The sequence below is a fragment of the Panthera pardus genome, unplaced genomic scaffold, assembly GCF_024362965.1.
Source record: "Panthera pardus isolate Hobbes unplaced genomic scaffold, ASM2436296v1 HiC_scaffold_10, whole genome shotgun sequence".
In the NCBI taxonomy this organism is placed as follows: Eukaryota; Metazoa; Chordata; class Mammalia; order Carnivora; family Felidae; genus Panthera; species Panthera pardus.
In genome coordinates, this window is record NW_026526655.1 from 5,391,257 (window position 1) to 5,462,525 (window position 71,269).

The following is a 71,269-nucleotide window of genomic DNA, read 5'->3' on the forward strand; positions in this document are numbered from 1 at the left end:
TTTTTAATTTTTTAATGTTTATTTACCTTTGAGGGAGAGAGAGAGAGAGAGAGAGCACCCAAGCAGGGAGGGGCAGAGACAGAAGGAGATACAGAGTCGGAAGTAGGCTCCAGGCTCTGAGCCATCAGCACAGAGCCGGACGCAGGGCTTGAACTCATGAACCGACAGATCATGACCTGAACAGAAGTCGGACGCTTAACCGACCGAGCCACCCAGGCGCCCCTAATTTTGTCAATATTTTTAATTTTCCTTGTTCTGCTGGGTGTCCAGTGATAGCTCACTGTGGCTTTCATTGCCTTTTCCCAGATAAATAACGAGGATAAAAACTTATTTAGGCTTATTGGTCATTTGGAGGGTTTTTGTTCAGGGCTTGTTAAAATTCTTGCCTTCTTTCTTTTGGCTTGTCTTTTTCTTATGAATTTGTAGGAACACTTTCTATTTTCTGGATACAAACCCTTTGTCAGTTGTGTGTCTCACAAATATTCTATTGCACTCGGAGGTTTGTGTTTTGAACCTCATAATGATGTCATGTGTTGAGCAGAAGCTCCTGATTAAAACACAGCATCATTTATCAACTTTTGCCTTTAAGCTCAACAGTTCTTGGTTCCTGTTTAATACATCTTTGCAATCGCAAGATCGTGAAGATAGTCTATGTGTTTTCTTCTGGAAATTTTATTGCTTATCTTTAACATGTAGATTTCCAGTCCTTGAGATTAAGTGGGTGGAGCAGGAGTAGATTCATTATGCTCTTGATGAATAGCTAACTGACCCAGCACATTTAGTGCAGACCGCCATGTCCCTATTGCTCTGTGGTGCTCTTTGCCATGAATTGTCTTTTTAATGTGTTTGTTTTTGGAGTCTATTCAGCTCCATTTTTCTAGGTATCTTTGACTCCATATCGGTGAGTAGCATCTTCCTCCAACTTTGTCCTTAGTCTTCAAGATTATCTTGCCTGTTCTCCCCTTCATATTTACATATATATCTAAGAATACACTTGCCAGTTTACACACACACACACACACACACACACACACACACACAATATTAGACCTGCAAGTGTCATGGTATTGAATCTAGAGATCAGTTTGAATTAAACCAGCATCATTATAACATCGAGCCTTTTAATACAGGAACATGGTATATCTCTCCATTAATTTAGGTTTCATTCAATTTTTCTCATCAATATTAAGAGCTTGTTTTTTAAAGGCCTTACACATCTTTGATAAGGTATTTGATAATTTTCGATGTTACTGAAAAAGGCTTTTAGATTTAAGTTTCTAATTGTTAATATGAAGAAATAAAACTGGTTGATAAATACTGACCATTTCTCTGTGACTTTGATATATTTGCTTATTAATTGTGATGTTTAACCTAGCTTTTCCAAATGACGTCATGTTGTCAGCAAGCAATGAAAGTTTTTTATCTTCCTTTCCAATCCTTATGTCTTTTTGTCCCCTTGATTAACTGCCCTGCTTGGGACCACCAGTGTGATGTCAGCAGAAGGCATGCTAGCTGGCTTCCTTGTCTGGTTCCTGGTCCAAAGGAGAAGGTTTCAATACTTTACCTTTAACCCTGAGGCTGAGAAGGGTTTTTCTTTTCTTTTCTTTTCTTTTTCCTTTCCTTTCCTTTTCTTTTTCCTTTCCTTTCCTTTCCTTTTCTTTTTCCTTTCTTTTCTTTCTTTTCCTTTCCTTTCCTTTTTCCTTTCCTTTCCTATCCTTCCCTTTTCTTTCCTTTCCTTTCCCTTTTCCTTTCCTCTTTCCTTTCCTTTTCTTTTTCCTTTCTTTTCCTTTCCTTTCCTTTTTCCTTTCCTTTCCTTTTCTTTTTCCTTTCCTTTCCTATCCTTCCCTTTTCTTTCCTTTCCTTTCCTTTCCTTTCCTTTTCTTTTTCCTTTCCTCTTTCCTTTCCTTTCCTTTCCTTTTCTTTTTCCTTTCCTTTCCTTTTCTTTTTCCTTTCTTTTCCTTTCCTTTTCTTTTTCCTTTCCTTTCCTTTCCTTCCCTTTTTCCTTCCCTTTTCTTTCCTTTCCTTTTCTTTTTCCTTTCCTTTCCTTTCCTTTTTCCTTTCCTTTCCTTTTCTTTTTCCTTTCCTTTCCTATCCTTCCCTTTTCTTTCCTTTCCTTTCCTTTCCCCTTTCCTTTCCTTTTCTTTTTCCTTTCCTCTTTCCTTTCCTTTCCTTTCCTTTCCTTTTCTTTTTCCTTTCCTTTCCTTTTCTTTTTCCTTTCTTTTCCTTTCCTTTTCTTTTTCCTTTCCTTTCCTTTTTCCTTCCCTTTTCTTTCCTTTCCTTTTCTTTTTCCTTTCCTTTCCTTTCCTTTTCTTTTTCCTTCCCTTTCCTTTCCTATTCTTTTTCCTTCCCTTTCCTTTCCTTTTCCTTTTCCTTTCCTTTCCTTTCCTTTCCTTTTTCCTTCCCTTTTCTTTTTCCTTTCCTTTCCTTTCCTTTTCCTTTTCCTTTCCTTTCTTTTCTCTTCTTTTCTTCTTTTGTGTGTAGTCATTATCAAATTAAGGTGGTTCCCTTTACCGTCAGGTTGATGCCAACTTTTAACATCAGGAGTGTTGAATTTTGTCAAACATTCCTGCTGCCTCTTTCAAGATGATCATCTGGTGATGATGCTCTTTTATTCTGTTTATGCAGAAAGATGCCGTGATGTGTTTAAAATACATTCCTGGACTACACTTAACTTGGTCACGATTATTATTCTTTTGAAAACCACCAGATTTGATTTGAAAATAAAAGATTTTTATAAAGTATTTTTCTATCTGTGTGCTTGCGTGGGACGGACCTGTAATGTTCATCCTTCATCATGTCCTTGTTGGGCTTTAATATCAAGCTTATGCTGGAACCATAAATGAATTTTCCTATTTTCTGGAAGTTTCTGTGAAAGAGCAGTATTATTTCTTCCTTTAAATGTTTGGGAGGATTCACTGGCGGCACCATCTGAGAATAAGTTTTCTTTGTGGTTGGAATAGAGAACTATTGACTATGAACTACAACTGTATCATCTGTTTTGGGGATAGCTTTTTTCTCTCTCTACAAATTTCAGTTTCTTTCAAAATTTTAAAATAGGTGCACCTGGGTGGTTTAGTCGGTTAAGTGTCCGACTTTGGCTCAGGCCATGATCTCTTGATTAGCGAGTTTGAGCCCCACATTGGGCTCTGCCCTGACAGTGCAGAGCCTGCTTTGGATTCTCTCTCTCCCTCTCTCTCTGCCCTCCCCCGATTGTGTGGTCTCTCTCTCTCCCTCTTTCAAAATAAATAAATATACTTTGAAAACATTTTTAAAAATAAATTGACATAAAGCAAAAGTAAGACTGTCAACTTCTCAACAGAAATGACCTAGACGACAATGGATAATCTTGAAAGCACTGAGATACGATAATCAGCAACCCGGAATTCTACGCACACAGCTTACGGGCAGATTAGATACCGTGAGGAGGGCATTAGCACACAGATAATAAGTGATTGAAAATATGAAAAAGCGTTTTAAGAAACCCAAAGGACATGGTGTAACAGTGTAAGTGTAGTCTGTTCACATAGGATAAATAACCCCAAAGAGCAAAGACAAAAAAAAAAAAGATATTTTCAGATTAACGGGCTCTGGGAGGGAAAATGGTAGGCGGACTTGAACTCAGGGAAAGGTACCTGGTATCCTTAAGCTGTTAATGATGTGCAGGGTTTGGTCTCCCAACGGAGAGGATGCTTTGTTTGTTTGTTGCTTCTGGAAGTCCGCTGGGCTTCAGGTCACTTGGTCACCTGTCACCTCTGCTGGTTGGAGCGCGTCGCTGGCTGTCAGTCCTCGTGTGGGCTGGTCTGTTTCCTGTTCACCTTTCTCGCTGGGATGCGGTCTTCAGCGCCCCATGAAAGCTTGGTGTGTTTACAAAAGCCCTTCCCTGTTGTTGTGTCCACAGCACCCATTTTATCCTCCAGACAAAGGCAAGAGAGACCACTGAGAGCTCTTACTGTAAAAGGGGGGGGGGGTCCCTCAGTCTATCCTTTTGGAAAAGAGCAAATGTAACCTGAATGCTGGGGTCCCTCTTTGGTGACATTCTTTCTCTGGATCCTCCCTCACACAAATATTTTCTATGTTTTGCTCAACATTGTTAGTCTTACTAAATGGGATGCTTGGCCTAAAACAATCTATCAAAACATGGCAGAAAAACTCTGGGAGTGTGTTTTAATTTGTTTAAACATACGTAAATGATGGGTAATCTATGTAACTTTAATATGTGTAAATTCTAATATAAAATGTCACAAGTGAGATAGTAAATATGATGTGTAGCTCATATACATTTCATTGTGTTTCTTAGTTTCCACTAAGAAGTGTTTTTGAGGGGCGCCTGGGTGGCTCAGTTGGTTGAGCGTCCGACTTCGGCTCCCGTCATGATCTCGTGGTTTGTGAGTTCGAGCCCCACGACGGGCTCTGTGCTGACAGCACGGAGCCTGCTTGGGATCCTCTGTCGCCCTCTCTCTCTGCCCCTCCCCTGCTCACGTGCTTTCTCTCTCGAAAATAAAACATAAACATTAAAAAAAAGAAAGCAATTTGTTCATATCCTTTTGCCGTTCTGTTGTTTATGGCCCTGTTTCCCTGGTAGATTTGTAAGAATTTGCAAATGTCCAGCCCTTGTCAGTTTTAGACACTACAATTCTGTGATCTAATAACTTCGTCCATTGTATCCTTCCTCGCACAGAAATCTTCACGTTTAGTGCCCAGAAATTTATTACCTTTGCCATGTAACTTCCCCTCTGGAGTTTTGTTTCACAGATGCTCTCCTAACCCAAGTCCCAAAAACATTCTATTACATCTTCCATCTTCTTCTAGTTACTTTATAATTTTACCTGCCACAGTTGGTTTTCAACCCAAGCAGAGCCCACTTTCAGATGTGGTTTGGTGTAGGCATCCAATCTGATTCTTGTTCGTAGAGTGAGCCAGTTTTCCCAAGAAGTCTGTTAACCGATTTGCTCTTTCTTCTCGGACATGTGCATTAATGAGCTTTAAATTCCCACAAGGCGCTGTTTCCTGAGCTCTCTCTTGTCTCTTCTGTGTTTGACTATTCTAGGGCTGATGCTGCTTTCCTATGACCTTGAAGTATGCCTTAATATCTGGTGAGGGAAATCCTCTGTTTCTTTGTTTGCAAGGTTGACTTCCATGTTGGTGGCCTTTTGTCTTCACAGAATTTTTAGTAAGTTTCCAAGTTTCTAAAAAAATTGGATTGGACTGAAGTGTTGATTGGGGTTGTATTGCATTTATGTAATAGCTAAGTGATAACTGGCATCTTCATAATATTCAACCATCTCTCTCCTAATGTGTGGCTTCTGCATGTATCCAGCTCATCTAGGACGTTCGTCACGATTCAGAGGCTTCACGACAGAAATCTTCTATGTTACTCGTTAAGCTCGTTTCTAAATTAAGCTAATTTCTAGGGGCGCCGGTGTGGCTCAGTTGGGTGAATGTCCAACTCTTGATTTTGGCTCAGATCATGATCTCAGAGTTCGTGAATTTGAGCCCCGCATCGGGGCTCCACGTTGATAGTGTGGAGACTGCTCTCTCTCTCTCTCTCTCTCTCTCTCAAACTAAGTAAATAAACTAAAAACATAATAAAAAATTAAATTAAGCTAATTTCTAAATTTCTAACTACTTAAGAAGGTGTTGTTCTTGTGGATGGGTAATTACTGTAATGACACATTTTGTTGTTTTTGCTGATGTAGAGAAATGCTATTTTTCTAAATGTTTATTTATTTTTGGGAGACAGAGTGGGAGCTGGAGAGGGGCAGAGAGAGAGAGAGAGAGGAAGCAGAAGATCCAAAGCAGGCTCAGCACTGCCAATGCAGAGCCCGACGTGGGGCTCGAACTCACGAACCGGGAGATCATGACCCGAGCCGAAGCCGGTCACTTAACCAACTGAGCCACCCAGGCGCCCAAGAAATACCGCCAGAGATTGATCTCAGGACCCCAAACTTGATGAATAATAGTTTTTAGCTTTACTATTTTGTGGAGCCGATCAGCTTTTCCAGGTAAATCATTGTCCCCTCTGTAAATAACGATGGTTTTATCTCTTCCTCTTTACTTCTTATTCCCTTTATTAATTTTCTTTCCTTTCACCAGTGGCCAGGACTTCCGACGGTACCGTGAGCATTCCCAGCAATAATGGGCCTTCTTATCTTGTCACTAATCTTAAAAGGAATGTGTCTAAAGTCTCTCCATCAGGGGGCATTCACTTTCGAATGCCCTCGTCTGTCTGCTGCTCTAAACAGTAAAGCTTCTTCACCAGTCACGGAGCATTGATTGCGGGTGGTTGGTATAAAACTCTGTCACATGACGGAAGCTCACTTCTTCTCCCAGTTTGCTAGGGACTTTTTTTTTTTTTCATTATTAGCTACTGAGTAGGACAAAATACTTTTTCTCTGTCAGGTGAGATAACCACGGGCTTTTCCTTCTTTAATCTGTTACCGTTCTACGTTGCTGTCGGAAGCTGATTCTCCAGCTATGTTGAATGGCTGAGTCGGGTGGCATTTTTCCTTCAGCAGAGACTCAGACGTGCAATTGGGTGAACCATCTAAACTCTTTTTATTTTATCCTTTTCCAGGGTGGCAGCATTAAGCCCATGCTCAGAAGGGGGGTCTTTAGGATGGGTTTATAGTCCGATCTGGAAAAAATGCTCTTGAAATTGTCTTAACAATGGTCATTTAAGCTGTTACTGTCCTACGTTGCTGTCGGGCCCCCAGTGGGCGATAAGTAATGTTTATTTATTTTTGAGAGAGAGAGAGACAGGCAGAATGTGAGCAGGGGAAGGGCAGAGAGAGAGGGAGACACAGAATCCGAAGCAGGTTCCAGGCTCTGAGCTGTCGGCACAGAGCCCGATGCGGGGCTCGAACCCATGAACTGTGAGATCATGGCCTGAGCCGAAATCAGATGCTGTCCGACTGTCTGAGCCACCCAGGAGCCCCATGACAGTCTTTTTTTTTTTTTTTTTTTTTTAAAGCTGCCCCCTTGCCACTCCGGAAAACAGTATGGAGCTTCCTCAAAAAGTTGAAAATAGAACTACCCTACGACCCAGCAATTGCACTACTAGGCATTTATCCACGGGATACGGGTGTGCTGTTTCGAAGGGACACATGCACCCCCGTGTTTATAGCTGCACTATCGACAATAGTCAAAGTAGGGAAAGAGCCCAAATGTCCATCGATGGATGAATGGATAAAGAAGGTGTGGTATATATACATAAATGAGTACTCCTCGGCAATCAAAAAGAACGAAATCTTGCCATTGGCAACTACGTGGATGGAACCGGAGGGTATTATGCTAAGTGAAATTAGGCAGTCAGAGAAAGACAAAAATCGTATGACTTCACCCCTATGAAGAATTTAAGATACAATACGGAAGAACATAAGGGAAGGGAAGCCAAAATACTATAAAAACAGGGAGGGGGACAAAACCTAAGAGACTTTTCAATATGGAGGACAGACAGAGGGTTACTAGAGGGGTTGTGGGAGGGGGATGGGCGAAACGGGTGAGGGGCATTAAGAAATCTATGCCTGAAATCATTGTTGCACTGTATGAAAACCAACTTGGATGTAAATTAAAAAAAAAAAACAACAAACCTGCACCCTTATCTTTATATCCCAGAGCCTTTTAGCAATTACACTTACCACTGATATGAGAAAAAGGAAAGAAGGAAATAATTAGGAGTGTCCATGCAACGTGTCCCCTCAGCCTCTGTTGGTCATGGTGTTACTACGTCCAAAAGATGTGGCTCCTAAAGTGCATCTTTGTGCTTATTTCTAGTTTCTCTGAACCTGCTTTGCAAACCATTTCTCAAAAACACCCTGGCTGGTGCTGCACGGCCACCAGGATTGTGAGGTGGGGTCTCTCTTCACAGCAGCTAAAATCTCAGCTGGGTTGGGGTGGCTGCCCCCCTGAAACCAGCCCGAGAAGGAGCTAGAAGCCAATTGGTGGCTTCTGAGATGTTTTAGGTCTCCTACAAGATGAAATGTAATCTAAAAAGCAACGCAAAGACACAAACTCTCTGTCCAGTGTTCAGCACATCAATGCCATTTCTTGTTGTCATGGGCCTGTTGTCAAAGCCAAGCGTCCGGCTCTTAAGAAGCCATTGTATTTAACTGTGTTCCCATTTTTAATTATCCTTTGTTGCAACGTCTCATAAATACCCAGTTGCATTATTACGCAGGCTGAAGGCTGGAAGGTCACCCCATTTGTCTCTTGGAACATGAGCGTGCTTTGTGACCGTGGGAACGGCCTGTCCTCCTGAGAGGCATCCTTCACTTCCGGTGGAGGGCCGGTCTCCGGCTCAGTTGTGGAAGGAGGGGGTCTCGTCCCCCCCCAACCCCACGTCTGGCGGGAAGCCTTCTTCTGTCACATTTGTTCCTGCTGTGGGTTTTGTGGTTTTTTTCAAAGACGGCAGAAATGTTCAGCCATCCCCTTTCCTCTTGCTCTGAAAACCCACGATGATCTCCTCAAGGACTGGCAGTGTGTGAAATCTGTCTTTGAAAAGCACTGTGTGTTGTGAAATGCTTAGAGCCACGTCTGGAAAGATCCTTCTGGAACTTCTGTGGTCAGGCGCCCGGTAAAGTGACTGTTCGTTCCTTCGGCATGATTTCCCTGCGGCTGCTTATCACCAGTGGGCGTGCACACAGCTCCGTGGGCCCTGGTGGCTTTGGGAGGGGGTCGGGCACCAGCCACCGAGAGCCCTTCGGGGACCCGCTGGCCTGGACACATCATTTCGTTCTCCAGGCCCTTGACTTCATCCATAACAGGAAGCTGGATTCAGTGAAATCCAGGTTCAGCTTCTTTCCTTCATCCTGCTGATAGTTTGCCAGGTGTGGGACCCACCGGCCTACAGAGGAGGCCCGTGGCCTGCACCCACTGCCCGTGACAGGCACCTCGTGGTCACTCCGGAAGGGAGAAGCCGGGGCTTTGGGAAACCAGATTTAGGTCACAGCAGTGGGTCCCATGTAAATCCTTCTCCCAAGAGGCCATTCTGAGGCGATCCCGAGAAAGTTCTGGAAGAGCATTCTTCAATGTGGCAAAACAACTTTTAGAGATGGAAACTGAGGCTGTTCTCCCTGCCCCGCCCCCCTCCCCACTTGCCCCTTCCAGGCGGAGGCAGCCGTGTGGCCTCAGGACCTCAGACCAGGTTTGGGGCAAGGCTCTGGTTTCCAGACCCCTCGGCAGTTCTGGAAGTTGAGGGTAGGCGTCCTCACGTGAAGTGGCACCGTGTGCCTCTGGGGAAGTGTGGGGAGAGGACCGTCCTGACCAGGGACCAATCCAGGAGCCTGGGGAGAAGGGATGTGGAGGTCTCCGGGCCGCTAGCTGGGAGGTGGGGCTGGGCTCGCACTGGTGGCCCAGACGTGGCCGACTTCAGAGGGTGGGCCGTTAGGGCGCACAGGGTGCAAGGGTGCTGAGCCAGAGTTTGGCAGAGAGGACACCCGAGGCCCGGACAGGTACAGGGCACAGTGAGGATGACCGATAGGACGTCGGCTCGCCCCAGGGCTGCGGTCCTCAGGCCCCTGGCGTGGCCCCAGTGCTGTCACCCTCAGGAAGTGAAAACCATTTTCCTGCACACCTGAATGTGTGGCCTACAGTCTGCTTCTTCCACGGCAATTTCCAGATGCCCAGAAGATTAACGCAGGTTTAGATTAGCAAATCCCATGGAAAATTCTGAGGCTAGTAAGTGCAGAGATAGGCAGGGGAGCGTGTGAGCCACGGGGGCCCTGTGGTAAAGTGTGGAGCACGGGGGACAGGGGGAGGCGGAATGACACCAGAAAGGCAGGGAAGGAGGGGAACTGTTAGGGCGGGTAGAACCCAGAAACGTCCTTGATGGAGACGTTGAGCTACTTCCAGAGGAGTTCCTACAAGCTCCCTGCCTCCCAGCAGCCTGGAGACAAGCAGGGGGCCAAGAGAAAGGGAGGGGTGGGGAGAGAGAGCAGGAGGGTGGAGGGTGGAGGGACCCACAAGGAGGCTGTCATCCTTCACCAGTGCATCCCTGCTGGTGCAGGGAGGGCTCCGTGGTCTCAGCAGAAGCACATCTCTGTGGTGAACTTAAGTCAGGTGTGGGACAGGTGGTGGGGCACGGGGGTGGAGTATGGACCATGGAGCCAGACTGTCCGGGCTCACATAGCACCCCATCTCCCCAGGGGCTGGTGACATAACTTCTCCGTGACTCAGTCTCCTCACTTTTTTTAAAAAAAAATTTTTTTTTAACGTTTATTTATTTTTGAGACAGAGAGAGACAGAGCATGAACGGGGGAGGGTCAGAGAGAGGGAGACACAGAATCCGAAACAGGCTCCGGGCTCTGAGCTGTCAGCACAGGGGCCCGACGCGGGGCTCGAACTCACGGACCGCGAGATTGTGACCTGAGTCGAAGTCGGCCGCTCAACCGACTGAGCCACCCAGGCGCCCCAGTCTCCTCGCTTTTAAAAAGGAAGCGATGAGTCATAGTCGTGGCGGTGAATTTTATGTGTCAGCCTGGCTGGGCCATGATGCCCAGAGAGTTGGTCAAACAGTATTCTGCTCGCTTCTGTGTGGGTGTTTTTTTGGATGAGGTTTACGTTTAAGTTGATGGGCTTTGAATAAAACAGATTGCCCTCCATAAACGTGGGTGGGCCTCATCCAATCAGTTGAAGGCCTTAGTAGGACAAAGACTGATTCTGCCAGTAGGTGGCCTTTGGACCTGAACGGTAGTGCTTCCGTGAGTTAGTCTGCTGGAACCATCAGAGACCCATCAGATCTGAGACTCACCACGATTCCACAATCATGGGAAGCAATTCTTTAAAATAAAATTCCCTCTCCCTCTCCCCTCCCCCCACCATAGATATACCTCCTGTTGGTTCTATTTATATGGAGGATGCTGTGACTACAACAGTGCCTGTGACAGTGCCGGGAGTCTGTCTGGGACCCTCGGGGAAAGAGTACAGTGACGGGCCAGTTAAAATAACCCTCAGAGAGCTAAAGCCCAGATTGGCGGTTGCCGGGGGCTGGGGGCAAGGGGAACTGGGAACGATTATTTAATCGTTATTTAAACGATTATTTAATCCCTTCTGGGGTGATGAAATGTGTTGGAACTCGATCGAGGTGGTGGTCTCACAAGACGGTGAAGGTACTCAATCTCACCGAATGATTAAATGGTTAATTCTGCGTTGTGTGAAATTTCCCTCCAGCTTAGTAAAAACGATTCCGTGTTTCGGGAAAAACAAAACCAAACCATAGCCTAGTTTTCAAAAGCCAAAGCCCTAGCCAAGTGTGGCTCGTGTGAGAAAAATAATATTTGTCTTAGGACTTGCCTTCAGTTGAATCGTGTCCCCGAAATAGATGTTGAAGCCCAGCCCCCAGCACCTTGAGCCCCCAGCACTATGAGCTTATTTGGAAATAGGGGCTTTGCGGATGATTAAGTTAAGATGAGGTCATTGGGATGGGCTCTAATGGTGGCTGGTGTCCTTGTAAAAAGGGGGAATGTGGACCCGGAGACAGATGCGTACAAAGGGCAGCTGCCCTGAAGACACGGGGAGAATGTGTCTACAAGTCAAGGATCCCCGAGGCCATGAGGGGCTTGGACCAGATGCCCCCTCACAGCCTCAGAAAGAACCAGCCCCGTCAACACCGTGATCTTGGACTTCGGGGCTCGGAACTGTGCGACACTAAATTCCTGTTGTTAAGCCACTCAGCTCGTGGTGCTTTGTTAGGGGGGCCCCGGGACACTAACACAGCATTAGTGGCCTCTCGATGCCTGTGCTGGCCCCTGGCAAGGCCTGCCAGTCCCCGGGAGACTCCGTTCCCAGAAGGGCAGAGGAATGGCATCTTCCACCCCCTGGAGGGCGGCATCTGGAGACTTGCTTCTGACCAACAGCACGTGGCCCAGGGGAGGGGGGTGCCATCTTCATAATTAGGTTACGTGAGACACCTGGCCGGTGCCTGGATTCCTGCCCATCAGGCACCCTGAGCAGAAGGCAGGAAGACCCCACAAGGCCGGGCTCACATTTCCGACCTACAGAAACCAGGAGAAGTGAAGCGTCTCAAACCGCTAAGCTTTGGGGTCGTTTGTTACGCAGCAGGATGTGGCCTATACACATTCCTTACAGCCTATCGATTTTCCTATCAACGTGTTTTAGATAGATTTCCCCCCTCTAAAATCTACGGTGTTCTGTTTCTCTAATCTCCATCAATATGTCATGTGATTCAGGGGACAGCTGGATCTTCCGCTTCTCTCTTCTCTCCCGGGCACCTCCCCTCCTGTGACTCGTGATCAAACAAGGCGTGATGTCATCCTATGTGAAGAAAGGACACTGAGGTTCAGAACGCATAAGAGAAGCACAGAAGATCAGAATTAGAAGGAATTAGAGCTCCTCCAGTCCCACTTTTTCATCATCGTGTAAAGAGACACGAATGGATTTTTCCCATCCCACGAACTAGTGGTTGTGCTGGTATGAAATGCCCGGTTTCTGGATTCTGGTCCAGCCTGCTTTCAGTTGCCAGGCAGAAGAAGAGGAAGCCTTTGTCAGGACGAGGTCCTGATTTGAAAGCCCATGTGGAGGCTTAGGCAGGGGCAGCAGCCTGGAGGGAGGCTGGCAGTATGGGTCTTGTCCTGAGCTGTGCTCGCTTGACATCATGTCAGCCGGAGGAACCCTGAACAGCTGTGTTACAGGACAGGCCATCGCCATGACTCCATCCACCCTTCCTAGACAGGCTGCTGGTTCAAGGGAATTCAGCTCAGAGACAGTGTTCAACCACCCAAGACCCATCGCTGCCAACGGCAGTCTTTTTCCGTCCGGGATATCTGCAGCTTTATTTGTTTTTTTATGGCTTTTACTGAATGTTCCTAATGCTTCCACACAAATCCACTCTCCTACACCCCATGGATTTGGTTTCCTTTTTCCTGTGACCCTAACATGTTGTGCAACCAGATTATTGTGGAGAAGTATAAGAAAGGACCATGGGGGCACCGGGGCGGCTCAGTCGGTTGGGCATCTGACTTCGGCTCAGGTCATGATCTTCCGGTTCGTGAGTTCGAGCCCCGCGTCGGGCTCTGTGCCGACAGCTCAGAGCCTGGAGCCTGCTTCGGATCCTGTGTCTCCCTCTCTCTCTCTCTCTGCCCCTCCCCCGCTCTGCCTGCCTGTCCGTCTCTCTCTCAAAAATAAACAAACATCAAAAAAAAAGAAAGAAAGAAGAAAGAAAGAAAGAAAGAAAGAAAGAAAGAAAGAAAGAACCAGATGCAGGTGACCGAAGTCTCTGCTTTGCATGGGACTCTGAACATTGGAAGCTGAAAGGTAGAAATAAGTGTGTAAGGGGGCCGTGTTAATTACCTGGGTGTTTCTGGTCTTAGAGCCATTCTTAGTAAAAGCCTGGTTTAGTTTGCCTTCCCGTTTGGACTGTGGGTCAAGGCAGGAGTTGTGACATATTCCCGCGTCACCAGCCTGTGAGGCCAGTTCATATCAGGCTCGTGCTGTTGCCCAAACTGGAAAGCCTTCGACCTTCCACACGTCCACTCATTCATTGGTTCTTTCGGAAAATACTTATCGAGCGGAAGGGATAGATGCGACAGTGTGCACAACGAGACAAGTCTTCTGGCCTCGCGAAGACAGACGTTCACTACACCACAACACGCTGCAGACACAGGCCACGTGCTGCAGGGAAGTCTCCAGTCCGGGAACAGTGCGTGGACTGAACTATGGAGGGAAGAAAGGATTTAGCAGGCAGAAGGCAAAGGGAAGGGTATTTCTGGCAGTGGGAGGAGCATGTGCAAAGGCCCGGTGGGAGGACAGAACCCAGTAAGTATATAAGGATGAGAGTTGGCTATTTTTTTAGAGTGGGGGTGGGGGTAGTGTGTCTGCACACCCACCTGGGATAAAGGAGGACCCCGCTGGGAATTCTGTACAGGCTCCCGGTTAGAAGTGGCAGGCTTGGGGCGTCTGGGTGGCTCAGTCGGTTAAGCGTCCGACTTCGGCTCAGGTCATGATCTCACGGTCCGTGAGTTCGAGCCCCGCGTCGGGCTCTGTGCTGACAGCTCGGAGCCTGGAACCTGCTTCACATTCTGTGTCTCCCTCTCTCTCTGCCCATTCCCTGCTCATGCTGTGTCTCTCTCTGCCTCAAAAATAAATAAACATCAAAAAAAAAAAAGAAAAGAAAGAAGTGTCTGGCTTAACACACACACTGAGTAACTCTTCCTACTGAAACAGCATTGAAACAAGTAAAAAAATAAAAGGAATTTTAAAAAAAGATATAAACTGGGGCTCCTGGGTGGCTCAGTCGGTTAAGCGCCTGACTCTTGATTTGGGCTCAGGTTGTGATGTCACGGTTTGTGAGTTCGAGCCCCTCATAGGGCCCTGTGCTGACAGTGTGGATTCTGTCTCTCTCTGGCCCTCCCCTGCTCAAGCTGTCTCTCTCTCTCTCTCTCAAATAAACATGAACAAAAGGATATAGACCCACAAAGACAGCATGAAAGAAGGGAGGGGAGCAGGGGAACCTGTGCCAGGGACACGGACACGAGGGAGGCAATCCTGCTTCCCCCACGGCCCCAAAGGCCCCGCGGCACAGTTTTCCTGCAGGGCGCTCAGACTCCAGGCTGGCCACCCGCGTGACCCCGGCCACCTCCCCAGAGGACATCAAGAGAAATTACTCTGTGCCCGGAGCAGCTGGAGAGGAACCCTCACCGCTCAGGTTAGGGCTCCAACACAAACGCGGAGTTTCCCCAAAGATACGGCCCAGGCGGTCCCCCGACGGTGAAGGCTCACCCTGTGGGACCCCGACACCAAGAGCATCCCCGCCCGTCTCCCACCCACACAGACTTTCCCAACCCACTTTTCAGGGCCTGGCTCTGGGATATCAACCGATTGCCAAAGATGATCAGAGAGCCTGTGGAAACAGCTGTGTGGCATCTGGGGAATTTCAGACGAAGGCGGTGCCTGGCACCACCCCCAGGGCCCGACCTCGTGGCTCTGGGGTGGGGTCCGCACAGTGTGTTTTCTTTGTTTCTCTATCTTCGCTTTGTTTCTGTTGTGAATGAGTTGCTTTTAAGCCCTCCAAATGATTCAGTGTTGGGGAGGGACTGACAACAGCTGGTAGGGTAGGGATTAGGGGTCAGAACACCCGGATCTGAGCCCTCGCCCCAGCAGTCAGCAGCTGTGTGCATGTACGTGCACACACGTGTGCGTGTGTGTGTATGTGTGTGCGTGTGTGTGTGCACGTGCACAGGTATGTGTACGTGTATGCATTATGCGCCCAGGGCTGGCAAAAGCACGTTGCTGGACTCCACCCCAGGGGTTCAAATGCAGAATCCACCAGGCATCCGCGTCCCCGACAAGTTCCTCAGGGCTGCTGTCGCCGCTGGACTGGGGACCACGCTGGTTGTGGGTTCAGAACCAGAACTGCTGCGTCCAAGCCCCGGTTTTTCCCTTCACTGGCTGTGCGATCTTCGTAGTGTTACTTAAATCCCCTCAGCTTTATTTCCTGTGTATATGCAATTAGCATCTCGACGCACGCGCCCCTCGGAAGGTGCCACTGGGAGAGGAGAGGAGGGAGGTCGCAGGGGACCCGCGGAAGGCTCCCTGCTGTTGGTGGACTCTCTCAACCTCTCAGCTTCCTTACAGCCCAGCCCGGTCAAGTGAGGCCAATGCAACCCTGGAAACTTCACAGGGAGGGTGTAGAAAGTGAGCTGAAACCTACGAAGCTTTGCAATTGACCATGTGCCTTGCAAGTGTGAGCCACTGCTGATTCTGTTATTACTGCAGAAAAGCTGCAGCGATCTCAGTAGGCACTTAATTCACGTAAAAACATTTTGTTTTTACATTACTTATTTTTAAGAGACAGAGAGAGACAGAGTATGAGCAGGGGGGAGGCAGAGAGAGGGAGACACAGACTCTGAAGCAGGCTCCAGGCCCTGAGCTGTCAGCACAGAGCCGGACGTGGGGCTCGAACTCTTGAACTGTGAGATCACGACCTGAGCCGAAGTCGGACGCTTAACCGACTGAGCCACCCAGGCGCCCCATGAATTCACTTTCAAATGCTTTTCCTACATGTAGTTCAGTGTGTCCTCCAGAGGTGGCCTTTTTTAGCTAGAAAACTACACCACCCGCCCCAGTAAATCCACCCTGCATAGGTAAATGGGACAAATAATGACCTCACTTCCCAGGCCCGTTATTTCTTTTCTTTCTTTTTTTTTAAGTTTACTTACTGAGAGAGAGAGGAAGGGAGAGAACGAGCAGGGGAGGGACAGAGAGAGAGGGAGAGAGAATCCCAAGCACGCTCCGTGCACTGTCATTGCAGAGCCACCTGTGGGGCACGATCCCAAGACCCTGGGATTATGACCTGATTAAAAGTTGGACGTTTAACCGACTGAGCCACTAAGGCCCCCCCCACCCCCACCCACACCCCAGGCCCATTTTAAAGATCACGCAAATTCTCATCAAAGCGTTTTGCACTGAAAATCACTATCTGGAAAAACATGCAAGTTTGCAAGAAAAAAAAAAGAAAAATGTGCAAGTTTTAAAAGATGTGTTATTACAGTGGGCTCTTGGACTTAAAATTAAAAACTAATTATCTGACGTCTCAGCTTAGCAGCATGTATTGTCCCACATTCCCGTTCAGGGTGCAGGATCACCTAGCACTCCTCCCACTGATGGGGCCCCGGAATGCCTAACTCATAATATGAAATTCTGGGTCAAAATTTACAGCGTTCTCGGAGGGAAAATTTGCACTTTCTGATGAAGCCGTTAGAGCTTCCTCCACAGTACCCAGATATCTGAGTTCTTTGGCAGGTATCCCTGGGGCCAGGCTCGGCGGCGGAAGCTGGGGCTACCTGGCCGCACCCTCAAAGGTCTGGGGGCTGCAGGCAGGGAGAGGAGCTGGCCTCGCAAAGTAGGGAGAAGTAGGCTGCGGTGGAGACCCAGGACTCCCAGAGTCAGGTTGGGTCTGGGAAGGCCCCCCAAAGGAGGTGGGGAGACGGAAGGGTGGAGTGCAGGCAGCCGCCAGGAGCAGAAGGGACCAGCTGTGCCCCAGGAAGAGACGATACTGTATCCGGGCAAGGCAATGAGTTCTCAGATGCTGGTGAAATTTCCCCTCTAATTAATGCTGTCGCCTGACGTCGTGTGACAATTTACAGCCGTGTCAGCTGTTTTCACCCTCCAGGCCCCCTCCCCATGCTGGCTTACGGGCACACGGTTTTCCCCATCACTGCGAACATAGCCGACCAGTTGAAGTTCTTGTCATTGATCCCGTCTTTCAGGTTGCTCATAGTTGGTTTAATTACAAATTTAAGGACGGTGTCAGTTCCTCGGTGGCTATAATTGATTTTGGCCCTGCCGCCTCATTGGTGGCTCCTGCGTTCTAACCACACGATAAATCTTGCTGCATCCAAACTTCACCCACACACCTTCTGTGGCCTTGACCTTGGTGATGTAGTATAGCGACCGAGGGAGAGAACCCCCCACCTGGGCTTGAATCTTGGCTTTGCCACATCCCGGTGGAGTGACTGTGGGTGAATCATTCCATCTCCCTGGGATTCATTTCCCCATCTGTGAAATGAGAACGGCACTATCTACCGTACAGGGTTGCTGTGATTGACGAGAATTAGTAGGTCAGTGCTTAGAAATACGCCCAGCATCTTGGAAAAATAGATTGGTACTTAATTACGTGTTCTTATTTACCTTTCCATCTATTATACCAAGCTCATAATGAAGGATGCACTGCGGGTTAAAGCCCTTTGTCTGCTTGCCTGTTGGACCTTTGATTTTTTAAACAGTAAATATTTGTTTTAATATTTATTTTTGAGAGACAGAGGGTGAACAGGGGAGAGGCGGAGAGGGAGACACAGAATCCGAAGCAGGCTCCAGGCTCTGAGCTGTCAGCACAGAGCCCGACGTGGGGCTCGAACCCACAAATCGTGAGCTCATGACCTGAGCTGAAGTCAGATGCTTAACCGACTGAGCCACCCAGGCGCCCCAGAACTTTAATTGTTTTTATTCAATTTTCATGACCTCTTTATGGAGTTTAGATATTTTCTGGGAATATTCTTATCTCAGCCTGCCCTCATTTATATAATTTAAGCATTTTTTTTATTACCAAACTTTTGGAATGTCTGTTTTGTGATTTTAAAAATTACATCCGAGTTCATAAGTTAACCCTGCATTCAAAATCGAATATTACGTTACCCTTTTTAAGGCATGGTTTGATTTATTATTATAATTTATAATTTGATTTCAATATATAGTGTTTTATTTTCCAAATCAGTTACTATTAACTTTATTTCATTTTTGATACATAAGTATTAATCAGGAGAACACTTAAATATGTTGGAGGGAATGGAGTTTCTCTGGTTTAAATACAAATGGCTAATATTAGATATTATATTGGGGTCATAAACGTGGACTGCAAGATTTCCACTTCAAAATGTATTGAGAATTTCTTTATGACCTTGGGAAAAATGTAATCACTTCCCGTAAATATTATTTTGCATCTTGAAAACAACTAATACTGTTATGCTGCTTTACAGGTTACAAAACCCTTCAGTATCTCTCGGGATCCCCCGGCAACCCTCCGAGGTGGTCGCTATTGTCTCAGTTTGGACAACGGTGAGTTACCGTCTCGTCTGATAGTTGCACTTCTGTCTACTCCCTTGAACATCTAATAAATTTCCCTTTGCATATTCGGTTGCCACGCTGTTCAGCACATGCAATAAAAGGGAAATTTATTGAGCAACTCCCGAGGCACATTATCGCATGAGTGCTTTCACGTATAGTCCATCCATTCCACGGCTACCCCCCTGGGGTTGCTGGTGGTACTTCTGCCATTAAGTACAAAGAAAATGGTGCAAAGAGAGACTGGAGCCCCCATACTCCCCTGCGCTCATTAAAAATGGCGAGCTCTTCCACAATGCACTTTCTTAATAGATCTCCACTTTATGTCAATATTAGACGTCTGCCTTCTCTTTGCTTTCCCGCTGTCTCCCTCTCATCACCTCTCGTCATCTTCTCGTGGGTCTGTCAGCTGTTTGTTTTTTGGCTCTTAATCTAATCTTACCGGAACCTCTTCTTTTTAATATGGGGAGCCAGGTCCATTGCTATACACGTTCTTATTTTCCTACACAAACGTGCCCTAGAATGGAGCAGAATGCAGATTTCCAGGGTCTGGGGGATGGGGGTGGGGGTGGGGAAAACGCTGGTCAAAGGGTATAAACTTCCAGTTAGAAGGTAAGTTCTGGGCTCACAGGTGCGGCGTGCTGGCTGCAGTTCACGATCCCGGATGTGTACTTGAAGTTGCTACGAGACTGGATCTTCAGTGTTCTCATGACCAACCCCCCCCCCCCCCAAATAGTAGTTATGTGAGGTGATGTAGGTGTTCACAAAGCTTCTGTGGCAATCATTTTCCAATTCGTGTATCAAATCATCATGTTACGCACCGCATGCTTATACAATGCCGTATGTCTGTCAACTGTATCTTAACAAAGCGGGGGGAAAATAAAAATACACACGTAAAATAAAACATACTCTGCAGCATTCTGTCGATCCTCTGACAAAACCTCATTGTAGAGTTATTGGAAAATACTATAAATCAGCAATGATCCCTCTGGCCCTATAGAATCATTCTAACATTTTTGTGTTAATCATACATATGTATATAATTATAAATATGTATTAAACATAAATATACAAATACACATAACTGATAGGCTGAATATACTTCTATGCCTTTTTTTCTCACTTAACATTGCCCTCATGAGCAATTTCACGTGCCCCTGGAAACAGATTTTGATGACCGCATAAAGGGATGAGTTATCATTTCTCAATCATTTCCACCCTTTGACTTATTTATGTTTCCCATTTCTGCTTTTATAGATAAAGCCGAAATAAACAACCTTGAGTTTGAAGCCTTTAGTGCATGTCTGATGGGAGTCCCCTTGACAGATTCCCGGAAGCGGAATTAGACAAAGATTGGGAATATTCTCAAGGTGCCGCCGGCATATTACCTAATCACTTTTCGTAAAAAAATGCACCAGTTTACGATCCCCATTCTCTGTGCGTGAGGAAGCCCCCTTCCCCCATGGCCCCTCCCCAGCTCCTACACACAGGGTCTGGGTATGTCCTAATAGTTTGCTGCCATGGGCAAAACGGCACCAAGTTCCAAACCAGGGAGCCCAAGGTCCAGGATCAACTCTGGCTCTGCCGAGTAAAAGCCGCTGGTCACGTAACGACTCAGAGCCTCAGAGCTTTATTCTCACGATGGGCACAGCTGACCACACGCATACACATACACACACACACACAGATGTTTCCTTCCCCGGTGAAGGGCAGGCGGAGGGAAGGTTTAAGATACGTCTGGTGATAGCTTCTCAGCCTGCACAGCAGGTCTGGTTAACTCTGAAGACGGTGCTCCTCACTGGGTCCCACAGACACCGGGAGAACATGAGCAGACTTTTGGGGGGGGGGGGGTCCTTGAAGATCACAAAATCTCGAAAACTGCCTTTGTAAAATACGGTCGTGTTAGAGGCTAAAAATACTGATTCTCTCCCAACAAGGTTGAGTGACGGCGAGGCTATTATGCATATAAAGCAGGACGCGCAGGAACAGCAGGACCAGCAGGAACATCCTAAGAACAGGGGCCCCAGCTGCTGAGCCTCGCTGCGCTCCAGCTTCCGCCGCCACCTCTTCTTTCCACGACGATCCGGTGCGCGACACCCACTAGACCCGCAGAAACCGAGGCCCAGCGTGAGGGGCACCCCCCGGTCCCGCAGCTCCAGTAGGATAAGGGGGCCGAGCTGCCTGCCTCTAGAGACAGCTTTGCCCTCCCCGCCCCCGCATGATGTCCAGACCCCATCTTCCACTAAGTGGGGATGAAGAGAAGGTTCCGGCCCCAACTTCGCTTTCGCCCTAAGCGGCCCCGCGTTGCTCAGAGTGTGGTGGGCGTGAGATCTCTGCAGATCCAGGGTCGGGGCCGTGGGGCAGCTCTGGCTACTGAGCAGAAAAGCGTCCGGGGACAGGCAATGGGGCGTCCCCCAGAACCGGGCTGGGAAACGGGGCGCAGAGACGCCCGACAGCTCGGAGACCACAGCCGCCGCCGCTGCTGAGGACCCCACACGGCGGATGGCCACGGCCAACCTGGGCCCGCGAGGCAGCCGGGTCCACCCCCCACATCGAGGGTCCGCACCCCTGCTTCCTGCCTCACCAACTCCCAACTTCCGAGTCCACGGATGGGCCGTAGGCCCCATTGGCGGAGCCCGGTCACATGATCACACCCTACTTCGAGGAATGCTGGGAAAGAGAGGATGCGAGGAGCGCTGGGAATGAGAAGAACAGGCATTTCCGGTGAAGCACCGGCACTTCCGGTTCTGCTTGCTCCCAAGATGCACTGAGCGCTCCGTTCCTGAAATGCGGGTGCAGGTGTTGGATTCTGGGACGCCACAAGGGAATGGCCAGTCGAAATTGAAGCCCGCTTGATGAGGGTCTTTAAAACCTATCACCCAGCGTGATCCGAAATGTTCAGGGGGACATAAAGTCTTTAACTTTCGAACGATCCAGCAGAGAGGGAGAGAGAGACAGAGACTGAGAAGAAGAGACAGAGGGAAGGAGGGTTGAGAAAGCAGGCGCTGCGCATTCTTTGCAAGCGTGAATTCAGTCCCGCCGAGGGCTTGCAGTCGGCCACGGTGGGGGATGGACGCCACAGAGGTTGGCAAACCTTTTCCCCCAGGCAGCTGGTCTGTTACGCTTTTTCCAGCGCTCCACTAGGAAGGTCTTTCCCGTCTGCCTTTCCGGGCTTCGTGCAATCACCAGGTCAAGTTCACCTACGTCCCGCTCTGCTGAGTCCTTTCCTCTCCCTTGCCTCTCCTTGAGCCGGTTCAGTTTGGCCCTGCCTTCAGGTCCAGAATGGCTTCCTTCTCCGCCCTTCAAGATAATAGATCGGTGAGTACTTAATGTGTCATAGAACTGCCCAGATGCAATTTCTTTTTTCTTTTTTCTTCAGTTTACTTATTTATTTTTGAGAGAGACAGAGAGAGCACCCAAGCCGCGGAGGGGCAGAGAGAGAGAGAGGGAGACACAGAATCCCAAGCGGGCTCCAGGCTCTGAGCTGTCGGCACAGAGCCCGACACGGGGCTTGAACCCACGAACCGTGAGATCATGACCTGAGCCGAAGGCCAACAAACGCTTAACCGGCTGAGCCCCCCAGGTGCCCCTACCCAGATCCGTTTTTAAAACAGACTCCGTTTTCCAGGTAACTGCCAAGTTGTCCAAGTGCGCAACTACCTTCTTAGACACAGTGTGCATCATTAAATGGTTACAAATGACAATGGGGACAAAACTAGTGTTCTAGGAAGCTGGTGTTTGGGGAAATGGTTGGCAGCGAGGGAGATTTGTAGTTTTCCCGTCCTCAGAGCCCAGACAGCAGATCTGTTTAGTGAGGGAGGCGGGAGGCGGGAGGGGTGGGGGGGGAGGGGGGGGAGGGGGGTTGGGGGGAGGGGGAGGGGGGAATAACACACAGATCTTCAGGATTAAGGGCCACTTCGCTGCTCATTAGGGCTGGTTGTGGTCTTCTAGCCCGAACTGCTTCCCATTCAGAGCAGAAAGAAAGGAGACCAGGCCAGTTCCAAATGGGACCGTCAGAGGAGTTCTTGGATGGGGCTCCTGCGCCCGCCCCAGCCCCCTGCAAAATGCTCCTTTTTTTCTCTGTAGCCTTCATTGTCCCCTGGAAGCTGATTGCACAACTGGGAATATTTTCCTAAATAGGTCTTGGGACATTTTGTCAAATAGCCTCTAGCTGGGTTTTCGACAGACACTGGCTGTTTCTTTGGGAAATGTGAGTGCCCAAATGTCTTTGAGAGAGTCGTCGCCATCTCTGTAAAAGCTGGGACCCAGTGGAAGGACGGGAATGGCCACCTCGTCTGCTGTATGAACCACGAAGTCTGCGTTTTACGGCAGCGGCAGGATTTCCCCTCCATTCCTATTGAACACATAATTGCGGTACAATTAAAATGTAATTATACTGTCAAACAATAATTCCCCAGTTACTCTAGCGTAGTGGCTTACGAAACTGTAAATGTATTTTTAAAAGAATTGTGAAAGTTTTTTTTTTCACACGGTGTTGCTAAATCCTGTAGTAATCGGTGACTTTCTGGGCATCCCTCCAAGAGCTTCTGAACTGTCACATTTTTAAGGTCAACTGTACAAATATTAGCTTATCATCTACTCGGGGCTTCCAAAAACATAATGTTAGTTATCTGGAGTGATCTAATTATTGCTTTGTTTGGAAAATAGAAAATAAATTATTTGTGTTTCTGAGACGTGGCACATTCCGAGAGCTCCTAAAACCTTGTCATAATTCCTTAAAGATGAAGAATTACCAACTCTCCCTTGAGGCTCTGAAGAAAGGAAAATTGGAAGGAAGGAAGGAAGGAAGGAAGGAAAAGGAAAAGAAAGAAAAGGAAGGAGGAAGGAAGGGAAAGGAAAGAAAAGGAAGGAGGAAGGAAGGGAGGGAGGAGGAAAGAAGGAAAAAAGGGAGGAAGGAAGAAGGAAAGGAAAGGAAGGAAGGAAGGAAGGAAGGATGGATCGGAGGAAGGAAGGAAAGAAGGAAGGGAGGGAGAAAGGAAGGAAAAGGAAAGGAAAGAAATGAAAAGGAAAAAGGAAGGAAGGAAGAAGAAAGGAAAGGAAAGGAGAAGGAAGAAGGGGAGGGAGGGAGAAGAAAGAAAGGTAAAGGAAAGGAAAGGAAGGAAAGGAAGGGAGGAAGAAGGAAGGGAGGGAGGGAGGAAGGAGGAAGGAAGGAAAGGAAAGGAAAAAGGAAGGAAAGAAGAAGGAAGGGAAAGGAAAGAAGGGAGGGAGGAAGGAAGGAAGAAGGAAGGAAGAACAAAGAGGAAAGGAAAGGAGGAAGGAAGGAAGAAGGAAGGAAGGATAGGAGGAAGGAAGGAAGGGTAGGAGGAAGGAAGGAGGAAGGAAAGAAGGGAGGAAGGAAGAAGGGATGGAGGAAAGAAGGAAGGGAGGGAGGAAGGAAGGAAGAAGGAAGGAAGGATGGGAGGAAGGAAGGAAGGGTAGGAGGAAGGAAGAAGGGATGGAGGAAAGAAGGAAGGGAGGGAGGAAGGAAGGAAGAAGGAAGGAAGGAAGGACAAAGGGAGGAGGGAAAGAGAGAGAGAGGAGGGGGGAGACACGGAGGAAGAGAGTGGGGAAGGGAAGAGGCAGGAAAGGGAGGAAGGATGGAAAGAAAGGAAGGACAGAAGGAGGGAGAGACATTGGCTTTGCTCCCCAGGCTCCAGGGAGAGGCTAGCACCTCCTTGGGTGTGCGAAGAGCCTGGTGGGCAGTGCAGGCCTCCTCCCTCTGCCCCCCTTCTGTCTTCTTGCCCCCCTCCCCTCCAGTCTTCCATCGCCTCCCCCCCCACCCACCCCCTGCCCGGCTTCCTTTGCGTCTCTCCTTTCCTCCCATCTTTGGCTCCCATTAATGCTGACAGAGAGGGCGGATGCTGGGCTGAACCGGCAGCAGTCTCATCAGCCTCAAGAGTGCCTGGTGACACCTCTGAGCACAGAATGCCATTCCTATTTACTTTTCCCGGACCCGCATCAACACCTGAAAAGCTGGCGTCCTGAGAAAGGTGATCTCCGTCATGGAAGGTAGGGGTTCTCTGTGCCACGCAGTCTGCCTCTGCTGGCCCTCCTAGAGGAGAGGCCTTGCTCCTCTCCCCTCTGCGACCCTGACCCTGAGCATGGATGGCAAGAAGGACCACAGGAGGGAGGGATTGTACTTCCACGGTCTGGTCTCACTGTTGTTTTATTTAAAAAAATTTTTTTTAAATGTTTTTATTTATTTTTGAGACAGAGAGAGACAGAGCATGAACAGGGGAGGGGCAGAGAGAGAGGGAGACACAGAATCCGAAGCAGGCTCCAGGCTCCGAGCTGTCGGCACAGAGCCCGACGTGGGGCTCGAACTCACGGACTGTGGTCTCACTGTTGTTTTCAAACGAGGTACACATTCGCAGAAAATTACATAGCAATCCTACGGACTTAGATAAGAATTAAAGATTTACGTTCTCGTGTTCTTGGTGGTGCCTTCGGCACGAGTGAAAACCAAACGAACAGAAAGTCAGGCAAACAACAGAAAAAAAAAAGAAAAAAAAAAAACCAACCCTGCAGGCCTCCGGGTTCTCCAGATCCAGAGATTTCAGCTTAGGTCATGAGCTCATGGGGTTGTGAGTTCGAGCCCCACATGGGGCTCTACAGTGATAGTGCAGAGCCTGCTTGGGATTCCCTCTCTCTCTGTCTCTCTCCCTCCCCCTTTCTCTCCCTCTCTCCCTCGCTCTGTCTCTGCCCCTCTCTCAAAATAAATAAATAAACATTAAAAAAAAATAATACCTTAAAAGGGTATTTGTTAGAAAAATAAAAAAAATAAAACGTCCTCATGGACCGTCTTGAGGTTTGAGCATGCAAATCGTGTGGGACCAACAGACTGTCTTGGCTTATAAGATTCTTAAATTAGAAGCAACAGAAATACAGTGGAGGTGGGTCAGGGGCGAAATGTGAGATTCTTAAGTTGCAAACAGCGGAGGTAAAATTTGGACGCGTTGAGTCAAAGTGGGCCACACCATACGGCTTCTGGAGCGTCCCCTGCAGCCAGGAGCAGAGAGAGGCCGTGTAGTACTCGGAGGCTGTAGGACTGTCTCCACCGCTGTTCCCTGTCCCCTCTCGGGCCCTGCCTTTCTCTCTGCGGACAGCTGTCCTTTGCCTCTGTGGCCCACGCGATGGGGGGGCCGGCTCCTCTCGCAGCTCTCACGAGGCTGACCTCGCTCATACGCTACCTGACTGACGAAAACGGGTTCCCCTTTAAATTCCCGGGGTGGAAATCTGGCCCAGCCTAGGTCAAGTGTCCCCCGCGGACCCCCCCCCCCGCACCCCTCCCCAGAGATGGGCCGGAGGGTGGAGTCAGTTAGAACAGAGAGGGTGTGTGCGCCCTGTTGGATCTGCAGCTCAGGGCTGCTTTGCAGGGAAGGAGGAATCCTTGTGACCTGAGAGTCTGACACAGCATCGCACGGCCAGCGTCTCGACGGAGGGTGGTAGTGTCGAGGCGGCCCAGCCGAATCGCCCCCTTCCCGCCGTGTGCCCCTCTCCCCTGCCACGACTCTTTCTCTCCTAGTTTCGTTGTGTGTCCGTAAGATCGCAGCTGTGCTATTTGTTTCGGAGAGACTCACGGGGATTATAAGCGTAGAACTCTAGAACAAGCAGGTGGTGGTTTTGTTTTACTCATCTGCAGGTGTTGGTGTCTTTCTCTAAGGAGGAAAGTGACGGTCACGTGTCGCTGAGGTGTGCTGGGGCTTGAGGAGAGCGTGGGGCCGGGCCTCCTCTTTTTCAAAAATGTTTCTTTATCGGCCGATTTTGAAAGAGAGAGAGAGCGAGCGGGGTGGGGCGGAGAGAGAGGAGAGAGAGAGAATCCCAAGCAGGCTCTGTGCTGAGTGTGAACTCGGGGCTCGATCCCGTGAACGGTGAGATTATGACCTGAACCCACATCGGGAGTTGGATGCTCAACCAACTGAGCCACCGAGGTGCCCCGGGGGGGGGGGGGGCATCCTATTAAATGTGGCCGGGAACCAATGGAATCTGTTGGTGAGCACCCAGGGCCAGAAATGAACCTCTAGTCACAATGCTAGAGAGAAGTCACAGTTTTCACTGAAAGAATGCTGACACTGAGTGGTAACACTGAGACAACCAGATTGGACTTCTCATAGAAAACTGAGCTCCATAGAGACCAGAGTATAACGACTCTTTACATTCTGGTTTAAAAAAAAAACAAAACAACAACTCTACATCATATAAAAAAAAAAAAGATGTTATAAATGTTCATGATCTTTTTTCAAAGATACAATAATCATATTTATAATCTCAGCCAAGTACTGTGCTACGAGTTTTTCATGTGCTATTCTGAATTTAATTCTCCAAACAACCCAAGACATAATGAATGCCGTCTTGATTCTGCGGTCAAGGAAACCGACGCTCCACGAGTCCCAGATCTCAGGATAAGCAGGTGAAAACTCACACTCGGGGCTCACTGTGGGATCTAATGCAACAGCTGTAAGGTGCACAGGCAGGAGTCATGCAGCCCAGCGTGGGCCAGTGTGTGCTTTTAAGAACGTTTTCTTAAAATGAACCTTACATGGAATAGACAACACGGGGCTGAAGTCTTTAATGTATATTTTTGAGAAAGAGAGAGACAGAATGCGAACAGGGGAGGGGCACGGAGGGAGACACAGAATCCCAAGCAGGCTCCAGGCTCCGAACTGTCAGCACAGAGCCCGGTGCGGGGCTGGAACTCATGAACCATGAGATCATGACCTGAGCGAAAGTCAGACACTCAAGCGACCGAGCCACTTAGGTGCCCCAAGGGCCGAAAAGGAAACATTTGCTCTCTGAAATGGGAGCTGAAAACATCCCTGACTGACTGAGTTTGCAGGAAGGGAACGAAGAGGACAGCAGAGGCCAGCAGGAGTTTCTGGAAGGATGGTTTTGCCAGTGCCAGGAACTGGACATTCGCTCAGAGGTGGGACACTAAGGGTCCTTTCTAGAAGGCTCCAAATGGAGAGGAAGCTCCACTGAGCCCCATCGGCCCAGAGACAAGAAACCCCTGGGCTGCGAAGTTCAGGTCTGTCTTTTCCAGGGGTGACTGAAGGGCTGGCTGGTCCCAGGAGGCCACTGTCCACCTGAGTCCCTGAGGACAGGGGCTGCTTAATTAGGTTGGCCAATGAGTTCGTTAAGTCTGGGGGCCACAGACTTGAAGGTGTGTCCCTGGAGGGATCTCCAGTTGAGCAAGGACAAAGCATCCTTGACTAAGAACATACGGTAAAACCCAGGGGACAGCCTCAAAGGCGGGAGAGCCCAGCGCAGGCCAGTGGGGCTGCTGAGACCCCCCCTCTTTGCTGCTCTGTGTCCTTGCACCTGCCCTCACCTGCCTTGGTTTCCTCCCTCCGCTGTCTGCCCCCACCCCGACCATTTTTACCCGTCCAGTCCTTTCTGATCCTTCGCCTCTCAGGCTGCGTCCTCCAGGAAGCCCGCACAGCCCCTCGGAGCGGGCGTCCGAGTACCAGCAGGCGCCCTGCTTCACGCTCATCACCTCACACTGGCATCTACTTACGGGATGCTCTGACCTTAGAGCGGAAGTTCTTCAAAGAATTCTGTCCTGTTTCTTGTCGCATCTCCAGCGACCAGCGCGGTACCTGGTGCAAAGTAACTGTTCAAGAAACGCGGTGTCCAAAGCCTCAGTGGCAGGAAGAGAAGCGTCCCTCGGAGCAGCCGTAGTGACACGCGTGGAAGGAAGCCTTTGGGACAAGCACGCACTCTTGAAGCTAGACTGTGGTTCCGGTTCGCATCATGCTAGAGTAACACCTGCCCCCCCCACCCCGCCACCCCAGGAGTTCAGGAGGGGCTGTCCGCCTGTGCACATGGCGCCACCAGGCGGCAAGGACAGGAACACGGTTTCAGATTCTTCCAGCTGGCCTGACTTAAAATTATGTGAGTCACGATGTTTTGACTTTAAGGCACAGAATTATTTCAAGTCTTTTGCACATCGTTAAAATATATTTGTTTAAAAATATGCTATTTTCAGGGGGCGCCTGGGTGGCTCAGTCGGTTAAGCGTGGGATTCTTGATTTCCGCTCAGGTCATGATCTCCCGGTTCATGAGATCGAGCCCTGTGTCAGGCTCTGTGCTTGCTGAGTGGAGACTGCTTAGGATTTGCTCTCCGTCCCTCTCTCTCTCTCTCTCTGCCCCTCCCCTGCTTACTCTCTCTCTTTCAAAAGAAATAAACAAACGTTAGAAAGATAAAAATATTATGCTGTTTAAAATTTGCCTGAAGCAGGCTTCATGCCCAGCATGCACCCCCATGCAGGGCTTGAACTCACAACTCTGAGACCAAAATCTGAGCTGAGATCAAGAGCCGGGGGTTCAACCCACTTAGCCACCTAGACACCCCTCAGATTTGCGTGATTTAAATTCACAAACGTAGTGTTCTATTGGAGTGTAAGCAAAAGGCAAAGGTGGCCTGAGAATCCCTGAAGCCAGCGCTGGAGCGCAGGTCCCCTGGGGTCCCCGCCCTGTACCTGCCCAGGGGCTTTCATAACCAGGTGGGGCCGCTCGCCCCCGAGGCGCAGATGTCCACTCCCTGAAGAGCAGTGGTGGTTCCGAAAGGGACAAACGCTGGCTCGGTGTGACCACCGCCGAGAAGCAGGGCGCCTCGCGAGTCGCAGCTTTCCCGTGGCGCCTCCCCCAAGCAGTTCGGTCGGCTGGTGTGGATGGATGGCTGATAGCACGATTTGTCCATCCACTCAGCCTCAGCCCTCTGGGGGATATTTGCAGGGACGACTCTGGGATGACGATCAGAGCGCTCCGGGGCTTGTGGCGAATACCCAACGGGAGGCAGACCCGCTTCGGGACTGTCTCGATCCCCAGCACTGGTCTCTGGGGTCTGAACCCAAGACAAACCGAAGCGTCATCGTATTTTCCCCTTGCTTAGAACACAGAGGTTCTTGGAAACTGCAACTCCGTGAATTTCAGGGGATAGGACTTTACACCAGCTTGTTCCTAGATTAGGACTTTAGGGGAAAGAGAGCATTTTCGGGGCTGTTGGCGCTCTCTGGGCCTGGGTGTTTCTGGGTCAAGTAAGTGGAAGCTGGTTGCACAGCCTGAAGCCCTGTAGCAGCCGTGCCTGCGGGAGCGAGGTTGTGCCATGAGCCTTCAGGGGACTGAGGACAACACAACACGGGTGGGACTCGAGAGCCCCATCCAGATTTAGAGTCGGTTCTCACGCGCTGAACCTCTCTGAGTCCCATTCCTGCCATCTGTAGAATGGGCAGAACAAACGATCTACTTTGTGGTATCTTTTCATAGGAGGAATGATGGATAAGAACAGAGCTGGGTCATACGTAAAAGGATGGAATATAGAATGCTTTCAAATCTCGTCAAGACGACAGAAGATGCACGCATACCCCTCCACACGGCATTTAAAGATAGATGAGAAAAAGACAAATAACCCGATAGAAAAATGGGCGATGAATAGGGCAAGCAACTAACAGAAGAAATACAAGCAGCCTTTCAGTTTGGAAGACGTTGTACAACGTGATGTCTGTGATTAACGATGCTGTATCGTGTGTTTGCAAGTTGCTGAGAGAGTAGATCTTCGAGGTTCTGTTTCTGAGAAATATTTATTCAAGTAATCTCTACGCCCGACACGGGGCTCGAACTCACAACCCCGAGATCAGGAGTCGCACGCTCTTCCCACTGAGCCAGCCAGGCGCCCCTCAAAGGCTCTCCTTATAAGGAAAAAGCCATCATAACTATGCGAGGTGATGAATGTTAACTGATTGTATTGTGGTGATCCCTTTGTAACACATAACGTATATATCAAATCATTCTGTCGTACGCCTTAATAAACTCACACGGTGGCGTATGTCAACTATATTTCAATACAACTGGAAAAGTCAATCAATAGACTTAGGAAAAGTGTAAAACCTACTAGCAACCAAAGAAATGCAGATGGAAGGGTTGAATTATTTGCTCTGCTGGGTTGAAGACACCGGGGGCTGGTAACATCTGGAGTGCTGAGGGCGCGGGCAGACAGGCATCGCTCCACACCAAATTGTGCGGACTGGAACAGGCTTTGCAAAGGGCAATTTCAGAGTATACATGAAAACCGTAAGTTTCTCATCCTTTGGTATCAGAGTTTCACTTAGAGGAATTTATTTAGGTTAAGGAGTGGTAGCCCAAGTGCATAAAAGTATATATATAAGGATATTTAAAATAAGGTTTTGCCAGAAAGATGTCAAGAGGGGGAAAAAAAATCCCTTCTATTACCTCTCCAAGTTCCATGAAATATCAACCCCCAGATATGAATGCACGCAAACTCGGGACTGAGAAATGTGTTTAAATCTCACCCCTGTTGCGATAAGGGAAGCTTTATTTAGCAAAGCAAAATGTGAATTACAGCTTAACTTGCCGTCACGTTGAACATCCCACAAACTGTGGTCGAGTTTCTTTACAGTAAGTTTTGGGGGATGAAATAGCACACGTTTTGCCAGGAGTAGAAACTTGTGTCTGGGTACAAATTAGCCCCTGCTCATTTTGTTATGGTGACCCCATGATTCAAGAAATCATAAACTAATACCTCGGGAGAGCTAATGAGCTCCATGAAATGGCTGGACTGCATTCAAGGGAAAGATACTGGCCGAGTTTCTGAGAACTTGGGTAAAATTACTGAGCAAACGGATTTCTGTGCCCTCTGTGGTTTGGCCAAATTTGGTGGTTAGAGAGATTCCACAGGAGGCAGGAAAGCGGTTCCACAGCCCGCTCTATAAATGAGGAAGGGTTCATGTGACTCTCGAGTACTTATTTTCTACTCCATTGAAAGGCTGTGGGTTGTGTAAAGTCGTGAACATATTTGATGCACAAACAGCATAGGCTGAAATGTGTAAAGCGAAAATCGCTGGCATTGCTAAAAGACATGATCAAGACACGATAATAATGGGAGACGTGAATGCACCAGCTCAGAATTGGCCAGATGGAGACAAGAATTAATTAAGGAAGAAAGCAGATCGCACATTCCAATTAACATATTTATTTTAATAGGCACACATTGAGTTTTGTACCCTACACATAGACGCAAAGCTTCTTTTCCCCTCAAATAACCATGGAATGTTTACAAATTTGGTGATATGCAGGTTAAAGGAAAACTCAATGATATGTTCCAAGGTCAAAATTAAGTAGGTCGTGCTATCTAACCAAAAGATATTAGATCCGGAAACAGATTGCAAGTAAATAATGAAAAATGAAATTTAAGTATGGGACATTCTGAAAGAACTCTTTTCAAATAGTTTTGAGTCAAAGAGCAAATCAATTATTTGTCACAGTAGATTTACAAATGAATTAGAAAGTAATAATGCCGATAAAATTCAAATCAAACCTATGAGTTGCCGATTTAAATACATAGTTCTACAGTGCTTTACCATCAGATAGGAAAGGTATGAAAGAATTAACAATCCAACTCAGGAAGTTACAGAAAAATAAGCCAAAAAAAAGCAAAACAGGCATTGATCATGATAAAAGAACATGATAAGGTGGAAATAAAATGTGTAGAAATAGTCAGTAGAGCCAAGGTTGGGTTCTTTGAAAAGATGAGCAAAATAGAAACTTTCAGGAAGTATGATCAAGGAGAAAAAAAGGAAAGAAATTAAAACCTACCACATTTGGATTTTTAAAAAGAGAATATACCCACAGAGATAAACAAAAACATTTTTTAAGGTTTATTTATTTATTTTGAGGGGGGCGAGGGGGAGAGAGAGAGAGAGAGAGAGAGAGAATCCCAAGCAGGCTCCTCACTGTCGATGCAGAGCCCAAGGCAGGGCTGAAACTTACGAACCACAGGATCATGACCTGAGCCGAAATCAAGAGTCGGACACTTGACTGAGCCACCCAGGAGCCCCATAAACTAAAACTTTTAAGGTGAATAACATGTTTTTTCCCCCATAGATGTAGTGTTCTTGATAGCAACAAATAAGGAAATGTTTATTTCCTTATTTGGAAATAGGATAAATCAAATGTAGCCTATCGGTTCCACACAATACTGTGCTGTCGTGAAAAAAAATGAGGGGTGCCTGCGTGGCTCAATTGGTTGAACATCCGACTTCGGCTTAGGTTGTGATCTCATGGTTTGTGGGTTCAAGCCCCGCGTCAGGCTCTGTGCTGACAGCTCCGAGCCTGGAGCCTGCTTCGGATTCTGTGTCTCCCTCTCTCTCTGCCTCTACCCCACTCGTGCTCTGTCTCTCTCTCAAAAATAATATTAAAAAAAAATCACCTGGGGGGAAAAATGACAGGATTTTATGTCCTAATCTAGAAAAACCATAAGTGTGTATAGAGAAAATCTGGGATTGTCACGAGCCCTGGGGACACCAGCCCACTACTGTGCTGTAAACTCCACGGCAACCGTTTGCCTTAATTTCCCCCGAGTATTCTACATCTGCGTCCCCGGCAACAGTGATGGAATTGTCGAATTAAATTAGAAGTTCCGGGGTGTCTGGGTGGCTCAGTCAGTTCAGCGTCTGACTCTTGATTTCGGCTCAGGTCATGATCTCACAGTTCGTGAGTTTGAGCCCCACGTCGGGCTCTGCGCTGACAGTGTGGAGCCTGCTTGGGATTCTCCCTCTCTGCCCCTCCCCTGCTCTCGAACATGTGCCCTCTCTTTCAAAATAAATAAATAAACTTAAAAAAATTAATTAGAAGTTTCATGAGATAAATTTTCCCTCTGCTTTTAAAAACAGAATGATCCATTTAGTAGAATCATAAATGTATCAGTCAATACATTTCCCCATGTGATTCTCATAAGTGGAACCACCCGCGTCTTTTAAATGCTCAGTGATGCTGGGGGTTGGGGGTGGGACCGTGCTTTCTTTTACATAGTACATTGATTTTTAAAAAGTCTGACATGAATCAAAATTCGCCCGTACAAACAGCGGTAAATATATTCACGGAGTCCTCATACACAGCTCAAGAGGAAGTGTGTGGGGGTCATAACCGCATGTCAGTGTCCAAGCTGTCATTTCCACGCTAATTAACACAGCCGGATGCTGGGAAGGACACTTGGGGTAGCGGTGTGTGAACAGCAGGGTAGGGAAGGGCGGGAGGGAGGGGCACAGCGGTAAATACAAATGCAGAAATCGGTGTGGACCCTGTGGCACGGTTTTAGCTGGATGACGCATGGGTTTCCTTTAGTCGAATCTCTACGCAGACCTCTGGACTCAAAGGGAGGTTGAGAAAGGAGTGCAGTGTCCCTGGGTCAGCCCTCAGCTCCACCTGCCGTGCTGTCCCACCCAGTCAGCCCCAGTGTCCTTGTGCGACACAAGCAGACTCACCAGCACCCACTTTGGTGGGTCCTTCGGGGAGTAAATGAGGCCATGGCACCTGGAAGGTATTTGGTGGGAGGCTGAGTTAGAAGCGTAGGATTTGGAAATTGGGTGAGTCTTAAACATCGCAAAGTCCAAGCTCCTGACGTTGTAGGTGAGGGGGCTGAACCCCAGAGACAGCAAGAGATTTCCTAGCTGTTTCTAGAAGACTAAGCCTTGGGATTCATGTCTCCAAACTTCTGTGGAAAGCTTGAGCTGTCCATCACTCTTTGCCTCGTTAATGAGACTTCGAATGACAACTGATGTTTACGACTGTTTATCCCGTGCCAAATACTCTTCATTCGTTGTCCTAATTAATTCTGCCAACAACCCTATGAAGTTGGTATTATTATTTTTTAAATTTCTTTTAAAGTTTATTTTTTATTTTGAGAGAGACGGACAGAGAGAGAGAGAGAGAGAGAGAGGGGCAGGAAAAGAGGGAGAGAGAATCCCAAGCAGGCTCCGTGTTGCCAGCACAGAGCCCGAAGTGGGGCTCGATCTCACCAACCGTGAGTTCGTGACCCGAGCTGAAATCAAGAGTTGGGCGCTTAGCCAGTTGAGCCACCCAGGTGCCCCATGAAGTTGGTATTATTATTACCCTTTTATAGAGGAGGAAACCTAGGCTTAGGAAGTTGGGAAACCTGCCTACACTTGTGGCTGGTACCTGGTAGTGTAGAGCCAAGACCCAGTGGTAGGATCTAGGACGCTGCCCGTAGCTATGACCCAGTCGGGTTCCCCACCTCCCTCCAGGAATCTGTGTGCCACCCACCCCTCAGCAGTAATGAGAACTCTGTCTCATTCTCCAAACAAATATCGCTCGTGTAATAGAGTTCATGCATGTAAATAAGAACAAATATATTGTGTCTCCACATAGGGCATTTAAACAGCGAATGTATGGGGCACCTGGGTGGCTCAGTCGTTTAAGCCTCCAACTTCGGCTTAAGTCATGATCTCACTGCTCATGGGTTCGAGCCCCACGTCAGCTTCTGGGCTGACAGCTCAGAGCCTGGAGCCTGCTTCAAGTTCCGTGTCTCCCTCTCTCTCTGCCCCTTCCCCACTCGTGCTCTGTCTCTCACTCAGACATAAATAAAACATTAAGAAAAAAAGTTAAAAAGTGAGTGTAACCAAATGCATCTTTTTCAAGTATGTTTTCTGTTATATGAATAGTTTCCCTAGTTTTATGGCCCAGGAAAGAAAACAAGAATTAAAGAAAATACAGACACACATACCCATTTGCATATGTGCTTTCCTCCTTGCTCTCTTCTATTTTCAAAACATCTAACTTGTTCTGTCTTCAGAATATTTATGCTTGAATTGAAATGGCCTAAGGCAAAGTGAGTTTTCAAGGGACATCACTCCTCACTGATCTTCAATGATCTTCAAGATCCTCAATGATCTTCAATGACTTCAATCTTCAATGATCTTTTGTTACACCTGAATTAAGCAAGATACACGATACAGTCATTTTGCAGTGCAGAACCTCTCCCCAAAATGTGCACGCCCTTTCCCCATCGGTGGGGGAAGTTCTAAGTCTTTTCAGGGCTTCTGCTCTCAAATCAGCTTCCGAAAAAGTTGAGCATTTTAATAATCGTGAGAAATCCAAAGGGGTGAGTCTCAAAGGGAAAATGAGGTCACTGCAGTGGTCCTGGACCTCTGTGCTGTCACTGTGTCTTTTGGGAAGGTGTTGAACAGAACAGCGACTCTTTAACGAAATCTGTAAATTAGTCAATTGGCAGCAATAATTTCTGCCAAGGCTGAAGCAGGAGGGTCTCTCCCACTGTCTGACCTGAACCCTCGGTGAGGGGCATGTTTCTAGTGAGTGAGGACAAGCGCGCAAAAAATTTTTAATTCCGTAGAAAGCAGTTAGAACAAAACAACAAAATGCACAAGCCCTTGGCCTCCGCGTTTTATTTTTATTTTTTTAACATGAAATTTATCGTCAAATTGGTTTCCATACAATACCCAGTGCTCACCCCAACAGGTGCCCTCCTCAATGGCCATCCCCCCCCCCCCCATCACCGCCTGCCAACCCTCAGTTTGTTCTCAGTTTTTAAGAGTCTCTTATGGTTTGGCTCCCTCCCTCTGTAACTTTTTTTCGCCCTTCCCCTCCCCCATGGTCTTCTGTTAAGTTTCTCAGGATCCACATAAGAGTGAAAACATATGGTATCTGTCTTTCTCTGTATGACTTATTTCACTCAGCATCACACTCTCCAGTTCCATCCACGTTGCTACAAAGGGCCATATTTCATTCTTTCTCATTGTCAAGTAGTATTCCATTGTGTATATAAACCACAATTTCTTTATCCAGTTTGTGAGTTGATGGACACTTAAGCTCTTTCCATAATTTGGCTATTGAAAGTGCTGCTCTAAACATTGGGGTACAAGTGCCCCTATGCGTCAGCACTCCTGTATCCCTTGGGTAGATTCCTAGCAGTGCTATTGCTGGGTCATAGGGTAGATCTATTTTTAATTTTCTGAGGAACCTCCACACTGTGTTCCAGAGTGGTCGCACCAGTTTGCATTCCCACCAACAGTGCAAGAGGGTTCCTGTTTCTCCACATCCTCGCCAGCATCCCTCGTCTCCTGATTTGTTCATTTTAGCCACTCTGACTGGCGTGAGGTGGTATCTCAGTGTGGTTTTGATTTGTATTTCCCTGATGAGGAGCGACGTTGAGCATCTTCTCATGTGCCTGTTGGCCATCGGGGTGTCTTCTTTAGAGAAGTGTCTATTCATGTCTTCTGCTCATTTCTTCACTGGATTATTTGCTTTTCGGGTGTGGAGTTTGGTGAGCTCTTTATAGATTTTGTATACTAGCCCTTTGTCTGATATATCATTTGCAAATATCTTTTCCCATTCCGTTGGTTGCCTTTTAATTTTGTTGATTGTTTCCTTTGCGGTGCGGAAGCTTTTTATCTTCATGAGGTCCCAACAGTTCATTTTTGCTTTTAATTCCCTTGCCTTTGGGGATGTGTCAAGTAAGAAATTGCTGCGGCTGAGGTCAGAGAGGTCTTTTCCTGCTTTCTCCTCTAGGGTTTTGATGGTTTCCCGTCAGCGGTTTGATACAAAGAAAAACAGTCGAAGATGAGCATCTGAGATATCCCATATTCCCGAAAATTCTAGGACACTGGATGATGAGACTCCGATCACCAGGTCTTAGATTTGGGTTCCATTTTGTGCATTCTGAGTTTCGAAAGACTTTTAATTTCCACCTCCCTTTGAGCCCTGAGCTCCTGGCCCCTGGGCGCTACACTGAGGGTAGGCCGTTGAGTGATAGTGGCCTGGCCACCCTGGCTGCTTCTGCTGCCTCCTGCTGGGGAATTGGGCCAGCCCATAAAACCTACCTCCTAGAAGTTAATTTATTTCTCCCTTTCAGCATTTCTTTTGGCGGGACAATCACCCTCCACGGATTTCCGAAGAGCAGCTGCCATTGAGGATTCTGAAGTGCCTCGTGGCCCGGTGGGATCGATGCTTCTGCCCTCCCCCAAACCTATCTTTGCGCAGCATTCTGCTCTGTGGACCGGAGGCCCAATATGGGAGCGGGCTGTATCCAGACTTGCCTCTCTCTGTGCAGTTCCATCGCTTCCGGAAACTTCTCTAACTGTCGCCCTAGGTCTCCGCAGGGTCTGTGTATGGGAAAAACCTCCAGTCTTTCATTTTCATGTATATCCTTTACTTTTAGCCAGAATACTTCTGACACTTCTGGTCATCAAATGTGTGGGATTCTGTGACACCAACTGTGTGCCCTACATTTCAACTCCGTTCTGACACTTACCCATCTGGAAATAACGTCAGATCCCGCCAGGTCAGGGCTCAGGTCTGTCATACGCCTCCTACTTCAGGCATCACCAACCAGCGGTAGGTGCCCAGGTTACCCGCAGCCTCTGTTTGACTTGGCTGCGGGTTGGAGGTTCCCACGACCTCCTCTTCCCCTTGGATCTGATTGTTTGCTAGAACAGCTCCTGGAGCTTGGGAAAACGCGGTTACCAGTTTACAAAAGGACAAACGGACAGCCAGATGACCAGACACAGAGGGCAAGGTGTGGGAGGGCCCTGAGCTCAGGATCTTCTGTCCCTGTCAAGTTGGAGATCCTCATGTTGACGGTGTAGCTCTTTCCGCCCACAGGTCCTGTTCCCCGTGCTTTAAGAAAATTACCTTTTTGCACCGAAGACGTCTCCAAGAGTTTTTTCTTGGCCGTCGGCTCCGAACCCCGCCATCAACCGGAACCCCATCACTCAGCCTCCCCGTATGGATGTGTTCCTCGGTCTAGAAGCTCTCTCTGAACCCCACACTATTGGGATTTTCTGGAGGCTTCCTCCCTTAGGCATGTTGGATTATAACCTCCACTTCCAGCCCCCCTCCCTTCTCTGGAGACTAAGGATGGGGCTGAAAATTCCAGGCTTCTGAACATGGCTTAGTCTTTCCGGTGATCCCCTTCCATCCAGGAGTCCCCCAGAGTCGCCTCATCAGATCCAGTCACTCGTATCACCCAGGAAATGACAGGGGACTTCGGAGCTCGATGTCAAGAACCCAGGTCAAAGACCAGATATTAGAACAAAAGAGGCTTCTCTTTTCCCTTAGGGAATTACAAGAGTTTTAGCAGCTCTGTGCCAGGAGCCGGGGACAGAAGAGCGTGTGTATTTTCTTTTGTCTCGTGGGCTGGGACGTCCCTTCAGATGCTCACGGCAGGATTATTTTGGCCTTCAGAGGTGTGTTAATGTCCCGGACTCCACTTTTCTGCATTTCCACGTGTCTGTGAAAGAGCTCCTGTGCCTTGTGTGCCGGCCACCTCTGATTTCCAAACCCCAGAATCCTCATGGCCACATGTCCGGATCTCAGCGCTCCCAGAGGGTTCGTTTCACTCTCTGAGGTGGGGGGACCCCACCAGCCCTCGATCTCTCTGCCTTGACCTTAGATGCAGATCAGACAAGATGCAGAGAAGAATAGCTCACCTCTCTGAGTAGACACCCCGAGTCGGCTACAGAACCGGAGAAAACCAAGAAAGATGCCGGCCGCTGTGACCTGAACAGCCCGCGCCCGGCAGCTCCCTTGGCTGGGGCTGCAAAGACTCACTCTGGTTCTGCCGTCCCTGCTGTGACCCAGCTGGCCCGGGTGAGTCGGGTCAAGGCGACTGCGGAGACCTGGGCCGGCCTCTCCCCACGCCCTGGCCGCTCTCTTGCCAGCAATGCCCCCCTGCACCCTGAGCTTCCCAAGCCGTCCAGCTGCTGCCCCCGTCCCGGCCAAAAGCTTCCCTCTCTCCACGCGTGAATTCCGGCCCTCCAATTCCAATCCTTTCCAGCCACGTCGCCAATTTGTCTGACTCCCAGATCCCAGACTGCTTGAAGGTCAGACACACGAGTCAGGTAGTCAGACCTCATCCGTCAGCTTTTGTGCAGGGGACGCTGGATTGGAGACCTGAGCTGGGGCCTGGGGGCCACGAATCCGCCCCCCAGAGTAATTGCACATGGAAAGGGTTGGGTCTGCTGAGCAGACCGACTCATCCAAGACCTCCAAAGGGCAAGATGGGGCCTGAGTCCACGTGCCGAGCACAGGGTCACAGGGACACAGTGGAAGGACCACCCTGCGGGCACAGAGAAGGAAACAAACCACCCACACAGGCTCTGGGCTTCCTCTCACCGCATCCAAGAGAAAAGAGCCTTTGCAGATGTAATTACTTAAGATGAGGTCATTCTGGAGCAGGGGTGGGGGGTGGGGGGCTTCATCCTAGGTGACCGGTGCCCTCATAAGAAGAGAAAAGACAGGAGCTCGAGAGAGAGTACCTCGTGACGACGACGAGGCAGAGAGGGGGAGGGATGCCTCTACAAGCCAAGCAGCGCCGAGGATTGCTGGGCAACGCCAGAAGCTAAGAGAAAGTTCTGGAACAGATTCTCCCCTAGAGCCTTCAGAGAGCGCGGGCCCTTGCCAACATCCCCATTTCAGACTCCTGGCCTCCAGATTTGTGTGAGAATACATTTCTGTTGTTTTAAACCCCCCGGTTCTTGATGCTTTGTTATGGCAGGCTCCGGAAACTAAGACACATGTTTCAACCGTTCGTGGTTTAAGTCCATCTAACTGGAGCTTAACTTACGCCTGCTCGGAGACGCTGAGTGGGAAGAGGGGACACACGTGACTTGCCCAGCGGGATATCCACACGTGCCCCAAAGCTAGGCACCGGCAGCTGATTTTGCTCTGGAAGAGACTGATGGATCAGGGGACAGACTGGGGAGCTCACACACTCCTGCGTCTTCAGCTGTCGAGGCAGGATAGACGCCCACAGTTGTCCCCGGCCGGACGATGGGGGCGCACCTGCTTGTGTGAGTCTTCCGCCGCCGTAACTCGCCAGCGTCGAGTTCAAGTGAACCCTTAGAAGCCCCAGAGCCCTCTTCTCTAGGCCGGGGTAGGAACAGTGTCTGTAATGGAGTTGGGGGTGTGAATCGAGAGTCAGACACAGTTCTTGGCACCATGGCCAACACACGATAAACCCGCAGCCCTGAAAATAACGTTGCTAAGGCCACCATCCGGACTCAGCGGTGGAGCTGGGAAAACGAGAGGTTTTGACACACCGCTTACAGCCAAGAAGCATAGATAAGGATATGACATCTGATAAAAGTGACATTGGACTCAACACAGAAGGGAGGGGGGGTGTTCAAACAGCTGTGGGGGAGATTAGCTAGCGATTTGGCATTTTAAGACCATTCGTACTTAACTTGAAACCCTACGTTAAAATAAAGTCTAGAAACGATTCAAAAAGTTAAGCAGGGGGGGCACCTGGGTGGCTTAGTCGGTTACATGTCTGACTCTGGATTTCAGCTCAGGGCAGGACCTCACGGTTTGTGGGATCGAGCCCTGAGTCGGGGCTCTGGGCTGACAGCACGGAGCCTGCTTGGGATTTTTTCTCTCCCTCTCCCTCGGCCCCTCCCCAGCTTGTGCTCTCTCATTCAAAATAAATAAATACACTTTCCGAAAAACAAAACTCAAATAGAAAAATTCAAACGAAGCAAACCTATTTCTTGAGGTTACAGTGTAAAAAAGGGCATTAAAAAAAGCAGACACATTAGGCTACTTGAGAACAACCTATATGAAAAACTGAAAGAGAATCTTAAGACACATCTAAGACATTATTGGCAAGTGAAATGCTAGCGATTACATTCAATTCTCATATAAATCAATTAAATACCGCTACAGTACCCACCAACGAGTGGACGAAACACGTGAGACATTTAGTCGCGACCATGGAAGTTCACCTCTCAGATCTCCGACTGCAGGGACCCTCACTGAGCAAGGGCCTGGCTGCTGCTGAAACCCGTCACCACGTTCACAAGGGGGCCAGCGTCCTGCGGGCTGCTCCCAGGCAGGGAACCGAGCACAGCAGGGCCACTAAGGAGGCCATTCCTGGGGACGTGGCACCGCACTGCAGCTGAGAGCCTCTCCCAGAACCTTCCTTCCTTCCTTCTCTCCTTCATGTGGAGTCAAACCCTCATCACGGTCTTCTGGCTTCCCACATCCACCCCCCCGCCCCCAGCCTCCCTGGCAGGCCAGTGTTCTGGTGGGTCCCTGGCATGGCCAGTCCTGTCCTGGCACCCACTTGTCAGAAGATGCACATTGCCAAGTTAAAAACAAAAACAAAAACGTTACTGGTTCAATGACATCTATGAAAAAATGTCTAATCCCTATGGCACTCAGAGATCCCATTGAAGTTGCAATAAAGAAAGAAACACCAGTATGAAAGTGGTTTTTTCTTTTCTTTTCTTTTAACGAGACTCCCCTAAGCTGGCCTTTTTCTTTTTTTTTTTTATTTTTATTTTTAAAATTTTTTTTTCAACGTTTTTTTATTTATTTTTGGGACAGAGAGAGACAGAGCATGAACGGGGGAGGGGCAGAGAGAGAAGGAGACACAGAGTCGGAAAGAGGCTCCAGGCTCCGAGCTGTCAGCCCAGAGCCTGACGCGGGGCTCGAACTCACGGACCGCGAGATCGTGACCTGGCTGAAGTCGGATGCTTAACCGACTGCGCCACCCAGGCGCCCCTAGCTGGCCTTTTTCAAGGAGTTAAACATGCTCTTATATTGCCAGCTGAAGCAGAAAAATGCTTCCAAATTAGTGCCGTGTACCAAGAATCTTAAAAATAATCATAGTGTTGACCCTGGAATTTCATTTTGAGACCCCTCTCCTAAGCAATGTAAATACTTGTAAATAGGCACTAAAATTATTCATCCTTGTTTGACTCATCCTAAAGAAGATAAGCAGTCATTTAACAATATTGGCAATGAAGTGGAAACCGATCACGCGCTCATGCCCGGTGAGGCGGTCCTGGAGGCGCACTGCTCAAATCACACCCCCCCCCCCCCCGCCCGCCCCCCACTGCAAGGGACAGCAGTGAGCTGGCTCTAGCTTGTAGAAGATTTGAGGCTGAGCAGGGCACTAGGCCTCCCCTCTGGGGCCCTCTCCTGGTTGCCTAGAGCCCCCCTGCCCCCGCCCGCCTCTCCCCAGGCACCAGTCACATCTTTATCATGGCGGGAAGTCTTTCTTACCCAGCACTTCTGATGGTGACTTCTAAAACGTTTTTTAATATTTACTTATTTTTGAGAGACAGAGAGAGACAGAGTGCGAGCAGGGGAGGGGCAGAGAAAGAGGGAGACAGAATCCAAAGCTGGCTCCGGGCTCCGAGCTGTCGCCACAGGGCCCGACGCGGGGCTCGAACTCACGGACGGCAAGATCGTGACCTGAGCCGAAGTCGGAGGCTTAACCGACTGAGCCACCACCCCGCCCCATAATGCTGACATTTGTTCAGGGACTCCCCATGGGGTTGGCCACACCCCTGTTGGAACTGTGCTGTGGTCTGGGACTCTTCCTGCCCCGGTCCTGGCTTCTCTCTCCCTCACAGGTGTCTGGCCTGCGAGAGCTGAAGGCTCTTCCTGCACCTGCTGTTCCCACCCTCCCCTCCTCGCAGCCCTTCCACGGGGACTCCCATCTGGACACCTGCTCCTCAGAGGACCCGAGCCAGCACACCATCCTTCCAAAGGACTCCACGGGGACCTTGTACCTCCCTTCCCTTCAAGTCGGGGCTCTTCGGGGTTCCCGGTCTCCAAAGGGGATCCTTTGCTGCTGGGGGAAACCTCCAGAGCCCCCTGTATTAAAGTACCAGCCGCAGCTGCTTCCAGAGCTCAGGGGACTCTGCCCCCAGGCTTGGGCAGGTAAGAGAGGAGTCACCGTCTTGGCAGGGATAATTGGATCTGCTCACCCAGAGGGGGCAGGGATGCTTTTACAGAGTCAGGTGGCGGGGGGTGGGGGTGAGCCCACATGGAATGCGGGTGACCCCCTTCAAGCTTCTTGGTGCCCTGTGGTGACTATGAGTGGGTCACCTGTGGCAACCTCGGCCTGAGAAGGAGGTGCTAACCAGGGGCTCTGCCCCGCTCTGCCCCGCTGGAGAGACAGGACAGCCTGGGTCACAGCACCGGGGGTCACAAGACCCGGGCCTGCCGAAGTGATGTCTGAGGGTGAGGGGAACTTACAATGGACAGCGGAGGAGGGAGACAGGAGAAGGGGGTACCAGGGTGCCCGGTTGACTCAGCTAAGCATCCGACTCTTGATTTTGGCTCAGGTCATGATCTCACGGTTCGTAAGATCAAACCCCGGCATCAGGCTCTGCGCTGACAGTGTGAAGCCTGCTTAGGATTCTCTCTCCCCCTCCTGCTGTTCCTTCCCTGCTTGCTTTCTCTCTCTCTCTCTCAAAATAAATAAACATTTTTAAAAAAATTTAAAAAGCAGGGGAGTACCAGCTGCAGCCTCCATCAGATAGAGGCCCCCTGGACCCCTGGGGTGCAGTTCCTGGTGATGTACGGAGAACAGATGCCCAGGAGGAAGGGGTGGACTGTGGCGGTCACCGTGGGGACTGCTGTCTCTCCCTGCAGGACAGAGGACAATGACCTGCTATCCTGCAGCCTGTAGCAACTTCAGATTCCACCTCAGCTTCCGGAACAGACCCCCTGCAGGGCTGCCCCAGGGAGTGAGGCCCAGAGGATGCTAGGATGTGGGCTTTTCTGCCCAGCAAGGGAACGCCTCCTGCTCGGCGGCCGGGACCTCATCCGAGCTGCATTGCCGTCGAAGGCTCCCCTGCCCGCTCCCGCTCCCTCCTTCCCTCTTTCATCTTCCACGGCTACTAATTCCAATAACCTTCCTATATTCCTGATTCCATCTCAGCATCTGCCTCTCGGAGGACCCAACTGGCACATTGCGCAAAATAAACGAAGGACGGAGTAGACGAGCGCACGAATGAAACCGGCTAGCCAAAGGTATCGCGCCAGAATAGCAATGGGGATTGTCTCTGCGGGATCTTTCGGAGCATTGCGATATTTGTCCAATTTTCTGTGATGGAGAAAACAAACATTTAAAAAAACAACAATAACTAACACGCACTGAGAGTTTGCACGTCACCCTTAGGAGGCAGGAATTCTTATGACTCCCGTTTTATAGCTTTGAGGGCAACACTTTCGGAAGATTACATAGCGAACCGGGGCCACGGAGCTGAAGGTAGAGATGTGGATTCAGGCGTGGCCGGCTTCACTCTTTCCTGAGCGTTATGCTTCCCCAGTGTCCCCCCACCACACACTCTCTACATTGTCGCCACATCTCCGGCCTCGCGGTGATTATATAGTTCGGGGGTTGGCAAACTTTGTCTGCAAAGGGCCCGATAGGAAGCATTTTAGGGGGCGCCTGGGTGTCTCAGTCGGTTGAGCGTCCGACTTCAGCTCAGGTCACGGTCTCACGGTTCGTGGGTTCGAGCCCCGCGTCGGACTCTGTGCTGACAGCTCAGAGCCTGGAGGCTGCTTCGGATTCCGTGTCTCCCTCTCTCTCTGCCCCTCCCCTGCTCACGCTCTTTCTCTGTTTCAAAAATAAATAAAACATTTTTAAAAAATTAAAAAGAAAAAAGAAAGCATTTTGGACTGTGGAGGCCACACATGATCTCAGCCATCTGTTCATTTTTTTTTTTTAACACCCTTTGAAAAGCATATAAAAGCAAACATTCTTAGCTTGCGGGCTGTACAAAACCAGTCTGGGGGCCAGACCTGGCCCTGGTCCATGGTTTGCCAACCTCTGACCTAGCTTATTTTTTCCCCCTGTAAATAGACTTTTTACATTTTATTTATTTATTTTCTTCCTTGTTAAGCCTTGTCCTGAGCAGTAATATGTATGAAGTCCCACATTGGACATGCTTGTTGTGTAGGTTTTTAACGCACAAACAAACCAATACATGCTTCTGAATAGAAGAGTATTTGGGACCCCCCTGGGGAGGTCCTTTGCTCCCCAGTTATGTACCCTCATGCTTTGGGGAGCACGCTGACCATTCTGCCACCTGACTGATGTGGGTGTATGTTTGTTAGCAATTTCCTTGTAGCGTGTGTCATCTATGTTTCTTAGCATTACATAATTTTAAAAATGTTCCTTCGGGTAATCAGCCAGTAAGGCACCTCATGGTTATTTCTTTGTAACGTTCCCTCCTGCCCTTTGCTCATTGATTCATTTCTTCATGCTACCTTCATTATGTATCTATGTTCATTTGTAGTTTATAAAGCAGGGCTTTATATTTTCGTGAAAGGTCATCTAACTCTCAACAGCTCACGTGGAACGTTTACAGGGACATGACTTCTTAACTGTTCCTTTCAACCATTTGCAGAACAAGGAGCAAAAGTATTCGCTTGGGTCTGGGGTGCCGGGAGGGAGCCCAGAGGGCCCCGGGAGCCCACGCCTTACACGCTCCCAGAGAGATAATGTACACCTAGGAACTGATGAACCGTTCGCAGGTGTGGTCGTGGCTCCGTCTTCATAAGGCAGGTGGCCCACAGGGAGGCAGCCGTTCACCGTTAATCTATAAGTAAATGTAAAATGGTGAGAGTCTCACTACTCAGTGGACAAGGCATGGAGTCGTATTCCGAGGTGAACTGGGGTGTTGCTCGAGGGAGGCAGGCAGGGGAGCCTTCTTGGGGAGGTGACAGGTGTCCTGACATCTGGGGATAAGCAGGACTTAGCTGAGGAAAGATGGAGGGAAGGGGGTTCATGCAGGAGGGACAGGCCGTGCAAGGGGCCTGTGGGAGGCAGCCAAGGTGAGGCATGAGAATGGAAGTTAGATGCCAGGGAGGCCCATGGACCACACCACGCAGAGCCAGAGGCCACGTCCAGTGTGTGTGTTTTTAGCCTGAAGGTGTGGTGCCGTAGAAGGGATTCAAGCAGAGAAGGAACACAAGCATAGTTGTGGTTTCCAAGGATCTCCAGGGGGGAGGACATGGGGGGATTATACTGGGCTACGCGTGACAGAGGGCAGGTGGAGATGACACGACTTTGTAATAGCGTCGTAATTGTCCATCGAGAGCTACTGGGCCAGAATAAGAGCATAAAGTTGGTAGAACTGGATGCGAGAAGGGCTTGAGGGAGTGAGGACAGGGTCCCCGACGATCCTCAGGTGGCTGCTGGGGCGTGCACGTAAGAGGGGGACAGTTGGAAAGAAGACTAAGGATTAACCACTAAGCCTTTCTTATATGGACAGCCAAGCCCCCAGCACCCCAGCTCTCCTACTTTGCCTTCCTGGTCTTGCCTCAGCCATGGCTCCATCTCTGGTCCCGGATGACAATCCTTTCCCGGTCCAGATGCTGGCTCTGCCCCTGGAGTCCCCCCAGTTCCAGACCAATCGTTTGCTGCCCCAGGACAAGTTTTCCATAATCAGCCGCACATCTCTGCTGAGGCCTGAGGTGCGGTCCGGTCTCTGGTGCTCGGCTCAACCCAGATATGCAGTCGCAGGGTTGTGTCTGCCACCACTTAAGAAGAAATTGGAACATACTACGTCTGCATGTACCCGTGAGTGTGTGTGTGTGTGTGTGTGTGTGTGTGTGTGTGTGTCTTCCAGAGCATTGTGTTGGAGATGTAGGTGTCAGAGTTGGAAGTTCTTCAGAAATGAATGTTTGTCCCTAGAATGAGCATCTCAGAGTAGGTTATAAATATCTTAATAAGAAGTGATTCCCGATGTTTATAGCAGCGTTATCAACAACAGCCAAAGTATGGAAAGAGCCCAAATGTCCATCGACGGATGAATGGATAAAGAAGACGTGGTTTATATGCACAATGGAATATTACTCAGCGATCAAACAGAATAAAATCTTGCCATTTGCAACTACGTGGTTGGAACTAGAGGGTATTATGCGAAGCGAAATAAGTCAGAGAAACACAAATACATGATTTCATTCATATGTGGAACTGAAGAAATAAAACAGATGAACATAGGGGAAGGGAAGGAAAAATAAGACAAAAACAGAGAAGGAGGCAAACCATAAGAGACTCTTTATTTATTTATTTTATTTAGAAAGAGAGCACGGGGTTGGGGGAAGGGCAGAGAGAGAGGGAGAGAGAATCCCAAGCAGGCTCCGTGCTATGAGGGCACAGCCAGACTGCAGGGCTCGGTCTCATGAACTGTGAGATCATGACCTGAGCCGAAATCAAGAGTCGACACTTAGGGGCGCCTGGGTGGCTCAGTCGGTTAAGCATCTGACTTCAGCTCAGGTCATGAGCTCACAGTTCGTGGGTTTGAGCCCCACGTCGGGCTCTCTGCTGATGGCTCAGGCTCCTGGAGCCTGCTTCGGATTCCGTGTCTTGCTCTCTCTCTGCCCCTCCCCTACTCACGCTCTGTCTCTCTCTCTCAAAAATAAATAAACATTAAAAAAAAAGTCCACACTTCAGCAACTGAGCCACCCAGGTGCCCGGTGGAGACTCTTAAATACAGAGAACAAACCGAAGGTTGCTGAGGGGAGGGGAGGCGGTGGGGGGAAGGGCTAAATGGGGGATGGGCACTAAGGAGGGCACTTATTGGGATGAGCACTGGGTGCCATATGATGAATCACTGGGTTCTGCTCCTGAAACCAACACTACACTGTATGTGAACTAACTTGAATTTGAATGAATAAATTAAAATAATAAAAAATAATAAAAGCAAACCGAAAACAAAAAAAAGCGACTCTGCTGGTTTTATTAATTTTTTGGAGGAGGGGGAGATACGATACGCAAAGTTGTAGAAGGTCATTCCTGCTGTAAACCTCATCTTCAGAAGCTGATATTCCCCCAAAAGACCACATTTGGCTTGACAGATGCACGGGCACTGGCTAGATCGCTCTCCTGTCCTCGGAGCACACTTCTTCCCTTCCCTTGCCCACCACACACGTTTCCGCTGACTCCCGGGTGGCTTTGCAAAGAGGCAAAAGGTACAAGCCGGAAGCAGCAGCTTGGTCACACGCGCCTGGGGGCCCCCGTTATGCAACCTGAGCCGTTCCTTCATAGTTGCTTCGCTTAGAGAGGAGGCCCGAGTGGCACCCTGGAAGTGAACAAACACAGAACAAATCAGAACGAAGTTGCACGTCATTAATTAAAGAGAACCACCTCGCATCGACAGGCTGGACGTTTGTAGATCAGCTTTGAAAGGCAAGAGCCAGGAAGAATGCGCACAGCTGTGTCCGCTCCGCGGGACCAACTTTCAAAAGCAATGGTGTTTCCACACTCGCCTTGCCCCTCGGGCTGCTGTGGCTCAGCGTGTCCACCGGCCGGCACTTGCCACGGGTCCCTCCCCGGGATGCTGAGCAGGACGGCCGGAGGGTCCCCGCCTGGGAGGGGGCTGGAGATGTATCCCAGGAGAGGGAGGGCGTGGTGGGGTGGAGACGGGTCCTTGGGGGGCCACTGGGGACACCAAGCTCTTCTTTCTAGTCCGTCTCTTTATTTTCCCTTTAAAGGAACTGAAAGCCAGAGCAGTAACATTCACGCGCTGCGGACATGACAATCAAGAATACTTGTTTATTTTTTAAACAGCTTTATGGAGACAGTCACATCCCATACAAGCCAGCCACTGAAAGCATACGATTCAGTGGCTTAGGGTGTATTATGTTATTTTGTACAATTATGGCAATCGCTACCTATCTATATATCATATGGTATAAAATTTTCCATCTGAACCATTTTGAGCACACCATTCAGCAGCATTAAGTACGCTGGGAGTGTCGTGTGGCCATCATCACATCTTTCCCCAAACCTTTTTCAGCATCCTAAATTGAAACTCTCTACCCGTTGGCGGTAACTCCCCATGCCCCCTCCCCCCACCCCTGGTAACCTCAGACCTACTTCCTGTCTCCTTGAACTTGCCTATCCTAGATATTCCCTATAAATGGGCTCACACCACAGGTGGCCCTGGGTGACAGGCTCCTTGCATTCAGCATCTGGTCTTTGAGCTTCCTCCACGATGCCCCAGGTCCTCTCCTTTTTATGGACGAGTAATATTCATGAGTGCATATATACCACATTTTGTCTATTGATTCATCTGTTAATGGAAGGAATATTTGTCTTAAGATATTATAGGGGCACCTGGGTGGCTCAGTCGGTTAAGCGGCCGACCCTTGATTTCAGCTCAGGTCATGATCTCCTGGTTCATGAGTTTGAGCCCCATGTCGGGCTCTGCGCTGACAGTGTGGAGCCTGCTTGGGATTCTCTCTGTCTCTCTGTCTCTCTCTCTCTCTCTCTCTGCCCCTCCCCAATTCGTGCTGTCTCTGTCTCCTTCAAAATAAGTAAGTAAAATGTAAAAATAAATTAATAAATAAAATGAGGAGCTGGCGGGACCCTGGAGGGTCCTCGGGGGCTCCCTTTCCCATCTCCCTGTGGCGGCCGGGCATAGTCTGGGCTGCTTGGATCTGGATCGTCCTCGGTAAAGGGTCATCCTTCAGCTTCATAACCTCTGCTTTGCGTGCCGACTTCTGCTTTCGACAGGAGCCCACGTGACGGGAGTGTTGGGCCCACCCGATGTCCTTTCTGTAGCGCCCGGAACAGCACCTGGAACAACACCGGGTCCACAAGACACAGCCAGTGGCTATTTTAAAACAAGTCACCCTGGGTTTGATCTCGGTCCTCCACCTCTCTGCCACAGGGACACACTGAAAGTAAACTCCCAAGGAACAGCATGCCTACCAACAGACCCAGAAGCTCCATTGTCTGCTTCTTTATCCTGGTGATTTTATTCTACGATAACGTCCGGTCTGTCTTTTCTCTCTTCTCTCTGTGTCTGCTGTCCAGCCTAGGACGTTCCGAACCCATGATGCGAGAAGACACCCTTCTTTCTAGCTGCTCCAAAGAGCCTGGGGTCGCCTCGTGTCTCGTGTCCCTGTAGCATCCGCATTCAACCCTTCCCTGTGCCTCTGTCCACTGTGAGCCTCTCTTCCCATCCCCAGACCAGTGGTTTGAGAACAACTCCGGGAAGACCGAGCTCGCTACCTCTCCTTAACACCAGCCAGTGAGGTGACACCTGGGAGCTGAGGTCATCGGAGAAGCGTGCCCTCTTTCTCGCCTTGCCTTCTCATCTTTGCGTTCACCTTCTCAGGGGAATGGATGCCCACTGACCGTCCGTGCTCCCACCGCAATGAACATCGGTGTACATGTTGAATGCTCAACTCTGGCTTCCGTGCCGTTAACGTTCCGCGAAATCCAAGCGCCACACTCTTCTTGTGTCCAAGAATTTCATCTAGAGATACTTCATATGCGCGGAAAATGTCTCCCAGACTCTAAGCCCTTAGGAACATCTCTTGTAGACAACCTAGCTAGAGGTTATCTTTAAAAAAAAAAATGGGACCGATACCTCGCAGAGTCCCTGGAAAGCTGACAACAAATCGAAGTATCCGGCATATTAGCGGCACCTGGATAAAGAGTTCGCATGCAAGTAGGATTTTGTTTGATGCTCTGAAAAGAACAATCCCTACAGTTGAGTAACACACGGCACCCTCACGGGCACTTTCTCCTGCGTCACTTTACTTAATCTCTGTAGCAACCGGGCGAGGCAGTCGCTCTACCGCCAGGAAGAATGCGGATCGCAAATCGTCGTGAGGTTACAGGTATTTCCACGTCAAGCAGGGTCTCTCAGTACCATCTTAAATCCTTCAAGGTGGTGCTTTCTCTTTTCCCAGACATCGTGGATGGCAAAGCCCGAATGAGCCTTTCTAGATACGGGGGACGTGGGGGAGAACTTAGTCATAGACCTACAGCATAGATTTACACAGCTTAGCTTTTCTCGAGAGAAAACAAGAAAATCTATTTGCTCACATGGCATTCGTTCACAGTTTGGATTCCTGGCGGAGTATTTTAGGACATACGAGGAAGATACATCTTTTTCGTCAAGAGTCTGCAACAGATATAGAGGGTAATTTTCTAGCAGCCTCTGGAAAAGGCTGGAGGTGGATGGACTTTCCTAGAGTAAGCGCCGGGCAGGCTGCAGCCAGGGTGACGAGGCCTCGTATCTCTTCTCCGTGGAGAAATCTGGAAACCAAGCCAAACTCTTGGTGATTTCTTTCCTCTGATGACCTTCAGGTTGAAACGTGGATGTGTGATCCTTTCTTTGCCACAACACAGGAGTACACGGAGCAAGGCTTGTCAGAGGTGACCTCACTGCCTGTGCACAAAGGAAATGACCCAACATGGAGTCGGCTCAAAGCACCTCAGAACATTCTGGAATCCTTTGACAGGATGCAAACCCCTACTAGCGAAGTGAGCTCAAGGCTCTGAGTCCATTGCTTACAGATACTTCTTAAGCTCGCAGGGCTCAGCTCGTTGGCCTCAAAGCCGAACACTGACAATCTTAGGTCAGGGACCATTTCTTCGAGATGAACAGCAGCGGCGTCCTCCCTGAAAGTCACTTCTGAGCAGGTGCGTGTCCACTGCTGGCCCTTGAAAACAGAGACGAGAGGGACGGAGCTTCATGCTGGCTTCACTTCCTTGCCGTTCTCAAAGCCTACACAGGGGGTCTCAAGTACACAGAGAGTCCAGAAAGACAACAACACAGCCTTCACTCTACACGGGGGGCTGTTTTCCCCACACCTACATCGTGGGCAGCTGGGGGGGTGGCGCTTCTCCCTGGTGGGTTCCGGTCCTGTGACCCCTGGAGGCTCACACGGCCAGCCCTCTGGGGCCCAGGAAGGGAGAACAGACTTTGTGTTAGACGCTTGCTCCTCTCCCCACGCCCTCCACCAAGAGCTCTCTTCCGCATCTTATCTCCCCTCCTCCTAAACATTGTTCTGGTCCTTCCTTCCTTTCCCTTCAGGTCCCCACGTGCTACAGCTTGTTGAACTTGTTCAAACTGCAAGATCTCCTCTAGGAGATGATGTCTGTTCCTACAAGCACCAGCTAAAAGTTTAAACCACATTTCTACAAAGTAGCTTGCAATCCTCTGGTGGGAGGGAAACAGAGCTTGGATCCAGAGACTGTGGACAATTTAGCTCTGATTTTTTGGGGGGCACATGGATGGTTTGCTGGACAAAGTCCCTAAAACTGGACCTGGGCCCTTTCTCCCTTTTGCATCCATCCACACACATGTCCTGAGAAGCCTGAGTCGTACCGGGACTAGGGGATGATTCACCACTTCGACTGCCGTGTTACCCCAGTGACTTACGAACCACTAACCCTAAACTTTTAGCAAGTAAATCCCCTTCTCTATATTTTCACTCAGAGATGCTGTATCTCAGGATTCGTTTTCACAGAGAAGTGGACGTGTCCAGAACTCCAGCCCCCTCCCTGCATCGATTTCCAGACGTTAAACCAACCTTGCATTCCTGAGATAGAGCTCACTTGGTCATGCTGAATAATCCTTTCTGTGGACTGCTGAACTTGACTTGCTGGTATTTCGTTGAGAGTTTCTGTATCTGCATTCATGAGGAAGGTTGGCCTGTAGGGTCTTTCCTCCCTCTTGCGATGTTTTCAGCTGGTTTGGGCATCACAGTAACACTGTCCTTGCAGACCGAGTTGGGGTCTGCTTCGACTCTCTTGCTCCCCACAGCCAATTTAATTTAGTAGCTACAGTAATTGTGTTAAATATAAACCAAGCCACACCATGTTCTGACCTTCCTCTCCGATGGCTGCCCATCGCACTCACCATCCACATCGGAGCCTGGGCCTCCGATGCCCAGCTGCCTGAGCCTTGACCTTGCCTCCTGCCACCCGCTCCCTTGCTCCCTTAACTGCAGCCACACTCGTCTTTTTGAGGTTCTTCTAATCCATCAGGCTGCCATCTTCCTCAGGCCGTAATCAGCTTTATTTTCTCTGCCTGGCCTGCCATGAAGGTGCTTTGCCAGCACGTGGGTCTCTGGCCCGACCTCACTTTCTCAAAGGCCTTCTCTGAGGGTCTCACCTAGCACAACCTCCTCAATCCCGTGGTCTCTGTCTGCCCCATTACTCTGTTGAATTTTTTTTAAGCGCTGTGATCAGTCGGTTAAGCGTCCCACTTTGGCTCAGGTCACGATCGCACGATCCACGAGTTCGAGCCCCGCGTCGGGCTCTGTGCCGACAGCTCGGAGCCTGGAGCCCGCTTCGGATTCTGTGTCTCCCTCTCTCTCTGCCCTTCCCTTGTTCATGCGCGCTCTCTCTCTCTCTCTGTCAAAAATAAATAAACACTAAAAAAATTTAAAACATACAGTGGTGCTTACAAAATTTCAATGACATGGAAAGAAGTGCATAATATTACGTGAGAACAAATCAGGTTACTCTATACACAGTTTAGCCTAATTATATTTTGTATCGTAAATATATGTTTATACCACAAACTGTAAACATAAAAGGCACAACCCCAAATCTTAACAGTGATGGTCTCTGGGTGGGACATTAAGGGCAGTTTCAATGCTTCCTTTTCTACAATTTCATATGTTGCACGTTTTCTCTGGTTCGCATGCATTACTTTAATCATAATATTGTAAATGTTATCACTGTTATAGAAACAAACGTGGTGTAGCTAACCGATAATCATTTTGAAGAAGAATGTTTCAGCGGGAAGACCTACTCTCTCTCCTAAGCTGAAGTGTTCCCTTTAGTAATGTTTCGAGTAGAAATTTCTAAGTGGTTCTGAATGTACGGGGGGGTTAATGGTTTCCTCTGTGCTTTGCCCTGCTTGACTGAGAGAGGAGGTCCGGGCGGTGGCTTGGGGTTTTGTTTTTGTAATGCTGCCTGACTCACGTCAACGCCCATGGTCGGCTTGGTCCTTCTCTCCTTCAGACTCTCGCTCCTGAAGATGAAACCGCGTCCACGTCTCTCTCGGTCCCTCGAGAAGGTACGCTGTACTCCGTGCCCCCCTCCACGCTAACGATGCCGGGAACGCAGAGCACGAAACCACCGTCGCTGGCCTTGCTCTGTGGCTGAGCTGCTCACGGCAGAGACGGCAAACGGCACTGCCATCTGACCCCAGAGCCTCGGGAGCCCTCCGACGCACGAGCCTGAACTTCACTTGGAGCAAAAATCTTTGTGATGCCACAGTGCCATCCAGACGACCCTACCCGCTCTTCGCGGAAGGAGAGCGCCGTGCCAGTACAGGGCTGGAGATGAAAGAACGATCAAGAAGGCTCTGCAGCCTGCGCACTCGCTCTCCCCTACGTCTCTCTCTTCCCTTCCCTGATGCGTATGATGAATCCTTCTGAGTCCAATCCGGCTCTTTCTCTCCCCGTGCCCAGTGCCAACGGGTGCCATGGAAACAGCTGCCCCAGGGGTCAGGGAGGCCGGCTGGAGCCTCCGCTGTGGGAAACGACTCATTTCTCAAGAAGTTGCTGTGCTCTCTTCCGTGTCAAGACCTCACGTCTGCACCGGGGCCAACCCGCTCCGTGGGATTGCCCGGATGTCTGAAGACCACCTCTGTGCTGTGAAGCATAGCAACCTGTCTACGCTCTTTGGAAGGCACGAGAACATCCAAAGATGTCTGCTTCAGACACGAGCCAAGCCTGAGCTCCTCCTCCTGGGCCGGGCTGTCAGCAGAGGCTGAGGGGTCTAGTAGGATCTCGGAGGCTGTGTGTGCCTGTTCTCCCTCGCCTCCCTGGAATGTTGTCTTGCATAACGGTTACCAGGCCTCTGGAATTCCTGAAGAGTCTCAAGGATTCCAGAAAGCAGCCAAGCGACCGGGCAGGCGGAACGCATTCCAGACGTGAGCGAGTTCCGAAAAACCAGGGAGCCACTCGGAGAGCGAATCCCAGAGGGAAGAGGGGATCTTATTACACGTTTTTTTCTCTGACTCTCTCTTTCTTTTGACCGTATCCCTAAACCAGCCAAGATGTTTTCTCTTCAATGAACAAAATAGGCTGATGTTAATAAGAAGCACTAATATTTAGCCCTTTTTACACCGGAGGCTGTGCTAGATGCTTTTGTGTTCCCATCTTGCCCAGAAGAAGAGTTGAGGACCTCCACTGGATGTAAAGAGCCCACATGACTGCCCCCCACACCCGGCCCCCAGAGCTCCTCCCCCGTCCTAGCCCCTGGTCTCCTGGGTCATCGGACACATCGGCCGCCCCTCCTGGGGTCTGTGCACCTGAGCTGTCTCTACCTGGATGGCGCCTCCCACACCCTCCATGCAGGCTTCCTCAGGGATGCCTATGCATTACAGAGTCCCCTCCCGCCCCAGGGTCGCCTTTGCCACCAGCCCTACCTGGAGGTTCGCTGTGGCCTCTGTCGCCGCGTGACCCTCTAGCACGGTTGCACCCTTGGCTTGTTTTTGCCCGGTACCGTGGACGCCCAGGGAGGGCGAAAGCTCATTTTCCTTGGGCTGCATCCCCGTGCTGGGAACCGTGCCCGTCCAGGGACGACACACGGCTGGTCAGCATCCCTCGGCCTCAGAGAAACACAGATCCCAGCACAGCGAGATGCCACCTCCCCCCTCAGAAGATGGCTCTGCCATCGGAACAACAGGCGGTGAGCGTGGGCGAGGGCGTGGAGACACGGGAACCCTGTGCGAGGCTGGTGGCCATTCTGGGGTCCGGCATGGCAGAGCCTCAGAAGGTTAACAGTCCAACTGCCATACGACCCAGCAATCCCCTTTCCGGGCATACATTCGCAAGGGTTCCAGGAAGGGCCTCGAAGAGATATTCGCACACCAGTCTTCACGGCTGCAGTATCCACGAGAACCACGAGGTAGAAGCGGCCCAAATACCCGTCGACAGATGAATGGCTGGCGGAATGTGTTCGGTGCGCACAAGGGAGTATTATTCAGCCTTCAAGAGAACGGAAGTGCTGTCACACGTTACCGCGTGGATGAAGCTTGAGGACCTTGGGCCAAGTCACGGAGAGACGAGTGCTGTATGATCCCGTTGCGTGGGGCACCGAGGTAGTCAGAGGTCACCCCCAGCTCGGATTCTCAGAGTGATGCGGGGACCACGCGGACGGCTGCCCGGCCTCCTGGGCCTGGGCGCTGTCTCTGACGCCCACCGGTCGGCAAGCTGCCCGCCAGGTGGTCCTTCGTGGCACTTCCAGGGAGAGCCAGCCACGGTCCCACGCGCCTGTTCCGGGAGGACCCCGGCCCCAGGACCTCTGCCCCGGGGAGCTGGCGGTCAGGTCAGCACAGCGCGGGAGCACGTCTATAATCCGCTTCCTTACGAAGCGGAAATGTGCAGGAGAAGGCTCAGCAGTTGCAGGTGGGAATGAATCTTGGGGGCTTGGAGGTACAGCCCCGGGTGGAAGACAGCAAGGTCACTCGATGCCTCTCGGAGCTGCTTCCAGAGGCTTCCGAAGACAGCCTCCGAAATGCAGGGCCGCAGCTACCCCGGGCAGAACCACGCAGGGTGACCGCAGGCCCGCCCCGGGGGAGGCAGAGCATCGAGGCCTCAGGGGGCCCAGAGCACTCCCAAATGTGGGTGGCCACGCGGTGAAAGCAGGCACCTTCTCAGGGGCCCTGCAGGTGCCCGCGGAGGCTCCTGCTAATTTGCCCCACGAAGGCTGGCTTCTCCCGCCACTTGGAGGGAGCCTAGATCGGGGGTCCAAGGTGTCTTTGTTCTGAAAACATCCTATGAGCAGAATGTCAGGACCTCCGGGGTGCCGTCGGGGAGGCCCAGCTAAGGCTCCTTGCAGGCAGTTCGGGGCTGGGGACCGTGTCCCAAAGCATTTCACACATCGGCCTGTGGGGCCATGGACGACCGCGCGAGTGCACGTGGTTAAACCCACAAGCGCTCAGCCCGCAAGCTGGCGGAACACGGGAGTCGAGGGTCCGCTCAGGTCCGCCTGATGGCGAGTTCTGTATCAGCCCCACCTGGAACTGTATAGAGCCGCAAATCCTCAGGCCCCGCTCCACACGTACTGAGTCAGGAACCCTCCGGTGGAGCCTGAGGCCCGTTTTAATCGACCAGTCCCCCAGGGGTTTCTGACGTGCTGTAAAGTGAGGGCCGCTGCTTTGTCTGGGACTGACTCCCATCATCAGACTGGCGCTTGGACGAGCTGGCCGGGGAGGGAGCGGACTGGGGGGCCGCACGGTCTTGCCCTGAAAAAGGACACGAAATCCTGCAGCCTCGTGGCTCCCGGGGTGCCCAGCAGGGTTCAAAGCTCACCTTGGCCTTCTTTTCCATGCCATTGTGCTGGTTCCTCACTCTTCCTTTATGGAGGTGTGTGGGCCATGGTCTCTGACACTGACCTCATGCCTGGGCCAGGCTCAAGAGCTTTCCAGAGGCCAGGGAGGGGAGGGGCAAAGGCACTCTCGGCACCCGTGGTCTCGCTCGGGCCTCCCAGTCGCCCCATGCGAGAGAGACGTTTATCATCCAGGGCAGGTGTCAATCCTGGGTGCATGTGGAATCTCCGGGGGAGTTTTAAACATCCTGAGGACGCAGGTCCCACGCGCTCTCTTAATCGGTCCGGGGGGGGGGGACCGGGCATCGGAATTCTCAAAGCCACCCCCCGGGGATTCTGATGGGCATCCCGAGTTACCAACCACCGTCTGGGCGCCTGAAGTCTAGGACTTTTGCTCTAGCAGGTCTGGGCCCTGGACGGGCAGCCTCGGGGCCGCCAAGGGACTTGTGAGAAATGCACTCCGTGGCCCGGTCTCAGCCCCACCCCCACCGAGTGAGCCCCTTCCTTCCCGGGGAGCTGTGCGCAGGCTGAAGTTTCGGGAGACCGGCACGCTGCCCCCTAAAACGTGGCTGCGTTTCCGAATCTGCTGGGGGCTTAAAGCACAGTCTGATGCCCGGGCTCCTCCCGGACAGTTAAATCCAACTGCTGTGGTTTCTGATATTACAGACACCTCTGGGCTAGGACACTTTTTCGCAAACTTGGGGCAGGGCCCCAAAGCTACATTATTTATGGGGCCCCTCGTTATTAGGGGGGAAAGTGGTGTTGCAGGTACAGAGGTATAAATTGTTTTCCTTTCTTCTGCAGTCTCTCTCTTGGTTTGTCATGGTGTTTCTTATCTGCCATTTAATGTGACTGTCCCTGGGGCATTAGGGATCCTGGCAGGGCAAGCGCAGACTCCCACGGGCACCCTGCGTCCTCCCCGCACCCCAAGGGAAGCGTCGTTCTGGTGTTTCCCGGCTGCCGGCCGCCTGCACAGGCTCCGGGCCTCTGCCGGAAGCAAGGACTCTTGCCATCTTCCCTTCCCCAGGACCGCTGCCCCAGCCCGCGGTGGACGGGCACCTCCACAGGGGGCAGCCTCCGTCTGGGAGAACATTCCGTACCCGGAACAGAGGCCTCTCCACCAAGTCACCTGCTTGCCGTGATGTGGCCTGCCGATCTGGGACAGAGATGGCCTCTGTCCCATCATGCTCTGTCCTGAGACGCTCCTGGGCATGCATGTGACCCTGACCCCAGTGTGGTCGTGCCCAGACCCCCACCGGGGGTAGAGGGTGGCCCAAGAGCAAAGTCCTTCCCCCGCCAACGCAACCGAAACACTGATGGTTCTGTCCCAGGCAGATGGCAGCGTGGTTTGGGACAGCCAGACCTGAGGCACCCGGGACAGTGAGCTGGGGGCCACAACCCACTCTGGGGGAGCAGGGAAATAATGGGGCCACGCCCCCTTATCCCATCCAACTTTACTTATAAAACACAAGTTCAAAGAAAAAATGATTAAAAAGTCTAAGACAGCAGCCCAGAGAATTAAACCCTAAGCGTGGCCTTTCTAAAGGGGGGCCTGGTGCCACTTTGCTGATCACACATCCACGAAGCCCGTCCTGCGTGGGAGTCGTAAAAAGCTCTTGAAGGTTATTTACCAAACTTACAGATTTTTCAGACCACCCAGACCTGAACAGAATCTCCACGGCAGGGGCCTGGATGTTCGTAATAATTCTTTGTTTTCCTTTTTATTTATATTCAAGTTAGATAACATACAGTACAGTCTTGGCTTCAGGAGCAGAACCCAGTGATTCATCATATGACACCGATGCTCATCCCAGCAAGTGCCCTCCCCAATGCCCATCACCCATTTTTCCTGCCCCCTTAGCACCTCAGCCCCATCAACCCTCAGTTTGTCCTCGGTGTTTAAGAGTCTCTTATGGTTTGCCTCCCTCTCTGTGTTCATCTGATTTTTCCTTCCCTTCCCCTACGTTCATCTGTTGAATCTCTCAAATTCCACATGTGAGTGAAATCATGTGATCTTTCTCTTTTTCTGACTGACTTACTTTTCTTAGCATAATACCCTCCAGTTCCAGCCACACTGTGGCAAGTGGCAAGATTTCATTCTTTTTGATTGCCGAGTAATACTCCATTGTATCTATATACCACATCTCCTTTATCCATTCGTCAGTCGATGGATATTTGAGCTCGTTCCATAGTTTGGCTATTGTCAATAGCGCTGTTACAAACACTGGGGTGCATGTGCCCCCTTCGAATCACCACTTTTCTATCCTTTGGCTAAATACCCAGTAGTGCAATGGCTGGGTTGTAGGGTAGTTCTATTTTTAATTTTTTGAAGACCCTCCAGACTGTTTTCCAGAGCGGCTACACCAGCTTGCATTCCCACCAGCTGTGCAAAAGGGATCCTCTTTCTCTGCGCCCTCGCCAACATCTGTCGTTGCCTGAGTTGTTCATGTTGGCCATCCTGACAGGTGTGAGGTGATATCTCATCGTGGTTTTGATTTGTATTTCCGTGATGATGAGCGATATTGAGGACCTTTTCATGTGTCTGTTGGCCATCTGGATGTCTTCTTTGGAAAAGTGTCTATTCATGTCTTCTGCCCATTTCTTCACTGGATTGTTTTTTTTTTTTTCGGGGGGCGGGGTGTTGAGTTTGAAGTTCTTTATAGATTTTGGATATTAACCCTTTATCCGATATGTCATTTGCAAGGACCTTCTCTCATCCCGATGGTTGCCTTTCAGTTCTGTTGATTGTTTCCTTTGCTGTGCAGAAGCTTTTTATCTTGATGAGGTCCCAGTAGTTCATTTTTGCTCTTACTTCCTTTGCCTCTGAAGACATGTCAATTCTTATGACAGGGTGTATTTGGGAAGCACGGCCCGCACACTTGCTGAGGGTATAGCATGAAATATCTCCTACTGCCCTTGGCCTCTACAGTCTGATTAAAACATGGACAGGCATGTGGCACAAGGTCAGGTAACCTATCGTCCGGCCCCCGCCCTACAATGTAGCTTCACACCAAAAGGACCAAACAGGGGAAATGGTGGTTCCCAGTCCAACAGCGTGTTTTTCCAGGAATGCCGATGGAATAGAGAAAGACACACAGAGAAATTAGCTGAGTCATGTTGATGATATAGGGATGGGGCTTACCCCCTTCTGAGGACACCTCCCCAGTGTTCTTGGCCGGCCAGTTGTTCAGCTGGAGGTCCCTTAGAGTTATTCCTCAGTGCCTACCACAATCCAGTCTCTTTGCAAAATGGCCCCATGTTCAAGATCCTTGCCATTCTTCAAAGGCTCTCCTTACCTCTTCTGGGGTGAGCTAAATGAGGCTCTGTTTTGCAACCAGAAGGGGATCATTCCCCTTTGACAGACGAGAAACCTGAGGTTCAGATCGGTTAAGTAATGCGCCCGACATCCTAAATGCAGACCGATGCCCAAACTCAGCATCATCTAGACAGCAACATCGGGAATGCTGGTCTTTGGTGGGAACACAGAAGGAGAGGCCAAGCTGAACTGTCTTGGTGAATTGAGTTCCGGACCTGAGGCCAGGAAGCGGATCACTACCCTCGCTCCACCACCAGCCTGGCGGGACTTGGGGAAGGGGCGCAGGACGGAGACTCCTCTGCAGCCCCGTCCTGGCTGCCGTCCCTGCCCTGATGCCTCAGCCCGAGGGCCACTGGAGGGGCCTTACAAGTAACCTGAGCCAAGGACAGCACAGCCTCACCCGAACTGTGGAGAAGGGGTCTGCTTGTTCTTCTGCAATGATCAAAAGAGGGACAGGACAGCCCGCAGGCTGGGACCGCAGGGGGCGCCCAGGCACCGGCGCCCCAGGGGAGCCAGCATCTCATCTCGGATGGGTCCCTCCCCTCACCGCTCCCATTTTAATGGCTCTTTGTGGTTAATGCACACAGATGCCCAGGATCTTTCCAGAATGATTCATTCCCTGCAACGTTCCCCCTGGGGTTTGGCAGGAGTTACCCGGTTTGACTTTTAATAACATCCTTAGCAGTAAATGCTGTTGACCAGGCTTCACTCCATACGGGTGGGAGATGATTAGTGGGATTTCTGACATGAAAGCCCGAGGGCTTAGGAGACGGCTTCTATCAACCGCCAATCGCTCGAGTATCCTGCCCCCTTCGGGAGAGCAGGTTTGCACGGAAGCGAAACTTGCCTTCCTTCCTTCCCACCTGTCATGTCTGCGGGGTGTTCGCTTGCCTTAATGGCACCTCCCAGGGGGTCGGGCATTTGCTGCTAACTCTCCTCCTTGACCCAACCTGTCGTGGGAGACAGATACTGTGGAATGTTGCAGAAGTTCGCTTTCGTTCCAATCAGCAGAAAATGCTCAGGCTACCAGGGGGTAACCTTTAAAAGATCCAGCGCCCTTGGGAAAATAGAGACGCCCACTAAGGCCCCGAGGCCTTGAGAATTTGCCTTAAGAGGCCTCGGGGGATGAAGGGAAAATACCGTTCTTGGCCTAAGTGTCGGATTTCTAGGACAGAGGTAAAAGGATATGAGTAGGCGGGGGACTGCTCACCGCCTTTTTCATTTCCATTTCTGCCTGCTCCAGGGAGTTCCCTGCTGAGGAGCAGGCCGTGATTTGGTGGCAAGGAGTGGCCTAACTTGGCCTTGCCCACGGGGGGGTGGGGGGAGGCCGACGGCGCTCCTGCCTTGAGCCCGTCGCGTCAAAGACTTCCTTCCGAAGCACGAGCAGTAAGCAGGCGGATGAGGCGGCCTCACTCTTCCTTCAGGCGCCACACACAAGCCTCCACATAAAAGACAGAGGGTCTGTGAGCCGTGGGGCCTCCGTGCTCTGAGGGACACAAATATCCAGGGAACAGGGGCGATGTAAGATAGTAGCCCAGCCGAGAACCGCCCCTTCCATGGCCCATTTCCTGGGGTCTGGCCTACGGGAGCAAGCCTACCAGTACGAGGTGGCCTTTGCAAGGGGACTGAGGGCCAACCTGGGAAAAGGCTCACCCTGTGCCCTCTGCCAGGGCCCAGACCAGCCTCCGTTGGCCGGGCAAAATGGGTGGGCTTCCCTCCAGGTACCTGTGGGTGGAGGGGGCCCAAAGAGCCAGTGGGAAGGGGCTTCCTTGCAAAGGGGAAGGAGCCAGGCAGGATGGGTTGGACCAGACAGCCAAATCTGGCTGGTCCGGAGGGGCGGGGATTCTGAGGACCGCGTCCTTGGCTTCAACAGTATAAGCGCATTGTGTCACAATCTGTAGTCTAGGAGTCCAAAGTTGCAGCATTGACGGGGTTGGTTCCTCCCACGGGTTGTGAGGCAGAAGCCACTCCAGGCCTCCCTCCCTCCTCGACTTGTGGGTGGCTGTCCTCTCCCCGTGTCTTCACACCGTCTTCCCTCTGCATGTACGTCTCTGGGTCCAAAGTTCCTTCATTGATAAGGACACTGGTCATATTGGATCAGGAGCCCACCCTACTCCAGGACGACCTCAGCTTAACTAGTTACCTTTGCAATGACCCTGTCTGCAAATAAGGTGCCATTCTGAAGTCCTGGGGGTTAAGACTTCAATATAAGCAGCTTGTGACACCCTGGGACCCTGGCACGGGATAGCATGGCCTCACTCCTCACTGGAAGAGGATCCCTATCACGCTGCTCCCGGCTGCAAAGCATCCAGCATCCCAGGAGTTCAGGTAACCCTCAGGGAGACCTCCGCACCCTGTGAAACTCCAGCAAGGAACTGGAAACACCTGCCATGTCCTCCAAGTGGCTCTGGCTGGTCCTGAGCCGTGGCGGGGAACTTGGTGCCGGGAATGCAGGTAAAGCAGGGTGGGAGCAGGACCACACCTACCACGTCCCTCGGTCTGGAAACTGGTGTGTTTCGTGCGTACTTGGGGCTCCCAGGGAGGCCTGCCAGGTGGAGAGATCTCTGTGTAAGCACAAAGGAGCCAACAAGCCGGCACTGACGGCACATGCCTCCCTGTCTTACGGATTGGCAGGACAGCAACGGGTGTGTTCTATCCCCATCCATCTTTGTAACCCTGGAAACTAGCACAGCATCAATGCTCGATACATACGTGGAGAATGAATGGGTGAACGAGAGAGACGAGGCATTTCGGACCGCTTGAAGGAAAGTCAATTCATCAATTAATCATTCCATTAGAAACTGTCTACCCATAGCTGTGCTGGGGGCCATGAAGAGAACCCAGGACTCGATCTCATGGCCCATCAACTCAGTCATTGGCTCAGCAAAGAGTTTATGGAGTGCCTTTTCTGGGCCAAGAGCTCCGCGAATCCTCACGTCACGAAGACGGCGCTCAGATCAGCCGTCCTGAAAAACAGACGTAAGTGGAATCAGGGGTCAAGGGTCACGCCGAACTATGCGGTCCCGGTGGCCAGGCCGCGTCAGAGTTTAGCAAAGGAGAAATGGAGGCGATGACTGAAACCCACCAAGTCTTCAGGAGAGGAGGGCTCCGTGTTCGGCACAGTGCAAGGCAGAGTGAGGGTTGGGGACATGGGAAGCGGACGGGAGTCACACAGGATGTAAGATGGGGTGACGAGGTCAGAGAGGAGGCCACGTTTATGCTTTCCTGGGAACAAGCGTTGGAAAATCCTGGGAAATGGGAGATGAGTCGAGAGCATTTGATCCTACAGATCGAGGCTGGACAAAGCTTTCCCACCAAGGACAAGACAGTAAGCGTTTCAGGCTTTGTGGGCCACCTGTGGTCCCTGGTGCAACTCTCCACTCCGTGGTTGCGGTGTGAAAAGAGCCATAGAAACATATAAAGGAGTGAGGGTGGCTGTGTTCCAATAACACTTTATTTATAGATGTTGAAACTTGATTTCATATAATCCTCACTCCGTGAAATACTTTCTTCTTTTGTTTTCTTTTCCAGCTGTTCTGGTCTGTTGGGGCTGCTCTAACAGAATGCCATCGGGTCGGGGTGGCTGACAGTAACAGTCTATGTCTCATTGTTCCGAAGGCCGGGAAGTCCAAGATCAAGGCACCTGCGCGTTCCGTATCTGGTGAGACCCCGCTCCCTGGTTCATCAGTGGCTGTCTTCTCCCTGTGCCCTCATGCGGCCCTCTGGGCTCTCCATTCTTCTTTCTCTCAGTCTCGTTTAGACAGTCATTGACACGGAACTTGGTGTTCGTCTCGGGTAAGCAACGTAACAATTTGACATACGTGTGTATTGCAAAGTGGTGGCCACAAGAAGCTTCGCTAACATCCATCCCTTCACGTGGTTACAATGTTTTGTTCTTGCGCTGAGAACTTTGGAGACCCAAGCTCTTGGCAACTTTCGGACCTACAGCACAAAAGTGCTAACCAGGGTCACCGTGCCGCATTGCGTCCCCAGGGGTTATTTATCTTATAGCTGGAATTTCTTCTCTTTTGATCACCTTCCCCCATCTGCCGCCTCTGGTGACCACTCTTCTAGCCTGTTTCTATCAGTTGGGGTTTTTCTTTTTAGACTCCACATATACGTGAGATCAGATGCTGTTTGTCCTTCTCTGTCTGACTTATCTCACTCAATGCGACGCCCTCCAGGTCCGTCCGTAATGTCACTAATGGCACGATTGCCTTCGTTATGACTGCGTAATATTCCATTGTGTGGGGTCTCTCTTTTAAGGGACACTAATGCCATCCGCGAGACTCTGCCTTCGTGACCTAATCACTTCCCAGAGGCCCCACCTCCAAGTACCATTACGTTGGGGGTTAGGTTTCCACATATAAATTTTATGGGACGCGAACATTCAGTCTATAGCACCAACCATTTAAAGACAGAAATCCCATCCTTAGCTCGTGGGCCCTACAGAAACAGGTGGTGGTCAGATTTAGCCCACGGGCCATAGTCTGCAAGCCCCGGCAAACACCGGCGTTTCTCAGGCTTCCGTGTGAAGCCGTAGACGCTGACCAGTAGGGCTGGGGCGGGACCCGGGACCCTCAGTTTCTAACAACCCTCAGTCCTCTGTCTCCGCCCTCTGAGAACCACTGAGGCAGAGGCCGGAAGGTGTAACAGAGGCAGCCGAGCAAGGTGCACAGACCCTGAAGGAGTCGGCCCACGGCGCCTGCAGGATGGAGGGCACTGTGGTTTCCTGTGCTGGGGGGTGGGGGGGGGCACCTTAAGTACAGGTGGAATATTCCAGGCGAGCGTTGCCGGAGGCATCGGCACTTGCCAAAAAACGAAAACGCGGCGTCTTTTCCTGATTTGCGTGTGTTGCTTTATCGTGGATGGTATTTGGCTGGGTGATATTGTGATTTATAAGAAATATGTATTTGGGGGGGCGTCTGGGTGGCTCAGTTGGTCGAGTGTCTGACTCTTGATTTCAGCTCAGGTCCGGATCTCATGGTTCCTGAGATCGAGCTCTGGGTCTGGCCCTGGGCTGACAGTGTGGAGCCTGCTGGAGATTCTCTCTCTCCCTCTCTCTCTCTTCTGCCCCTCCCCTGCTCATGCTCCTTCTCTCTCCCCCTCGCTCTCTTCCAAAATAAATAAATAAACTTAGAGACAAAAGAAATACGTATTTGGTCTTCGTCCCTATTTCTGGCACACTGCTCCTAAGACCCTTGGCATTTCCTAAGTGACGACAGCATAAAGGTGGCTTTTGTCATGCTGGTGAGGTGACCTTTGCAAAGCATCTGAGGGGCTGGTTGCCAGGAGAACCAATAGACTAATTAGAGGGTTGTAACATTCAATCCCACGCCCTGACCTCGGGGGAGGGGAGGCGGCCTGGAGTTTGGATCAGTCACCGAAGGCCAATGATTTAATCAGTCCCGTGTAATGAGGCCTCCAAAGAAAAGCAAAGGATAGGATTCCGAGAGCTTCCAGACTGATGAACACGAGGAAGTGTTTGGAGCACGGACGCTCCCCGCCCTTCCCCACATCCCGCCCTCTGTGTCTCCTCCATCTGGCTGTTCCTGAGTTCGATCCTTTTATAAGAAACCGGTGATCTAGCGAGTTCTGTGAACCACTCTGGCAAATTCACTGCAAGCAGAGAAACGGGTTGTGGGAGCCTCTGATTTATGTCCCGTCAGTCGGAAGCCTAGGTGACGGCCTACACTCGCAGCTGGTGTCTGAACCCCGAGGCTGGGCTGTTGGAACCGCCGATGTGTGGCCGGTAGGTCAGAAACACAGGCCACCGCGTGGGCGGGCGCCTGGAGGCTGAAGCGGGCAGGGGTGCGGGGTGGAGGCGGTCTGGTAAGACAGAGCCCTCAACCTGCTGGTGTCTGAGAATTGCCTGTTGATATGAGGAAGCCCCCCTGCCACACACAGTCTGGAACTGGCTGCAGGAACCCCCGGAGCTACAAAGAGCCCGCCCCTTTTGTAGCACATGCAGTGACAACGGGCCGCACGTCTTGGGGGCCTGGGGGGCAGCGAGGAGAATCAACCAGCAGCTCCGAAGAGAGAAGCTTCCTGCTGAGGGCCGGGGACACTCAGCGGAGCCGAAGCCTAGCTCTCCCGTCGCAACGTTCAAGGTTCTCTGAGCTGTGACAGCTGGCGAGCCAGGCCGAGGCTACAAGACCCATCTGATGGCGGGACCCGAGGCCTCCCCCCTGAGCGTGTTGCCGCGTCCTCATCATGCACGCACGTCTGAAACGGAGCCCAAAACGTGTTGTCTTAACCACAGCCGATGTGGCTAATGTGGCTCCGTGTAGTTAATAGACACTTGGTAACAATTAAAGCATGAGATAAAACAAATACGTGAAGTAGCTGGGGACCAGCTTGTTGTTCTGTGCGCAGCGTGCCCCAAGAATGATTTCGTACTTTTTTTTTTTTAATTTTTTTACTGTTTATTTATTATTGAGAGACAGAGAGAGACAGAGCACGAGCATGGGAGGGGCAGAGAGAAGGGGAGACACAGAATCTGAAGCGGGCTCCAGGCTCCGAGCCGTCAGCACAGAGCCCGACGCGGGGCTCGAACCCACGAACCGTGAGATCATGACCTGAGCCGAAGTCGGACGCTTAACCGACTGAGCCACCCAGGTGCCCCGATTTCGTACTTTTAAAATAATATGAGTAACAAGTGTTTTTTTGTAGAAGAATGAAACTACAGAAACGCAAAAATACAGAAACTCAAAAATACGGCTGGTCCTGAAAGTTGTCCCCTCCTCCCGCCCCCCAGGGGCCCTGGGGGGATGTGAGCAGCCCCTAGGGCCTCCAGCCCCTCCTGCCTCTCCTGCGCCCCTGCCCATGGCTCCCACATGGCCTTGGTGTGATCCAGACCCGACAGCAGGCGTGGCTGGACACGGACAGACTGGACCTTATAGTCTGTGTGGACCTCGGTCTTCAGAACCCACGTCTCTTGTCTTTTTCTCATTTGTCTTCGGCTCTCCAGGGTATGATTTCTTCTGGCAAGCTGCTTGAGTACCCAGCCCCTCCCCACCCGGAGGCTGGGATAGCGGCCCGGCCCCGGGGTCTGACCCACCCCCTTGCACCTGAGGCTTCCTGCCAGACCTTGCCCGACGCCTTGGCCAGGCGGAAGATGCCTGGTTTTCCCGGCTCTGGATGGAGTCAGGTCTAGAATCCTCCTTGCTCTCACTTGCATACATTCTGGCCACCGGATGTGCATCTGGAGAGGAAGCTACCCCTTAAATGCTGGTACCCCCCCAAGGGTTACACCTGGGGCTCTAGTGAGCGAATCGCTTCCAACGTGCAAAGGTCCTTGGGGTCCCGGAGCCAGCTCTGATGGAGGCGGAAGGAAGCTGGCTGTTGTGTGCACGTTTGGAAAAGCCAGAGGGCAGTTCAAGGGCACTGGCACCTCGGGAGACGGGAGAGGAGGAGAAGGGGGCGGGAGGGCGGAGAGCAGTACGCCTTACTGGGGGCTGAGGTCCCGCAGGCGACAGCATCTGTGCCTGCCCCTTCCTGGCCCCGCCGATCAGTTAGCTGGTTAGTCGGGGCTGAATGAAGACAAGACTGGCGTGGAAGGTCGACCAGCCCAGCCTCCCCTTTGCCCTCTCCTCCCCCCTCACCTCCCATCCCCACAGCCTGGGGTACAGTCCCCCTCCCGCAGAGGGGGGACAGAAAGTGGAAAAGCAGGGGGTGGCACCTGGTGGCGGGTGCCCAGTCTCTGCCCCGCGCCGCCCCTCGGTCACGGTTCAGTGTCTGAACCTGTCTGGGCTCCGCTCCTTCTCGGGCCTTCTGCATCCGTGGTTGAATGCGCCAAAGGACACGTCTTTGTTAGAGTCATGACATCTGGGGACACGCCTGCACTTTGGGTTGGGGGCTTTGGAATTCAGCGTTACAATCGACACAGGTTACTGAGCGCTCCCACTGCCAGAGGCCCTCTGTCTATGGGTCCGCCCGCTGGTCCCCACCCCCCTGCCCCATCCTGGGCCGTCCCTTGGGTCCCACACCCGGGCTTCGGTGCCCGACAGCATCTGCTGTCTGCAGCGCTGACTATAATATCCCTGGGAAGCCGCTGGTGTCGGCAAAGAAGGAAGTTCTTTCACGCGCTCCCTGTTGCCAAGGCAACCACTTCCGTAGTCTCCAAACATTAATATCTCTGGCCCTTGCATCAGTTTCCCGGGCAGATATTTTCCTGCAGTGACATCTAGTGACCACAGGGCGGGGAGGAGAAAACACAGATGATTTATGCCTGTGCTTGAGGGTAATTTTAGAGCAAGCAAGTGCAGGGGACCCTCCGGCTGCTGAGACCCCTCTCTCCCCCCCCTCCCCCCAGCCTCTGGCCCCACCGTGGGTGCCCTTCCAGCCCCTCACCGCCCTGGAAGCCTGCGGCTCGGATTCCGAAGTGCATTCTTAGACACGGCAGCGTGTGGTCAGAAGCTGCTTCTGGCCGTCACTTCTGGCCACAGTAGCGTTTTTAAAGGCGCTCCTGCACTTTTTCAGCTTGGGTACCGTGCATCTGCATTGCCCGTGCAGATATTTTTATTTTGTGACTCATTCCGGATCTCGGGTTGCCTTCCTCCGACACTCAGCAGGAATCTGGACTTCCTCCTCCTGCCGTCAATCGCTGCTCCGAGACGGGAGGCCGAGAGACCCGGACAGCAAGCTCAGGACATGGGGACAAAGGGTCACATGACACGTACAAGCGATGGTGATACAAGCCTTCGCTGATCAGACCCCTCCAGTGACCTCAAACGGGGACACGACATGGACAGAATCTTCCCCACGGGCCAGGAGCTTCTTGTCCAGGACACGGACAGAAATCTTCCCCACGGGCCAGGAGCTTCTTGTCCAGGAGCAACAGTCCAACCATCTCTCGTGGGGACCCAGGAGGCACAGATGGCCAGTCCGGAACGAATTCAGGACTCAGAAGGTCCTTCTGCTTCTGGAGAGATCATGAGCCCCACTTTCTTGGACCGCCCTGGTTTCCACCATTGTCCACCCTGTAGGGGGGGGGTCCACCAAGGGCCACTGTCCCTCGTTCCTCTTGGTATTCTCACCCTTTGCGAGGTGACTCTGCAGCTGCCCCATCGCGAAGCGCCCTCTCTGGTTTTCCACCGCGCTGGGAACCGTGCTCAGCCCTGGATGACCCAGACTAAACAACCCAGCAAGTGCAGACATGAGGGCAAGATCATTCCAGGCATGGGGATATCAATGAGGAGGGCGGAGGTGGGAATGGGGTCCGGAAAAAATGAGATGAGTGAGGGCAAGAATGGGACGCGAAGGTATTGACAAATTTTCAGTGTGGCAGTGATGCGATCTTACCTAGGTTTATAAAATATCCCTCCAGATGCTCGTAGACTGCACTAGGGAGGAGAGAGGGGCGCGGAAGCAGGAGGCGTTCAGGAGGCCATCCCTGTGGTCCAGATGAGCGAGGTGATGTTTGCAGAGACAGGGAAAACAGACAAGAATCCAGGTCTGCTGTGGAGGTGGAGCTTATGGGAGGAGATATTTACAAAGGTCTGGGCCCAGTGCAGGGAAAGAACAAGGCCCAGAACCATACCCGGGGGGCTCATCACAGCATCTCCAGGCCCCGGGATCGGTGCGGGGAGCGGCTGCCAGAACTTGGAAGAAGGAGCACAGGTAAAGACGACTTCCCTGAGAAGAGCAGCGACGGTCAACCTGAAGGGACCCACAGGGAGGGCTCTGGGGAGATAAACACCCCAACTTCTCCCCCTCTAACACCCTGCTGGCCGCCCCAGTCACTAACCCTCTGAACCAGAGCCCCAGGTTGATGCACAGGCAGCCTTGCGGGGCCCAGAGGTGGTGGGCCTGAGGGGACAAAGCTCTCCGGCTCGTGGCCAGTGTAGGGGGCAGTGCGAGGGACCCCGTGACGTCTGCTGGCCGGTCCTAGCCTCTGAGGCCCCGGCTATCAGGATGATACCAGTCCTCACCGACTGGGAATGGTTGTGTAGGAAAGAGGTCAACGTGTAAGGCCCCTGACCTACAGCAGGTGCTCAGAAAATGCCAATAAAAAGGCGGGAGCCTTGAATCATAAATCACGTGGACAGGTGCGCGGCTCAACGCACGGCACAAGGAAGACTGGAGATCGGCGGCGACGTGGGGTGAAGGCCTGAGAAGTGACCTTTCTGGGAATTTGAAGCATGATGTGATTTTACTTTGAAGTAATTAATTGGAAAATACCAGTCCCGGGGCGCCTGGGTGGCTCAGTCAGTTGGGCGTCCGCCTTCAGCTCAGGTCATGATCCCGCGGATCGTGAGTTCGAGCCCCGCGTCGGGCTCTGCGCCGACAGCTCAGAGCCTGGAGCTGCTTCGGGTCCTGTGTCCCCCTCTCTCTCCGCCCCACCCCTGCTTGTGCTCTGTCTCTCTCTGTCTTTCAAAAATGAATAAACATAAAAAAATAATAATAAAAAAAAGAAAATAGCAGTTCTGTTCTTTATCAGGGAAGCTGTTGTTTATGCTTGTGACGTCGAATAGACTTCATGGATGCCACCAGGAGGCACGTGAGCCGCGCCCCGGCCACTCACGTGTCCCTGCCACGGCCGTCCCGTCTTCTCTGTTCTAGGTGCTTCTATGCTGACACTCAGGCTCAATGCCAGCCTGCAGGTGCGTGTTCCCCTTCCACGCGGAGCTCCCCCCGCCTCCCCCTTCCCGTGATCACTCCATCACCTCTGCGAATCGAGACGCGATGGAGGAGGAGGAATGAGAGGAGCT

The 71,269-nt window shown here is 50.8% G+C and overlaps 1 non-coding gene across 1 annotated transcript; it reads right to left on the reverse strand.

Moving 5' to 3' along the window:
* Nucleotides 1–30,170: 30,170 nt before the first annotated feature.
* On the reverse strand, nucleotides 30,171–30,243 carry TRNAR-CCU (transfer RNA arginine (anticodon CCU)). The gene has a single exon. It is a non-coding gene; the product is annotated as a tRNA-Arg (tRNA).
* Between the last annotated feature and the right edge of the window lie 41,026 nt (nucleotides 30,244–71,269).